Source organism: Tamandua tetradactyla, chromosome 15 (assembly GCF_023851605.1).
Source record: "Tamandua tetradactyla isolate mTamTet1 chromosome 15, mTamTet1.pri, whole genome shotgun sequence".
Classification (NCBI taxonomy): Eukaryota; Metazoa; Chordata; class Mammalia; order Pilosa; family Myrmecophagidae; genus Tamandua; species Tamandua tetradactyla.
This window is the reverse complement of record NC_135341.1, coordinates 44737039-44799879: the sequence shown is the minus strand read 5'-3', so window position 1 is coordinate 44799879 and position 62841 is coordinate 44737039. Positions and strand designations below refer to the sequence as shown.

Here is a 62841-nt window from a genome sequence, read left to right as displayed (position 1 = left end):
GTGATCCCAGAGATGGTTATGTTATAAACCTTTCGAAGGCCTCAGGTCATTCCTGCGAAGAAGGAACAAATGGGGTGTAAGATGACCATGTCACCATTGCCCAGAGTTCAGCCAAGAGGAGGTAGATAGAGGACAGCACAGATGTTACCCAAACAACTGAGTGAGCAGGGACAAAACAACTATCAGAAAAGTTTAGGAACAGAGACAATAGAGCAAAGTAGATGATATCAGTCAGCAAAGCTGTTGATGGAACTGACCCGTTTGGGTTTCACTTCCTATAAACTTGCAAGGAGAGTGTTTTGTGTGCAATTGCAGGAGAGGGATGCCAAGCTAGCAAAAAAGGACCAGAATGGTCTCCTAAAGGCTCAGATGTACCTGCAAAGCTCTTTCAAAGTCTTATCTTGTTAAGTACCTTCCCAGGACCCATTACTAAATGAGAGCGCCAACCCTGCACCTTGCAAAGGCTCAAGTCAGGGATGGTCAGGCCAAGGGAGGGATAAGAGAGACTGAGAATGTCAGATCAGTTGTCAGCATATCCAGAAGTGGTGAGCAAGCTCCATCTAGATTTAGAAACACTCCATGCCCCTCCCTGTGTATGGACAGCTGTAGGATAGGGAAGGAGGCAATACCCCCAGCCGTGACCTCAGCCACTTCCGGCCTGCTGGAGAGAGCCTTCTCAGCTCCCAACCCCCATCCTAGGCCAACAGCATCTTGTAACCACCAGTAAGAAACCTCCAGTTTCAGGAAGGTACTGATGGTGGAGAGCTGGGCAGAGGGGTTTGGAGAACCAGGGACTTCTCCCCATTGTGCCCTAAGGATCTTGCATCCCTGGCACTCCAAGGTATGGAGGGGTGAGAGACAGGGGACAGGAAGTATGTCCATGTACCTCACACCCAGCTGGGGTACGTCACTCACCCTATCTGAATTCCCTCTTCATTACCTCCCTCCTCAGTTCTTCCCTGAACTGCTGTCAAGAGACCTTGTTCCCCCTCATACTCCTCTGTAAGTTCCAGAAGACCTAGCCCCAATTCTGCTTCAGACTTTCTCTGAGGTCATGCGCAGGTAGTTGCCCCTCTCTGGGCCTCAGCTTCTTCACCTGCCCAGTAGGGAAAGGAGCTGCTGGGGAGTTTTTCTCAGCCCTCTTGGCTAGGGCTAGGGTAGCTAATGAAGTTGGAGCTGCCCAGAGAGCTCTGCTACCTGCTCTGACCTCTGATCTCAGAGGAAGAAGGACAGTGGCTGGAGGGGGAAGCCCCAGGCCATCTGGGAAGGGGGCATGGGAGACACAGAAGATCAAGCCTTTGCAGAGAACTAGGTCAGAGAACTAGAGGGGCTCCTTTCCAGAGAGGAGCCCAGGCTGGTGGACAGTGAGAGGGGTAGGAGAGAAACACAAACAGGAGGAGCCAACAGATCCTAGAAGGGGTGTTTGCAGAGGAAAGGGTAGCACCTTGACTTTCAGATCAGGAGCCCCTCGAGCTGTCTAAGCTATGTGAAGGCCCAGTGGGGCCCCCAGATCAAGATGAACCCAACGCATCCACTATGGTGCCTGAAATCCCACCATTGGTGTGTCATGATTTCTGGGTAAAGCAGAGATCCCTGGGGAAGGATATACAATCCAAGAGGATATAGAACGAATGAGATGCAGAGAGATCCAACACATGGGCAATGAAAGGGAGGACATAGGTAGGACCCTGACCAGGGAAGTGGCTGAAGATGAAAAGCCCAGTGATGAGTATTCAGGGGTGGGGAGACCCTGAAGCACAGGCTGGACTGGCAGAGGCTGTGGGTGCAAATTTGAAGCTGGGAAAAGAGGTGGAGTGAGGGGGACTCCTCCCGTCCGCTACATCTACCCCCCCAGCACCTAGGGGTACCTTGCTGAGCATTTGTCAGGTGAGGCCAATTCATCTCTACCGCCACCTGGTGGGTGCTTCAAAGACTTCTCTGAGGTTAACTTTAGAGACCCAAACACCAGGCGGCAGTCCCCTCCCCAGGAGGCCAAGTGACACCCACGTAGGTATTTCTCCTCACCTCTGTTTCAGAGTGAGATACAAGAGGGAAATGGTGAGGCCACGGGATCGTTGGTCTCAGGGTTGGGGACCCTGACCCCTGTTGCACACCGTGACCCCTGGACAAACCCTACCTCTGATTGTCCAGACTAGGATTTAGCCCTTGTCCAGATTAAAACCCAACCCCTGACTGAGTCCTGACCCCAGTCCCCGAGGACAAAGCCCAGTTAACTCGGGTGGGCTTCTCCTGGGAAGGCAAGGACAAGCGAGTCCCCGGCCTTGGTGCAGAGAGACACCACCGAATCGATGGCAACGACAACCACACTCCAGGACAAAGTTTGCTTACGAAGACCAGCCAGTCTGTCAGCAGGCAGGACGTGGAGCAGCTTACCAGGAGAGGAGACATCTCTGAGGACCTGGTCTCTGAGGACCAGGTAGGGTCTCTGGGTCCCAAGGGAACATCGTGAGTGCCAGGGGCGCCTTATTCGGGGTGATCAGGTACCGGGGGTGGGGGGTTCCTTTCCAGCAGGAACTCAGTGAAAGCATCATAAATGAGACTGAGGGGGTAAGTGTGGGCATGGAGTAGGCCTAGGAAAAGCAACCAGTCCTTCATCCGAGTGAGAATGAAGAGCAGGTGTGAGGAGATGGTGGCTTGTTTTGGAGCATGCTGAATGCAGTGTTTGAGGGACAGCTGAGGAGAAGTCCCAAGGCCTTTGGAATCAGGACTCAAGGGAATAGGATCCGGGAAGGGGATGGAAAGACCAGGGTGGCCCCTTTGTGGGTAGGAAAGGAACAGAGGGGGCTCAGGGAGTCTCTATCTCCAGGCATCTTCATCTGGTGGGCAGGGGTGGGGAGAGAATTTCTGCTTCAGCCCCTGCATTCCCACTGCTCACCCAGGGCCTGTTTTAATTAGCCATGACCCAGCCTCTCCGCGGCTCCCCCCATGTGGGAACAGGAACTGGTCTTATCTCTCCCGGGGGAGGGGGCTGGAGCCACAGCTGGCAGTCATTAAACACCCTGATCAGGCCAGGGATGGCTGAGATATTAATAGCCAGGAGTCAATGGCCCTGGAAACACAGCTCCCAGGAAGAGGGACAGTAACCTCGGCAGGCCATGGGGATGAGGAGGACGAGTCAGGGGCTATCCTAGCCATGACTGAGAAACCAAGGTCCAGGCAAGGAAAGGGACTTGCTCAGAGCTGCCAGCAAATCAGTGTTAGGGCCCATCCTTGGCCCAGTTCTTCAAATCCCAGAGCCCTGCCTCTTCCATTATCTGGGTTGTTATAGATGAGATTAATCGGGCATGCCCAGTGTGAGGTGTCAAAGGAGCTGTCCTGATTAGTGACACTGATTCTCTTTATTTTAAAAATTGTTGTCGAGGTGAAGTTCATATGCTGTAAAACTAACCATTTGAAAGTGACCATTTCATGGCATTTAGTGTGTTCACATTGTTGTCTCATTCCAAAACATTTTCACCACCCCAAAAGGAAACTCCAAATCTGTTATGTAGTTGCTCCCCATTCCCCCATCCTGCTGCCCCTATTAACCACCAGGCCACATTCTATCTCTATGGATCTACCTATCTGGATAGTTCATATAAATGGAATCATATAATATGTGACCATTTGTTTCTGGCTTCTTTCACCTATGCTTTCAAGGTTCATCCACATTGTAGCATATATTGGGACAATTTAAAGTTTTGATATTTTGTTCATCGTGTTTTTGCATTAATTTTGATTTTTTTTTTTTTGTATGTTGTATGGTGGGTCATTCTTTTTCCATGTGACTATCCTGTTATGGCAGCACTATTTGTTGAACTATTCTGGGAGGTGGGGAGGGGAATATTGCATGGGCCAGGAATCAAACCCGGGTATCCCTCTTGGCAGGCGAGAATTCTACTTATACTACCTTTGCACCAATTTTGATTTTTCAAATGTTGCATTAAAGTATCATTTATCCTAGGCAAATTCCTAGAGCTAGAACATAGATTATGGGTTACCAGGAGCTGGGGTGGGGTTGGGAGAAATGGGGAGTTTTTGCTCAATGGGTTCAGTGCTTCTGTTTGGGGTGATGCAAGAGTTTTGGTAATGGATGGTAATGATGATAGTACAATGTTGTGACTGTAATTCATATCACTTAATTGTAAAATGGAAACTTTCATGTTGTATATAATGCTACCACAATAAAATGTTTAAAATATATATTCTTGATTCTGATTAGTGAGTATTTTGCACTTTTAAATTTTGCATCCAGAGCGAGTGCCTTGCTTACCTCAGTCTAGTCCCAGCCCTACTCCCAAAGGCCCCAGCACCCCCCAAATCCCAGGATGGCAGGGTTAGAAGAGACTCTGGAGAGTTCTGGACCAGCCTCCACGTAGCTCAGAGGGCAGGGACCCTGCCAGGGTGATGCCTGTAAGAGGTAGCTCCAGGGTTAATTTAGCAGCTCAACAATGACCTCACGGACCAAAGTGTTTTCTAGCTGTTTGCTTTGCTATCTTTAGTATTTTGAATTTCTTCCTCAAACTTACTCCTCATGATTGCAAGATGTCTGCTGCTACCCTGAATATCATGTTCTCACAGAACCCCATCAGCTGGCAAGGACGTAAGGAATATCTCCTCACGTGTCTCCTTTTATTGGGGAAGACGCCCTATCCCAGAACCCACTCATTGCACACTCCCCTCAGGCTCCTTGGCCAGGATTAGGTCCATACCCACTCTCTAGCTTCAAGAGAGACTAGGCTTTATGGGAAGTTGATTGGCCAAGGAGAAAGCCTAGGCAACCATCAGTCTGTCTCTTTGTGGGACATCTGTTTGGGTAAATATGTGGTCTTTCAGGTTCCCTCCACTTGAGCCTGGTAGTAGGGGTGCAAATTTGTCATGGTTCAGTACAAAAAACACACTAGGTATTTTGTGCAGAAAGGGATTTAATGTAGGAAATTAAATATAAGAAGGCTTGGAGCCTTGGAGGAATGGAAGTTAGGGCCAGTCTCTACCCTTCGTGGTCACCTTACAGGAAATTACTGCCAGCATCCGAGTTGCCCCACATCCATTAAGCTGGTAACAAGAAAGTGGAAAGAACAAAGTGTCTTGCCCATCAGTCACCATGCTGCAGGGAGAATGGCCTCCACTTCCGTTCTACCATCTAACATTCTTGGGAGTGTTTCTCATTGGCAGAGCCTAGGTTGCATCCAGATCCCTAGTAGCAAGGGAATGTAGGAAAGCGCACAGGGGAATATGGAAGGAGTTAGATAGGGACGCTGGGTGCCCATCAGGTCATGCTAGCACAGGGGATCAGGTGGCATTGTAGCTGCAACCCCCAGAAACCAGATCCTCAGATAAGGCCTGTAACTAGGAAGCAGAAATGGCAGGCTGAGAAGAGTAAAACAGGGAAGTAGGAAAAGCTACTATATAGATGAGTTATTGAGCTGGTCACTGCTGTGGTAATGGAACTGTGCTGAGAACTACAGAACACACCACAGAACTGCACTCCTGAAGGACAGAACAGTAGGGCGTTAACCACTGGCTCCTGTTATCCAATGCCCAAGATATGCCCAAGTCAACTCCCTCCTACTTTCAGGCTTGGGCATGTATGAATGTCAAGCAGGCTCCTGCAGGCATCCCACACCATGGCTTCAGGGTATCTCAGAGACAGAAAGCAATAAAGACATGGTAGAGTTGAGGTGAGGAACTGTTGAGTTACTCCTGTAGAAAGCTGGCAAAGGTAGGTAAATAAGGTATGAGGGCAATACCGATGGCCTCCTGGTGTCAGAGAAGAGAAGCTTCACCTAAAGGGCCTTGTACTCCTCTGCACTAGAGTTTTCATGGACACTCACCAGCCCCTCCTGCTGAAGCCTATGGTTGGGGTACTTGTAGGTAGCCTGCTCTCTTGGCTGGGACCCCAAGGTTGGTCCTAACCCACCGTGGTTCACTCAGGCCCCTCAGAACCCTCTAGGCTCAGCCTTGGCCTCTGTGGCAGGCATAATTCACGTTGACACAACCGTGAAAGGCCTACAAGTTCCAACTCAGCCACCTTCCTCCGGCCCTATGGAGCACACAGGCCTCTGAGAGCTAAGGGAGGGTGCTCACTCAGGCCTTCTCACCATCAAATCTATAGCTCCTTTGTTTTTACCTGGCAGGACGACATGCTGCCAGGGGTGCTGTCTTCCAAATGCACACGCCCCCTCTGCTTTGTGCTTTCAAGTTTTTTTCACCCTTCAAGGTTTTCATCCCAGAGGATGGGACTAAAACACAAATATTTGATGGATTCTTCTTCTCCTTTCTATCATTTGCTAGCCAGGAGGTTGACTTCTTTCTCACCCCCTATATCTTATGCTCTTCCTTCCTGAGACGCCATCCATCCTCCCCAGCCCTTTCCCAGGTCATAAGGGTGGAATGGCTTCAGGGGATCATAATTTCAGGATTAAGGGGATGAGGAAAAATTTGTTTAACATTTTCAAAGTATTACCATCATTATATTAGTTTAGCAGATATTTACTGAGCATTTACTGTGTCCCCAGCTCTAGGCACTAAGGATACAGCAGTGAACAAGGCAAAGTCTTGACCTCGTGGAACTGACCCTCTAAAAGTGGAAACAGATAATAAATGAGGGAAAAAATACACATAAGGAATAAAGCAGAATGAGGGAGAAGGGTACCGGGTGCTCCATGAGTTGGGGTGGTCAGAAGAGGCTCTCCCAAGGGGATGACAGTTGAGCAGGAACAGGTCATTCTCCTTTGCTGATAATCCAAGGATTTTAGACCACAGATGTCAGATCTGGGACCAAGAGACCTTGAGGTCTAGGTCAAAACCTCCAGACCCCTACCTCTGCAGAATTAGCCTTGCACAGTATTTGAGAACTGGAGGACCTTGGGCCTCAGCAAACCCTAAACCCCCCTCGGCAGGGGCTCAGGCACTCACTGCTTGCGAGTGGTGGGGAGAGGAGGGCTTGGACCTGGTGAAGGCCCTAGTTCTTGGCTCTTCCACTGCAAGAGTGAATTGGGCCTGTGACTCCATTTGGGCATAGGGGACAAAGAGGTCTCCCCCACCCCAAGCTCAGTGTCCTCGGTGCTGAATGACAGGGAACAGGCAGCTCTTGAAAAGACTAATATTTACTCTTCAAATGGGAGCTGGCACAGTCTGCTTCCTGCGACTGGCGTCTGGTCTGTCCCGGGAGATGGGCAGATGTCCCCGTGGACACCTGCTTCCAGGCCCAGACAATGAGTGCAAGATGGGGACAGCATGTTCCAAGTTCCCATCCAACACAGCTCATAGCTTGCATACCTCTATGGTAGACAGCTTGCTACCATCCTGTTGGACAGCTCTGTGAGAAAGTTCATTCTAATCTTGGCCCTGTGTCCCTTGCCCTGATCCCTTAGGCCTAAGAAAATGTGTGTGGAACAAGCCTTCTGGGTGGTGGTGGTCCTGGTCACCTTCTCCCCTTCCAACCACCCCTCCCTCAGGCTTTGCTTCCCCAGGCTCACACTTTTTGACTCTGTAGCCAGAACAGCCTATTTCTGGGGTTGGAGGAAAGATTTGCCTTGGAGCAGCTCTGTCCCCCTGCAGCTGTTTTTCTTGTCCTCTGGAGAGCACTTCAGCTGAGTGCCTCATGTGGGAAACAGTCTCCGCCAGGAAACTACTGGTCAGACAGCATGAGTCTGGGAAGGAGTCCCAGGTGGCTAGAGCAGGCTCTACCCGCACGCCTCCCCCTCTGGACCTCCCACCCCCTACTGGCTTCCACAAGTCCTCATCTGGTTTATGGTATAGTCCCCGCCCCCCACAGCTCCCTCCCGGGTGTGGAGGCACAAACACTCTGGCAGTTTGCAGGCCTTGGAGCTTCCCTCAGTCAGGTCTTCCCAGCATCACTGAGCCCAGGGCTGGGCACACCCCAGCAGGATCTTCCAGAGGCAGTGCAGGCTTACCGGGCTCTCCTGGCACCCTCAGACCTGACTGCTAAAGCTTTAGCATCCCACCCCACCCTCTTTTTGTTTGTTTCTTATTATCCCTATACCTAACTCCCATGCCTGGGCCCCAACTAGGCGTCCATTCAAATGTGTTTTACAAGTGTTCTTTTGTATACATTTTCACAAAATTTTCTATCATTTTGTGTGCATATGTTTAATGATAAATGTTATTTTTCACTCAGCTCTATGGTCTGAAGATCCATCCATGTTGCTTCATTACGTCTGAACAGTGTTCCTTGGTGAACCTGCACACTCCATCTGTTTTTAATGCACACACAGATTACCTTCAGTTCTCCACTCAAGCAAATAATGCTTCATTGAATGTCTGTCTTCATAGATGCTCTTTAAAAATCCATTTAGGAATTCCCCTGGCACATACACCAGGAGTGAAATTTCCATGCCATGAGGTATGCACACACCTAATTTGGGTAGGCAGCCGCTGCTCTCCAGGTAGGTTGTACCTTTGTACCCTTTGCCAGCAGTGTATCTGGCCCTGTATCCCAACATTCTCTCCTATGCTTGGAGTCATCTGGCTTTCTATGTTTTGCCAAATAAGCATAAGATGATATATTACTGTTATTTTAATACGCATTTCTCTGCATTTCCAATGACTTTAAGTCTCTTCAAATGCTTTCTGGGTTTTCTCTTCTCTGAACTACCTGCTCAATTTTCTATTGAGATTGCTATCTTTCTTGCTGATTTGCAAGAATGGCTTGTATATTAATCCTTCCTTGGGTTCAGACATTGCAAATACCTTCTCCCACTTTTTTTTAACTTTGCCCATGAAATCCTTGTTTCTATGTAATCAAATTCATCAACCATTTTGCCTTAAGGGTTGTGCTTGTGCTCTATTTAAGAAGTACTTTTCCTCCCCGAGATCACTAAAGTATTATCCTTCAATGAAAGAGATGAACTTTATGCTTTTTTTTTGTTTTCCACATTTGAAGTTTTTGTTTTCCACATCTGATCCAACAATGTCTTACAGTCAACTCAGTAGGGTCACACAGTACCTCCCTGGCAGCTGCACTCAGGTGGCGCCTTTCTCTCTAAGCTTTTCTCCTTTACTGGCACTGCCCAAGGATGTCTTGGTAGTTTTTAGGTAGCACTTCACAGGTCCCCTTCATGGGTGGGAAAAGAGAACGCAACTCATTGGCATGAACATCTCACCTAATCCTCCTGGCACAGGAACTGCACCTTCATGGGCTAACGTCCTCCCTCTGTTCATTGAGGGTGCTGCCAAGTGGTAGGTAGCACCCTCCTATCTGTTCCCAGCCCAGAGGACAGAGCTCTAGGACACCTGTCACTGACTCCCTGGGGCAGATTTCCCCACCTGAACAACAAAATGGCTGAACCAGATGGTATCCAAAGGCCTGCCATCTCCAAATCCTAGAATCCGGTAACTCAGACATTTATTCTGGAAGTTTGTACCTTTCTCTGTAAGATTTCTGACGCAGGAGAAATGATGTAGAGTTCAGAGTACATTCTCCAACGTTTTTAAAGAATGGTTAGGAGAGGCTGGTGCATCTCTCTCTCTGCTCTGGGAACTTTATCAGCTGCTACAGGAAAGGCCTCTGCAAAAGGGCTCAGTCCCTTTGGCGGGGAACCTGATGATGTGGCCAGCAGCTGCGCCTCCTGGTGGCCATTATGTGATCGAGCTAGTCCTGGCCTGGGAGGAAAACTCCATCATCCAGGCAATATAGACACAATCCCAGAACCCACAGCAAGTAAAGTGCCTGCCCAGGGGGTCAAAACAGGTCAGGAGCAGAGCCTGGCTAGTACCAACCCCAGGGCAGTACTGAGGCTGCTATTACAGTTTTTCCAAAGTCTTTCCAGGTTTCACGATTGCATTCCAGAGTCTGGGAGTATTGATAGGGAGTATTTGAGCCCCTGCACCTGTCTAGACTTCACCAGACAAGGATCTGAAATTCTCTTCTCCAGGTAACCCCTCCTCCCTCACACCCGGTTCACATCATATCTAAGAAAATGGATCCATAACTTAGAATTTTTCATACAAGTACAAACACACGTTAGTAAACATCTCGGATTTATTTTCCTCCTACTCCTGAAGCCACCTCATTTAATTTATATATACACAGTATATAAATGCTATACAACATTCTGTACATACATGAACACAAGTTTAGGTTTCAGTACTGTGTGAAAGTTTGTTAAAACATATTCATCGTTTCCTCAAATTCGATCCTCATTATTACATGAAAACAGTAAGATGCATATATAACAGAATAGATAGCAAGAATTCAAAGTGAATATTTTTACCCTGGCTAAATCTGCTTCGTACACTCTTAGTAGGAATCCTGGTAAACAAAATAGAATCTTCAGGGGTCAAGTTATACGAATATTTCATTAAATATTTCGGAAGCAACCCCAGAATCATGTAAATATAAGGGTTAAAGAAGATCCTACATACTCAGCACAGATGGAGGAACAGGGAGGATTTGATAATTTCATGCTAAATAAAAGGCGTTGGTGGGCAACAGTTCTGTCATCAGGATACATGGGCAGATGTCTCTCTATCCAGTCATTCCCAGATTTTACTGTAGAGTCTTTCTGTGAAGGTTCCCCTGCCAATGAGGTTTCTCCAGCAACAGAAGTTTGACATCACCATGCCCAGACAGAATCAGAACCCTCCTCATTTTGGTCAGGGAGGGCCCTAAGGTTTAGCCCTACTAGTGGAACTGGACTCCCCGGAGCCTGAAGTAGGCCAAATGCCAAAGGTACCAAGGGCTCTGTGTCTAGGAGGCAGGAGGCAGGTCCAGGGGAGAAAAGGGGGCCTCTATCTTCCTGGAGTAAAAGGATGAGGTCATTATATCATGTACCATAAAATGCACCCCCCCCTTTTTTTTAAGTGCAGATGACATGGTTTTGCTGCCTAAAGCATGCAGAACTTTCCAACATCAGGTGAACTCAAAGCCTCCTCCACACATAAACCATGGATTACCAGTATTCTCCTCTACCATCTCTTCTGACTCTAATAATAGCCTGCATGGGAGCTGGTAGAATTTATCACTATTTTCCAGATGATGAAACTGAGGCTGGAGGGACAGTAAGTGGCTTTTCCTGTCAAATGGGGACAAGTGGATGAGCCATGCCAATCTCCAGGCCTTCTGACCAGCTGATCAGTGCACTCCTTCTCCTGCCTCATCTCTCAAGGGCACAGCTACTCTCTCCCTCTGCCATTAACACTCACCGTGCACAGGTATAATTTCCTTGAACCTATGCAGGATTCTGCACTTGGAATGTAAGCAATGTCAGAGCAGGGATTTGCTGGGCATGTCTGATCTCCATAAACACTTCCAACCCTGTCTGTCCTCACTCGTGCTGGCTGTGCAAGCAGTAGGTTCTCTTATGCTGCACGTTTCAATGAGCGGTCAACTCCCTCAAAGAAATGTGGCCCTGACTGAAGGCACAGTGCGAAGCCCCCACAGGCAAAGGGCAGCTGCTGTCTACCAGGAGACAGAGAGCCCCAGTTCTGATCTCCACCTGTTCCTACTTCCCGGGCACCAAAAGCCAGTCTTGCTGCTGGCTGTTGTTTTTTATTCTGGGCAGTGCTGATCACCAAAGTGCTACTCTGCTCTAGAGACCAGACTCACAGCTGTGTGCTGGAGAGCCTAGGAGCGTCCAGGTGAGTGGCTGGGCTCAATGCAATCTGCGCCCACTCTGAAGCTCTTTCATCTACCTTATTGACTCCAATGAAAAGTGGCTTTCTGGTCCCTCCAGAGACTCCAATTTCAGCCTCTGTGTCCAGGTTTGGATTATATGGAGCAGAGGTAGAAAGAGAAGGAGGAGGCCTGGAGAGTGGGAGCACCTAGGAAAGAATAGAGGAGCTCAAGTTGAGGCTGACAGAAATGAATAAATATTTCCTTTCAGCAGTGCAAATGCCCTTTTTCTCACCCCTTAAAGAACTTTAAAATGTTGGGCCTTGGTTCACAAAGGCATTATCAACAGAGTTCACAGATACCTTGTGTGCAAGCTGGAGAAGCAAAACTGGCAGGCTGTGTTCACAATTACTCACTCTGCACACAGTTGAGCCTCTAATACTGAGAGGAAATACCTTCCCAAATGTGCCCCCCGCTGTCTTCATCCAGGAAAAAGAAACCCAGGCATGTTCCTCACCACAATAAGGCTAGCCTAGTGAAAAGAAAAGCAGATTCTACTTGTTCCCTTTACTAGGACACTTGAGGAAGGGGAAATCCTTTGGGCATTGGACCTTTGGTTGGGAAATCCTAGTCAAGGACACTAAGTCACACTCCTGCCCTGATACAGCATATGGAGCATAACACACTCTGATGCTCAATGATCCTGTAGCATCTGATACCAGAAGGCACTTTAAAGGTTTTGTTTTCAACATTATTCATCTATTTCCAGATCTAAGCTGTGGAGTCATTAGACAGGTAGCATTTAACCACTGGGAAAACCCAGGTACTAGAACAGCAGTGAGTCCACAGGAGAGTGAGAATAACTCCTAGGGTTCAGACCCAGCTTCCTGGCATCTAGGATCACAGAGGGGGCTACAAACCTCCAAGCCTGGGCCAAGCCAACCCTGACTCTGGGATTTCTCTTGGATGAAATCTCTAAAACATCTTTGCTATCACTGTCTCTTCCTTCAGTCAGTCAAGGCTTCTTTCAGCTGGATTTTGGTTAAACAAAGTTTGTCTGGTGATCATTTTGCATTTCCCCTTTTGCTTTGCAAAAGCTAACCTCGAGCCTTACATAGATGTTAACCAATCAAGACCAGATTCAGTGAGTATGGATGACATCTCCACCCATGACTCTGGAGAGGAAGCATACACCAAGAGGCCCTCATCTTCAAGGATCTCTCTTTACTTCTTACTGAATGTGGATCACAGGCTCAGACCCTCCAGATTATTTGGGGGCTACACGGCTACACAGCAGCACCAATACCATACAGGGTTGAAAAGAAAACAATATATTTTTAAGCTGTTTCCATTAGCTTTTAAAGCTCTTTTTGTGCTTCTGACTTAAAAGGATTTTTCTCTCTTCGTGGCTTCTTATTCCATATTATACCTCTTCAAAATCACCTCCCAGAAAGATGAAAAATCCACCTGCTAGAAAATTACATAGATCACTGGAGAAAAGTCAGTGGAGAGACAACTTTGAAGTTTATATCTGAGGATGTTGCTCATAATTTTCATATTCAGATATTTCATGTTTGATTAAAAATAGAAAATTCTATTATAAGAAAATAAAATTACTATGGCAACATTTCCCAGTGCAGTTCCCAATCACATAAACTAGTTTTTCTTCAAGTGCTATCAAAGTAGCTCAATAACAATACACCATCACTCATAACAAAGTACAACTAAATTTCCTAAAATTACATTCCTGCTTTCCTTACCTATTCAATAACACTAACAATGACTTTTAACTTTTAAAATTAACTACCAAAATAGGATTTTTTTTATTTGTCAAGACCACAAAATTCAACCCAAAGTATTCCAGGCAATTGTGGTTGAGTTATTCAGATTCCAGACTTTCACCAAGAAAAAGACAAAGGGCAAACTCCACAAAGGGCCTCCTCAGTGATGCTCGATAACCAAGGCTGAAATTTCTGGAGACCTAAGGGATCTTATTCAGACCTATATTTTGGAAAACTATAATCAACCAATGTTTTGATAATGAGAGAAAGAAAAGTAATTTTCCAGGGCTCAGGGTTAATTATAACTTCATAAAGTTAAAAAAAAAAAGGGGGGGTAACACTGATTTAACACTGGTTCATAAAAGATGAGGCCCTTGATCTAATTAAGACTAGTGGACGTACAGCAGTGAGTAATCTGGAATGCCCTCTGGGATCAGGTACTCAGGATCAAGTGTTCATCATCATTAAAATGACAGGCTCTCAGCCACGAAAAGGCTGATGACAGTAGCAACCCCCAAATGAGTCTGTAAAATCCACTAATCTAAGTCATTCACCTTTTCCAGTTTGTGGCCGATTATAAGAAATCCTGCAACTCTCACTTCTGCTCATGCTTCTAAGTTATGACCCAGTAGTACTGACTACTCAGTTAATTTAAAGATATTCAGAGATACCCTGCAAAAAATACAAAACATTTCTGTATCCACTCTTTAATGCACATTCCCACCACCACAAAAGGTTATATATAAATGATAAACTGAACTTTCTTAAATTTTCTTAGTTTAAGTTTTTTCATTCTAAATGAAGAAAAGTTCAATTTATATCCAAAATATATTTAAATATTTCAAAGGTATCATATCAGACCTAAGTTATCAAAAGATGTAAACAAAATTTATCTAGCTTATGTTTATGAACCATATTTTTAAGTTTTTAATTTACCCTGTACTAACCTTCTTAAAAAACAACCAAGCCACATTTAGACTTAAAAGCTGATTTGGATTTTGAAATGGTTCCTGGGAGACAACTGCCAATTACTAAAACTAGTATTATTGAATCTAGTCGTTTCTTCACCATTCAATTTAAAAGATCAAAATAATTCTGTTCTGATCTTCCTGTAGTGCTCTCTCTGAATGAATCTCTAGATTTTGCTGTCCTAAGTAAATGTGATGAATGGGACATTCTGCAGTAACACTCAACACAAAACCAGGACTGAGGATCAAGAGGTCGTCTTGTGCCTTCAAATGCACTTGTTAAAAATCCCAAATCCTTGGTTTACCAGTCCAGATAAGTTGAAAGGAACTTCAAGAATGGAAACTTGAGGTGAAGTCAAGAAGCAAGAAAGGAAACACTGATTGACCCTCAAAAGAAAATCAAAGGATCCATTCGTCGTCCAGTGTCTCCTTCACACTCCATAGTCAGACTGCTTCTCCTGAAGCTGTCGTGACAGTATCTGATGGGAAGAAAGAAAAGCCACTCCTATGTGGAAAAGGATTTGCCAGAGATTCCTCAGCCCGTGAAGGTACACGTTGCCCAGGCAAATAAAGAGCAGCATAAGCACCACCTTCATCGTCCTGGCTGGACTGTAGAACAGGTACAAATAACACTGAAATGACACCACAAGAGGAGGTCTGGTCAGCAACAAAGAAATGGTCACAGGATCAGAAGCAAGACTCACTTCTCACACACAGCGTAGTTTTTCTGCATGTGCTAGCTTACTAAATTGAATTCATTACACATTAGCTTGGACCTACTGGGTGGGTGTAAGATTGCTGTTACCCACTGAACAAGAGACAACTGGGGATTTAGAAAAGGAAAGTAAAATAGGTATCACAGGAGGAATTAGTGCACAACACTTTAAAAAGGAATTTAAGAAATACAGGCAGAAATGCCAGGCTGTAGGCCACGTGGAATGAAGAGATACAGGTAAGGGGCAGACAGAACAAGTAAGGTTACCCTGACAAGACTGACTAGCCTCCAAATGGAGTTTTCCTTTGGGAAGCAGAAGAGCTGGAGAAACTCTAGCCATGACAGGTGAAAAAGCTTATGAGGGGAAGCCATGCTTTTACTATTCTGGTTTCTCCTGAGCCATAAATACATAGAATACAACTGATCCCAAGCCATTCTCCTTATCACCTCTTCAAAAGCATCTCTAAGTCAGGGAAAGTTCTCAGGGTAGAGGGAAGTATCTGATATTTTGTGTAGGGCTCACAGACAGAAAAAGGGCCACTCTTATTTTGTAAAAGGTGGAAATAGTTTTTTGGTTCAATGTAAAATAAAAGAAAAAAAGCATATTCTCAAACATGAACAACTGACAAAGGCTCAAGTCATAGTGGAGGGAGGGAACTCCTTATCGAAGGAGCTATTCAAGTAGGAATGTAGTTGAAAGAACAAAGTGGAATTGTAAACAATTAGCTGCCCTGAAATGGCTGAAATATAGGTTTTTGGAAATGTCCACTGACAGCATCAAAAGTTTTGGAGACTTGTTTTCTTAAAAATGAGTGTATTTTCAATCTTGGGTTGAAATGTTCTCTTTTTGTGTAATCATGTAATTCTTAAAAAATGAGCCATTCTAGGACATTTGTGAAGGAGACGGTAGGTGCCCTGAGAAAAGGAATTAGAAAAAAACCAAAACCACCTGAAGCATGCAGAGCAAGTACTAAAGTCTTAGGCCATGTGGAGGATGAGGAAAGAGAATTAGAATCAGGTTTCTGCTAGAATTAACTCTGCCTATAGGGGTTTCAAAAGATTCTTTCTATCCCACCCCTTAAATACATAACTTATTTGAAAATAATTATACAATAATCAAAGCCCTCTAATTAATATTCTAATTTTTGTTTCATTTCCGAAGGGCAGATTTGAGTCAGATGTTATTACTATTAGGAACAGCAATTTTTCCACATAAGCTAGTTTTATGTTTAAAAAGACACCTATCCCTAGATGATACTTCTGCTCAATAAGCTCAAGGTAAGACCCTGCCTCACACTAGTCAGAACCAGCCCGACCTCCCTTGCAATCTCATTCCTCCCTTCTTATGGAAGGCCCCAAATTCCTCCACCTCTTGAAATCCTACTCATCTAATTCCTCCCACCCCAGGTGCTGCCACCTCCTCAGTGCTGCTGCCGTGCTCAGCTTTGGGCCATGAGAGCCCTGAGACAGAGGCTATGTCTTAACCAAAATCCAAATTCCTGGTTTCTGTTCTGCTGTTGTCAATTGCCCTGTGTCCTTGGACAAGTGGCTTTCCCCATCTGAGGGCAAAGTTGCTTCTCTGTAAAATGAGAGGATTGGGCAGGATGAGTCTAAGGTCCTTCCACCACAGGCCTGGGATTGTCCATGATTTGAACCAAGACTTTGGTGGAACAAAAACAGGATCCGGAAACTTGCTGATGCTTCCAACAGAAGAATGAAATAAGGTTAAAGGCCCTCGCCAAAGGGTCAACATTTCACCTACCTGGAAAATACAGGCTATGAAAGGAATAAGAAAAGCCAGAATGTTTCCAATTTCCTCATGGGCAACCTAAAGCAGATATGAGGAACACAAGGAAAGGAATAATTAGATGAAAAGAAGCATGAAAGGACATGGAGTACTTTACTCTTCATTAGGTCTGGTATGGTTGATAGTGCTGAATCCCTGACCAGGGGAGACACAAGTTCCTGCCTGTGCCAGCTCGGGGGTTGGCAAGCAACCATTTTCAATGGCCTGGACACACCACGCACTCTCCTGTCTCCTTGTGTCTGTGGTAAGTCCTCAACCTGGAATGCCTGCCAACTCCTCCACCTCTCGAAATCCTACTCATCTAATTGTTTCCACCTCCAGGGGCTGTCACTGCCTCGGTGCTCCTGCTATGCTCTGCTTTGTGCCATGAGAGTCCTGAGGCAGAGACTCTCTCAACCACCATGTTCACCAGAGGCCTGTTTTAGTACAGACACTTAGTAAGTATCATAAACAATGAACTAATGATAAATCATAATAATGAGTAGAAACCATCCCACATACTAGCCAAAGACAGGATGTGGAAACAGGCAGTTACCATGCTTATGACACAGGGCCTGCTGCCATTCTCCAAAAAGGTCAGTCTACACTGGACTCCTGAGGTTCAACATCAGCCATGCTTTGGGCTTTACCTACCACATAATGAGTGTGAGCAATATGGCTCTATCTTTAAAAGGAGTATCTATCTGTTTATGCTGAAAGTGAGTCTATACTTTTTTAAAGCATTTGAAATACTTCAAAATTAATTTTTTTTTTAAAAAGCATTGAAATGGGTGGTATGATGGTGGCTCAGTGGCAGAGTTCTTGCCTGCCATGCTGGAGACCCAGGTTTGATTCCCAGTGCCTGCCCATGCAAAAAAAAAAAACAACAACATGCATTGAAATGAAAATTTGTTTTGAGATGAGCAGGCCAGGAAATGAACTTCCCAGAGATACAGTTATTTAACAAAGACACAGAGAAGGTAGTATCTACATGATATAAACTGACTATGAGGCAACTTTTCCCTCAGAAAAAAAGGAGCCTGCACTGCAAAGTCTGAGAATCAAACTTTTGCCCTGGGTGAACAATCCAGCTCCTAGAGTAAGTCCTGGGGCCCTGTGGTGGTCTGACATCCTTGTAGCAAGTGGTCCTTTTTTCACCAATACCTTTTGGCTTCTTAGAATAACAGAGCTGTTTTCCTATTTGTTCTACTTACTACAAGGATTAAAATCTAAAAAAAAAAAAAAAAAATTAAACCTTGATGCATAATAATCTTATGAATAAAATGTATCCAGATCAGTTTCTTCTGTCATGCACCCTTCAATTTAAACTTTACAGAAATGGTTACCTGTAAAGAATGTTCTGCAAGATGAATTCCACGAATGAGATTCAGAGCTGCACACATGATGTTGAGAATAAGGGAGAGGACACCCAGGGCTGTCACGGGTTCCATTCGGAAATGAGGAGCTTCATAATTAGAAAAAATAAGTGTCTAGTGAAAATAATCTTTATACAAAAGGAAAAATAAACAAAAATATTAACTAGACCTCCACCAGTGTTAGGGTCATTATGCTAAACACAGGATTACAAACATATTAATTTAAATAGGAGCAGAAGTTAGAAGGGGGAGAAAGGCAAGAAATGAAGGACAGAGTGGATCTGAGAATTCGAGGTGCATTTCTTCCAAACAGAGGGGGACCCTCTTTGGGCAAGCACAGGTTTTTCAAGTGCTTACTGTCCTTTCTATTTAAAGCAGTTCTTTTATCCTGGTTCTTAACCAGGATGATTTGGCCTCTCAGGGGACATTTGGCAATGTTGGGAGACAATTTTGGTTGTCACAAATAGGGCAGGTTGCTACTAGCCATCTAGTAGGTAGAGACTAGGGATACTTCCAAATATGCATAGGACATGACAAAGAATTATCTGGTTCAAAATATCAACAGGGCTGAGGATGAGAAGTCTTGATTTAAAACAACTTTTTATGCTACCAGAGAGGACTATGGCTTTACCTATAAACTGGCTGTCAAATTCGGAAAGCATTTTCTAGAGGCTTATAAAAATGCCCCACTTTTTCTGACAAGGACAGCATTTAGTGTCAAGTATGCCTCTACAGTAATTCCCAGAAAATGCAAGTTTTTTTTAAAATTCTAAAATAATTGGGAAGAGGGATAACCTGATTATTTAAGCTACAAGTTGTTTCAGTAACTATAATTAGAACAAATGATCATTTTTCATTAAAGATAATTGATGAAATTGATTCTGATTCACTCTCTCGCTATGCTCTTTTAAAGGTGTCCTTTCTTGCCCTTACATTCCTCCTTTCACACACAGACACACACACACACACAAATATTCAGCTGCAATTCAACTCGTGTCTACTGTTAACGTGTTAATTTCCACAGAGCAATTCAAAATTCCCATTAGAATAGAACACGCTACCTGTAAAGGTTCTAGCCTTGGGATAACAGGGTAAGGCAAATCACAGTAAAATATCTTAGAAAGGTGGGCAAGTTGACACTGTCTGGATTTTTTCCTCTTGTCTAAGTATTTAAAAAACAAAATACATATTACACAAAGATATCCCTATCTTCATATATGGCATAAGGGAGAAGCTTGGGTTCAATTATCCAGCCTTCCTTCTACAAAAATTAAGTTCACCCCCCGCATAAATTAGAACAACTTATCAATTGGCATGAGTGGTAAGAAAGTCAATTCAGGAATTTATTGGTTGAAACAGGTTAAACCAAAACACAACATTAAGCCAAAAACATTCACATTTTTAATATAATACTTGTAAAAATTCAAGCAATGAGCTTAGTATAAAACAGTTAAAATAATGAGACTATGTTATAGTGTAGACAGGTCTGTCTTTCAGAGAAGTATTCAGCTCTTACACCATTCAAGAATTCTTTGCATGTACATATTCATTGTTATTGCTTTAACTGTGTAAACACAGAATGCAAAAAAATTATGCTCAGCTACACGTTAGGCATTGAGTGGCTAAAGGTGTTAATAAGACTCAGTCGCAGGTGCCACAGCACTTGGCAGGTTGCCTGAAATATAAGGAAAATAAAATTCCTACTCTCCCCTGGAGAGAAACTATCTTTCTTTCTTCATTATGTATTGTTCTCTAGTCTTCCTTCTGCTTATTTCAGCTGACAAATACTCTCACTTCTCCCTTCCTCTTACTTGTGTGGAGCAACAGGAAAGTCTCCAGAGGTCAGGTGAATGTCTGACACTGGTTTAAGGCATCCAAATGTCAGACCCCTCCATCACCATCCACATGATGTTTAAGCTGTTTCAGAGAAAGTCTAGATTTGCACTTAACTTCCCAAATCAAAGTGAAAGTTGAGTGTCTATCCATATAGGATCACCAGTGAGGCGCAGTCACACAAAATTTCCAAAGTAGCATCTTTGTGGGCCATCTTCTCTACCTCCTCAGGTTGACAAGGCAACATGATTCTTTAAGTATCTAGTCTCTTCTAGACTAGCTCATGTTGATAAATTGTGTAAGGGACAAGAATAAAATCTGGAAATGGAATTTGGTGACCACATACATACATATTCACATACAATCACTCATTGTTACATCAAACATTTCTTTCTAAATAAACATATGAATAAAAAGCTAAATTATCTTTATCACATAGATGTGATCACATCTATGCACACCTCATTCTTCAGGTAAGGACTCTGAGATCCACAGGGGGAGAAGGATGAGCCCCAGGTCTTGTGAGGGCCAGACAGTAGGAGCACTAGAAGCCCTGGCTCTGGCCACGGCGCCAAGACTGTGAACACCACAGCCCTCCCTTCAACAAGGAGAGGAGTGGTTTCTTGGCGGCATTTGGGGCCAAGAAACTGCAATACTTCACTAAGTGATGAGATAAGGATTCACTGTCAAAGAAAACATATGTACATAAATAGAGAGAGAGAATCCACAAATTTGTACAATTCAATAAGTAACTTCCACCAGAAGAGAACAACCCCTTTGCAACATTTAAACCTGTAGACTTCACCTTGGTTAAGAGAACAACCTGCCAAGTCACTCCTTAACTCCTGATGAAGATTTTCATCATAAGAGTAGCCTCCCTTCAGACCAACCCACTGCGATACTAGTATTTTTATAACAGCCACCTCAAAATAGTTTCAGTCCATATTTTCCCCACATATTTTAGACATATTATGTATCCCACCCCCAAAATTCCCTAGTTAGAAAAAAAATCAACATTCATTTGAAATGCATAAAACCACCTCATCTTCATCAACATCAGAGAATAACAGGCAATTTACCAGGCTCTAAATGCATCTGCATGTGGCCGTTCATTATTCCATTTGCCACATCTGTGTCCTCCAGAGTAAGAATCACTGGAGGCTTGAATGCGAGCTCCTCCTGGATTTTTTCCAGGCTGCTCTCCATCTGAGAGGAACTTACATAGTTAAAATGCCATTTCACTTTCTGAATGATGCTGTCTGAAAAAAGAGAGCAACATAAGTTGCGCATTTTCATCAGAATGAATGTTATAAACAATACACGCAGAATGAAGTTCACATTTCTAAGAAAGCTAATACATCAGCCAGATTCTAAAGGGGCTAAAAGTCAAATCGTTGTTATATATCAACACATTAGTCTGATCAATCTCTCCAGAGCAGGATAATTTAAATTGGATAGACCAAGTAAAATACGCAATTTAGGCATTAAGGAAACCTCAGTAAAGAGGAAATCAGGGTGACAGGAGTTTCCATCTTAGCTCAGCCACTACTGATAGCATGATCCCAGGCAAATCACAGAATACTTCTAAGCTTGAAAATTGGTGATTCCTGACCTGATTATCTTGAAAAAAAAAAGACTTGTGAGAAAAAAACTGCAAATGAAAGTGAATATTTTGTGTAATATACTATTATATTATATATTTGAAATGTTTGGCTTTAATTCTTTTTTTAGTATTAATCCATTAACAAGTCTTAAACATTTAAAGTTTCATATATATTAGCAAAGCAAAATCATGTATAATCCTAATATCAATGTACTTTTACTTATTTTCTATTCCCACTCATTAATGATGCTGGGAAAGGATAGGCTATGCCTACTTAAAATTAGGCCTAAGAGTCACCCCCAGAGAACCTCTTTTGTTGCTCAGATGTGGCCTATCTCTCAGCCAACACAGCAAGCAAACTCACTGCCCTCCCCCTCTCTACATGGAACATGATTCCCAGGGGTGTAAACCTCCCTGGCAGAAATCCTAAAATGAGCTGGGACTCAGCATCAAAAGATTGAGAAAACCTTCTCGACTGAAAGAGAGAAGAGAGAAATGAGACAAAATAAAGTTATCAGTGGCTGAGATTTCAAACAGAGTCAAGAGGTTATCCTGGAGGTTATTCTTACGCATTATATAGATATCCCCTTTTTAGTCTAAGGTGTATTAGAGAGACTAGAGAAAAGTGCCTGAGACTGTAGAGCTGTGTTCCGGTGGCCATGTTTCTCAAAGATGATTGTATAATGATACACCTTTCGCAATGTGACTGCGTGACTGTGAAAACCTTGCGTCTGATGCTCCTTTTATCTACCTTATCGACAGATGAGTAAAACATATAGATTAAAAACAAATAAATAATAGGGGAAAAATGTTAAAAAAAAAAAAAGAATAGATGGATACATGGGGAAAATGTACCTATTGTAAACTATGAACTATGGTTAACAGTAATATTTTAATATTCTTTCATTAACAGTTAACAAATGTATCATACCAATATCATCGGTCAATGGGTAGGGGTGGAGATAAGGGGTATGGGAGGATTTGGGTTTTATCTTTAATTTTTATTCCTTTCTAGAGTAATGAAAATGTTCCAAAATTGATCATGTGGATGTATGCACAACTATGTGATGATACCGTGAGCCAGTGATTGTATACTTCAGCTGGTCTGTATGGTGTGTGAGTGTATCTCAATAAAACTGTATTTAAAAAAAAGGATTCTACAGTTGCCATATGCAATAAAATAAAGTTTGTTACTTATGTTGTTCAAATAAATAAATAAATAATGATTCTGGGGAGGGGTCTTTTGTAAGATCAAGCACACAGTTTTGGGAGGAAGGTACTTGCAGAGACGAGGGGAGAGAAGAGTGTAAGACCAGCCAGCTCCAAATCAAACATCATCCCAGAGATGCTGTAGTTCTGGCTGACTGAGGCAGCATGCCCCCTTCATAGGCAGAAGTGGGGCTGAGAACAGCAGTCTGATTAGGGCCTCACAGGGAAATTTGGGTGGAATTCTCAGTCTGTATCATTGGTCTTCCAGGCTGAAGCCTGCACACCAGGTGATACCAAGAGGGTGCTGGCCTCATCCCTGATGAATCAGCCTGTGGATCTCATAAGAGAATGTGATATTATAGCAGTGTTTTCCAGAAAGCCTAAGCAGCAACCCTTCCTGGCACTGGCTCTGCACCTGAACATGTATACTAACTGCTGCTATTCCCTTGTTCAAGCATCACAGACAGAGCAGCTGTTTACACAGAGACCACATAATGTTTCCCAACTTCCACCTCTACCTCTGTTCTTCCAGGAGCTCAAAATGATTTAAGTCACATCTGAGAGAAACAGAGCACAGGTATGATTATCAAGCTATATTCCATAGCCCCTAAGCCTCTCTCTACAAAGTTTCTCTGGCAACACCTGAAAAAGAGTTACCCTTTTCTACAGCAGCGCTTCTCAAACCTCTGTGTGAAGGACCATGTTTTTCTTATTTCCAAACTGTTGCACACTGATACTTTTACAAAATACAATAAAAAAAAATCACAGCAATGTCAAATTGCTATAAGAATTTCGAAATATTTATTCTCACTTTATATACTTATCTAATTATGGAAGGACAAGTTTTGCATATCTCCCTTTGAGGAGTTCTTCTCTAGAGTAGGGATTGGCAAACTTCATCTTAAATGAAGATATAAATATTTTAGGCTTGTTGGCCAAATGGTCTCTGTTGCAACTATGCCAATCTACCATTAAAGGGCAAAAGCAGTCACGGACCACACTTAAAATAATGAGAATGACTGTGGTTCCACCTTATTTAAAAAAATATGTGAATATCTCTCTCTAACCCAACTCGGCAGGTGAAGCTACCGCCCTCCTCCCTCATGGGGATATGACTCCCAGGGGTGCAAATCTCCCTGGCAATGTGGGACATGACTCCTTGGATGAGCTGGGACCTGGCATCATGGGATTGAGAAAGCCTTCTTGACCAAAAGGGGGAAGAGAAAAATGAGACAAAATAACACTTCAGTGGCTGAGAGATTTCAAACAGTCAAGAGGTTCTCCTGGAGGTTATTCTCACACATTATATAGGTATCCCTTTTTAGTTTATGGTATATTGGAATGGCTGGAGGGAAGTACCTGAAACTGTTGAGCTGTGTTCCAACAGCCTTGACTCTTGAAGATGACTGTATAATGATAACAGTTTTTACAGTGACAGTGTAATTGTAAAAACCTTGCATCTGATGCTTCTTTTATCCAGGGAATGGACATAAGAGTAAAAAAATATGGATAAAAAATAAATAAATAACAGGAGTGATAAGGGATAAAATAAATTGGTCAATGAGACGGAGGGTTAAGGTGTATGGTATGTAAGAGTTTTTTCTTTTTATTTCTTTTTCTGGAGTGATGCAAATGTTCTAAAAACGATTGTGGTGATTTACATAAAACTATGTGATGATATTGTGAGTCACTGATGGTACACCATGTATGGACTGTATATGTGTGAAGATTTGTCAATAAAAATATTTAAAACAAACAAACAAAAACAGATAGCTAGCCTGTGGGCCATAGTTTGTTGAACCCTGTTATAGAGGGCTGTGGGGGGAACCTACCTAACTTGCCCCCATGCTCTGGAGATAAGAAAAACTGCAGTATTAAATTTCAATTGCTATGAAATTTTAGGGTACTAGGCTGTTCTTCAGTGAAGTGTTATTACAACTCTGATGATTTTCCTTAATAGTCAAAGCCTTTAAGTCTTACACATATAACACTGGAGGAGAAAACAAATATGAAAAGGGTTACACACCAAATTCAAGAAAGGCGTATGGCCTGGAGGCTAAACCAATGCAGGTAATGTCATAGGAAGCTGTGAATTCCCACCAAAGTGTCTCCAAGAAGCAGAAAGCCATGGCTGCTGGACACCGGCAGGAGCAGATAGCCATGCAGGCCACATCCCCCATAGAAGAAAAACTGAAACAAAAGAGTAACATGGACATTACCAGGCAATAGACCCATGTGTACTTCCATCCTACATGCAGACAAAACCTGGGATCTAAGCTGCACTCGCTTGGCCTTGAACAATCCTATAGCTGTTTTCTGCATATATATTGTCTAGACCTATTCTCAGTTCTGTGTCTTTCTTATACTTCCTCTTTTTTTTTTTTTTTTTTTTTTTTTTTTTTTTTTTAAGGAAAGACAGAGAGAAGGAAGGAAGGATAGAAGGAAGGAAGGAAGGAAGAAAGGGAAACATTTTTAAACATTTTCTTGTTTTATTGTATTCTGTTTCTCCGTTTTTGTTACATGGGCTGGGGCCGGGAATCGAACCGAGGTCCTCCGGCATAGCAGGCAAGCACTTTGCCCGCTGAGCCACCGCGGCCCGCCCTCTTATACTTCCTCTTACATGTCTAGCAGCATTAGATACTGATCATGCAAGATGCTTCTTATTTATTCATGAATGAGAGATGTGTGTTCCTTTGGGGAAACTGGCCTCAGACTTTTGTGCATCTATTGAGAAAAACGTTTTTGCTTCTTGAATCTACATCAAATAGATTTTCTAATGTTAATTCATCCTGGCACCCTGAAATAAACCCTTCTTAGTTGTGAATTTATACATATTCATACACATATGACTGCAAAATTTACTTTGCCAATTTTTTTTTCTTTTTTTTTGCATAGGCAGGCACCGGGAATCGAACCTGGGTTCCAGGTCTCTGGCATGGCAGGCGAGAACTCTGCCTGCTGAGCCACTGTGGTTAGCCCCCTGTCAATGTTTTAATTAGGACTTTTGTGTCTATGCTAAGTAAGAATGGCCTATAATTTTTCTTTCTTGTACTACCTTCATCTAGTTGTGATATTAGTTTATTCTGGTCTCATAATATGAATGTGAGGATTTTCTTCTTTTCCTACTGCTTTTCAGATTGTTACAATATTCTCTCAAATTCTGGGGGCTTTGCATCTCCTACTTTTGGTGTCTACGGACTCCCACTCATTGTGGAACATTTCCTTTTGTGTTTTGTCATTTTTTACTAAGAGTTCATCATTGTGAAACTTCTTTTTTTCTGTAAAAATTCCTCAAGGCTTGAGTTGTGGCCCACTTCTTTCAGAGTAATTCTGCATTTGCTTTGCCCAGCTACTCCAGGAGTGTCATCATTCTGGGAACCATACTGATGTTTGAACCCCGGCTTGGGAGTTCCCAGACCTTGGGGAAATTAAATTCAATTTCTAACCCTATAGGAGGCACGGGAACAGGATTTAGTTTCTTAGATGAGATTTTATTTTTCCTTTCTATTCAAAGCCAGGGCTACCCCTTTTATCAGTGGGAAGACTATTTTTCACTTCTCATCACTTTACTAGGGCTGCAGCCTGAAAAGAATTCTTCCCTTTATGCATGCATGGATCTCAGTTTCAACACTCTACCTTCCCTAGATCCAAAGGTCTCTCCACTCATGGATGCTAAAATTCAAACCCCAAGTTTACTTAATGATTACCCTAGAGCCTCACATCAGCTCACACCTGCCCCCTTTCACTCTGGTACTTGGGGATTTCTTTCTCGTAAGCTTAGCTATTACACTTAAAAGAATTTTTTATATTTATTTACCCACATTGCTGGGTATTTCTGGGAGAGGGATTTTTAGGTTATACTGATTATCATCTTATTGTAACCAGAAGTCTCTATATAAAAACTTTTCAATAAAAAAAAAAGGATGGCCTTTCTTCTTATAAAAAGAATGCTCTAAAAGGGCCTAAGTTTATCTAGGATGGAGACATTTCCATAAGAAAGACAACCCTTAAATATATTTAAAACAAAACAAAACAAAACAATTATGGCATGGCTAACCTGTAAGAAAAGAAAGCCTCAGTCATCCTCTGTGAAAATAATGATAAGTAGTTAACTCAAAATAAATATGAGACCATTTTATCCCTCCCTTCAAAAACTACTAAAGTGCCCAGCATTTCACTATGAAGTCAGAGACTTCTTTCTTCTGTGAAAAATAGCTCTTAACAGAGAAAAGGTTTCCTATGTGAGATGTGGCACAAAACTCCTATAGAATGTTAGTTGATCACAGCACAATGAGGAAGGGATCATCAAGGAAGTAGCTTTAGGCACCCAGAGAAAGGCGCCTCAGATGTGGGAAGAGGCACCCCTGCCTTTGCTTCTGAGCCCCAGGGCACACCAGAGTGGTAGCTACACGTGCCAGCTGGCTGCCAGGGCCCCCTTTCAAGCCATAGCCCTTCTGGCAGAGGTTTGGACATTTCCTTTTATTTTTGAGATTCTGAGGTTTAATCTCCCTAAAAGGACCCAACTTAACAGACTGCCTAGAAATTTACCATTCAGGGAGAGCAAGAGACTTGATAAGGAAGGGCCTAAACTGGAAAACATAGATATAAAATCTGTAACAAGCCACATTTCAAAGCCTGTCTCACTCCTGGGCCCTCCATCAAATGACCTGCTTCTTGTGCTGAGTTATCCTAGAGCAGGAAACAATATAATACAACAATGAGGAACAGGCCTTGGGGCTTGATTGTCTGGATTCAAACCCTAGTTTCACTGCTTACTAACAGTATAAACTTAGGTAAGATGCTTAAACTCAGTTTCCTCTCCTTTAAAACAGGTGTAATACTATTAACTACCTCAAAAACCACTTAAAGCACTGAGAATAGTACCTGGTATATAGAAAGCACTCAAAAATACGAGCTATTATTATAATAATTATTGTAATCACTGACTTTGACTCCCATTGGAACAGTTTTCTCATGTATTATATTCAGTTATACATGTCTTTTGTTCCCTCTCTTCTCAAAGGACCCAATCTTACTCATTTTTCACTCCTTTGCTCCTGTAACATATCAAATGTAAAAAAAAAAAAAGAACCACTATAAGTGAAGTGTTTTAATTTTCTTTGCCTCTCATTTTTGTTCTTTTCCCTCCCCTACACTATAAGCTAATATTACCTCCCTCCTCACCTTTTTCTCCTCCCTTGCAACTAAGTGGGGATAAAATCTCCTAAACTAAAGGCATAAAAGCTGCTTGAACACGGGTCTCCCAATGTTAAAGCACTTAGCTAAGAGAAAGGCAGGATGTGGAACAGCAATACTTAAAGCTCTAAGAAATCCACTTTTTCCTTGATTCTGTCTGATGCCACGGCTACTTTTAGAACACAATGCCATCAGCATAATGTTACCTCAACAGGTAGTTAAAAGTGACCCAAATTTTGCTGATATTCTGGAAAAGTGAATATGCTCGCTTACTGTATGCTGAGATCATGTCCTTCTGCAGAACCTCGACCTGGGTACTGGGGCAGACGCAAGGCTAATGTTTTAAGCCGTCTCCTGCATTCCAGGAAGTCTTGGGTGTGATGAAAGTCAGTGGAGGCTGAGAGGGGCAGTCCATCCCTCACCCGTACTACACAGGCAAAAAGGATCATGGACATGGTCCACAAGAGAAGTCATGAGGACACCTGAGGAAAGCAAAGATACCTTGTTACTGAGAGCCAGGTGATGGTGGCAGAGAAACCTTCCCCTTGAAAAGCTCACCCTGGCTTGTTTCATCTCACCCGCATTATAATTACAAATGCTGCTTTTATTTCTCTTCCCTCTACTGCTATGTCACTCCCAATTTCCTTCCCTTAATTATCTTCTCTGATGGTTTCCAATTGACTTGTCATCCACCTCTTTCTCTTCACTAATGAATGTCTCCCTTCTCCAGAACTGAACCAACCAGGATGAGGGAGAAAAGAAAAGAGAAATAAAGGAAGTAGGACCAGAAGTGCTCAGGAGCCATAGCAGTCACAATAAAGAGACACAGGTAGCAAGACGGCCCTAAAGGACAGGAAGCATCTAACACTGAAGCAGCAGGGATTGGGGTGTGCAGACTTTTATAGGTCACCCAGGCAGGTCAGGTGCTGAGCAGTTTAAATGACATGTCTTCCCTTGCAGGAAGATGGAAAGGTTGGAGGGATTCTGAGCATCTAACCTAATTGTGGTAGCAAGGAGAGCAGAAGATAAAAATGGAACTGAAAGAGTTATATCTTTCTGAATTTCTGCCAATGTATGATACAGAGCCAGTCTTAAAAATGATGACTAGGCTCCTACAGATTGCTGAAGGAGGCCATTTAGAAATGATATTACGGTAAGAACTAAGTATTTATTCATGATATATGAGCACCATTAAGAATGAAAAGGAAACAGATCTGAGACTTCATGGTATCGATAATAAGTTAGAAAAAGGTACTTATTGAGTTACGTACAGATTTGCAGCAGCTCAGCCATCAGAGCATGAGCTGGGTTTCAGCCTCCATCAGTTAATTCCATGTAGGGACTGTACATCTGAATGTGGCAGCCCTGTGACTGGGGATTAGTGAGGGAGCCAATGCAGCTTTAACGTGTCTCTCCACGTGTCCACACATTCTGTTTCACAGATCCTGTCAGGTCCCTTTAGCAGGATGACCATCAATGGACCTTTCTTCCAAAGAACTCTAGGGGTGTAACCTTATCTGGAATACCAATTCTTTCGAGCGGCAGAAAAGGTACCCCTGGGGCACACACTACTCTCTTCACCTCTGTGCTTACGTAATACATAGTTTTTGCTTTCGTCTGTGGTGCCACTCTCCCAACCTCCCCCACTCAAATCCTTCCTCTACTCTCAAGGTCTGTCTCAAATCCATCCTCTCCATGAAAGGTTACCAGACTTGCCAAGCTGGAGGTACTTTCTTCCGCCTCTAAACTCCCAGAGAAACTACCTCTTTGTTCTTTATTTTACTGATTTATTATTTCTACTACCTAAGTGTATATTCCTAGAATAAAGACTAAATCTGAAATAAATGAATGATTATTTCTATTTTAAACACGTAGAAACTGCAGTGGCATAAGAACACAAAGAAGCAAAAAGAAAAATTAATCTACCAACCAACACATCCCCCATAGTCCATTTGTCCCACTTTCCCACAACTTCCTTTGGGGAGTAAAAATGTGAAAAGCCCCAGGAAAAATATAGAAATATTCTGAATGTCCCTAACATTCATGAGTACCTTCTCATTTCAACCACTCCTGGTAAAATGAAAATATTTTCCCAAAATTTGGTTTCTATTTCTAAAAGCCATTATAACTTTATGAGTCACCCAAATTATACGTAACATATTTAAATTTCAAACTAACAAGTGAGTTAAGAAGTTCTAAAGTCAATTTTAAAGGAATCTTGCGTTCTAATTTTTCTCCTAAATTTTACCATCCCTGGAGAATGGAAAATCTGCTGAGACTCATGTTCCAGAGTGGACCTCTCCTGCCCCCTTTGGAACTCAGCTCAACTGTCATCTCCTCAGGGCAGTCTCCTGACTTTTTCACAGATATCATTCCTCTGTTGTGTGCTCTGGTAGAGCCATGTCCCTCTCCCTTGCATGACTGTATTATCACATATGATTTTTACTCAACATTTTATCTTTTATTGCCTTCATTTGTCTGAAATCCTGTGAGAACAGGAACCACGCTTACCAGTATATGCTCCTACCACTGAGCATGACGTCTGGCATTTAGTAGACTCAAACAATGAATAAATGAAAGAATAAGTACATGTTTTAGAAAAACTGAGATGATGTGGTAGAGTCAACATAAATTAACTTTTATAGGAAGTTATTAGGAAAAAAATAGGAAAAAAATTAATAGGAAAAAAATTCTAATCCTATAGTATTTTGAGAATGAGTTAGAAGGATGCTTGAATTATTTTTCTGGAGGTAGCATCAAGCCACACCAGTACAACTGGCCCCTGACCTCTGTGCAACTATTCCTTACCTCCACCACCATCAACACTGCCCCCAAGAATGCCTTCTTCACTGAGCTCATACCTCTCTGTCCCTTATACTCAGGTACATGCAGGTACACATCACACCTATAAATTACTAAGTTCTTAGCACGACTGGAAGGGACAAACCAATTGTCAGAAGGCACTGGGGATTGAGACCAGCCAGTGCTGAGACCTTTAGCACCAAAAAAAAAAAAAAGAAAGCAGGGGATAGGGATATGAAGGTTAACTCCACTATCTTCCATACTTTTGTGAATGAAATATTTAATTTAAAAAATATTTTTAATAGAATTACAAAGCCCTGACGAAGACAGGGGTAGGGGAGCAACAAGATCAATTTCAGACCATGGCTTAAAGTCTAAACCATACTCCCAAAAACTGTCTTAAATTGAGATAAATGGACACTAAAGCCAGAAGAAAATACAATGAGTCCATGAGATTCTGAGAGTCAGAGACAGGAGAGAACCATCCCAGGCAAAATAAGAAAGATAATTTTGAGGGTACAGAGTAAATCAGATGCTCTTTGTGGTAGTTAGGTTCAGGTGTCAACTTGGCCAGGTGAAGGTGCCTAGTTCTAGTGCTATGGACATGAGCCAATGGCATGTGAACCTCATCTGTTGCTGATTACATCTGCAGTTGACTAGGAGGTGTGTCTGCTGCAATGAATGATGTTTGAGTTAATTGGCTGGTGCTTAAATGAGAAAGCGCAACATAGCACAGCCCAAGCAGCTCAGAATATCTCATCTCAGCACTCACAGCTCAACCCAGGCCTTTGGAGATTGTGCTGGTTTGAAAGGATGTATGTGCCCTAGAAAAGCCATGTTTTAATCAAAATCCCATTTCATAAAGGTAGAATAATCCCTATTCAATACTGTATGTTTGAAACTGTAATCATATCATCTCCCTGGAAATGTGATTTAATCAAGAGGTTGTTAAACTGGATTAGGTGACGACATGTCTCCACCCATTTGGGTGAGTCTTGATAAGTTTCCGGAGTCCTACAAAAGAGGAAACATTTTGGAGAATGGGAGATTCAGAGAGAACAGAGATTGCTGCAGCACCACGAAGCAGAGAGTCCATGAGCCAGCGACCTTTGGAGATAAAGAAGGAAAATACCTACCAGGGAGCATCATGAAACCGCAAGCCAGGAAAGAGAGCTAGCAGATGACACTGTGTTCACCATGTGCCCTTCCAGTTGAGACAGAAGCCCTGACTGTGTTAGCCATGTGCCTTCTTACTTGAGAGAGAAACCCTGAACTTCATCAGCCTTCTTGAATCAAGGTATCTTTCCCTGGATGGATGCTTGTGATTGGACATTTCTATAGACTTGTTTTAATTGGGACATTTCCTCACCCTTAGAACTGTAAACTAGCAACTTATTAAATTCCCTTTTTAAAAGCCATTCCGTTTCTGATATATTGCATTTTGGCAGCTAGCAAACTAGAACAGAGATGCAGAAAGGAATCACCCCGGGGAAAGCCGTTGGAACCCAGAGGCCTGCAAAGAAGGCCAGCAGAGATTACCTTGTGCCTTCCCAGGTAAGAAAGAACCTCAGTTGAAAGTTAGTTGCCTTTCCTCTGAAAAACTATATATTTTTAACTAAATAAATCCCTTTTATTTAAAGTCAATCCAGATAGGTCAAGTCTACTTAAAATTTAGGCCTAAGAGTCACCCCCAAGAGAGCCTCTTTTGTTGCTCAGATGTGGCCTCTCTCTCCAGCCAATATGATGAGCAGTCTCACCACCCTCCCCCTCTCTGTGTGGGACATGATTCCCAGGGGTGTGGACCTTCCTGGCAACATGGGACAAAGATCCTGGAATGAGCTGAGACTCAGCATCAAAGGACTGAGAAAAACCCTAGAATGAGCTGAGAATTAACATCAAGAGACTGAGAGAACCTTCTCGACCAAAAGGGGGAAGAGTAAAATGAGACAAAGTGTCAATGGCTGAGAGATTCCAAACAGAGTCGAGAGGTTATCCTGGAGGTTATTCTTACGCATTAAGTAGATAACACCTTGTTGTTCAAGATGTAGTGGAGAGGCTGGAGGGAATTGCCTGAAAATGCAGTGCTGTGTTCCAGTAGCCATGTTTCTTGATGATGATTGAACAATGATATAGCTTTCACAATGAGATTCTGTGAATGTGAAAACCTTATGTCTGATGCTCCTTTTAGCTACTATATCAACAGAAGAGTAGAACATATGGAATAAAAATAAATAATAGGGGGAACAAATGTTAAAATAAATTCAGTTTGAAATAGTGGTAAATGAAATCGAAGGGTAAGGAGTATGGTACGTATAGTTTTTTTTCCCTCTATTATCATTTTATTTCTTTTTCCATTGTCTTTTTATTTCTTTTTCTAAATTGATGCAAATGTACTAAGAAATGATGAATATGCAACTCTATGATGATATTAAGAATTACTGATTATATATGTAGAATGGAATGATTTCTAAATGTTTTGTTTGTTAATTTTTTTTAATTAAAAAAAAAAAGCCAATCCACCTCTGGTGTGTTGCATTCTAGCAGCTAGCAAACGAAAACACTCTCCTAAGGGACAACAGTATGCATTTATTCCAACTGTCAAACCCAAAATATCCTCGACTGGCTGACAATCCATTTCCTGAACGAATATATGAATCTAGCAGTATCTTTATGGAATGTCTACTATGGGACAGATATTGTGCTAAACCAATAAAAAGGTAACTGTGATAGTAAACATAAGAACCAGTTGTACTATTATGAACATCCACACAGCAAATTTTGCCCACTTTCGTGAAAATTTCCTTCAGATAAATTCCGTTGGGGATTGAATCATATCTCCGACAAAGGCATGTTCTGGTCTCAAGCCCTGGTCCCGTGGTTGTGAACCATTTGTAAATAGGACCTTTGAAGATGGTAATAGTTAGGGTGTGCCCAAATGGAAAAAGAGTGGCCTTAGCCCAATATCGCTGAAGTCCTTATAAGCAAAGGAAATTGGACACACAAAGAGAAGCCCACAGGGAGCAACCAGAAGTTAGAATTCAACAGAACCTGGAAAAGAAAGACGATGCCACCATGAGCGCTGAAATGTGACAGAAAAACCAAGGACTAAGGATCACTGGATGCCAACCCAGGAATGTCACAATCTTTGGGGAAAAAGCATCACCATGGTAAAATTCTGATTTTGAACTTCTCCTATCCTCAAACCTATGAGTCAATAAATTACTGCTGTTTAAGACAAAACAAGAACAACAATTATAAAACAGTTATACCACTCTCTCTAAAGAGCCCCAAAGTTTTCTTTAGACTCTACTTCATCTCTCCAGCTAACTGGTGATCAAAACTGCTTTTCCTTAACTATTAGCATTCAAGACTGTATTAGTTTGTTAACTGCCAAAATGCAATATACCAGAAATGGAACGGCTTTTGGAAAAGGAATTTAGAAATGATTTGGGGCAGGGTATCTTTTTTTTTTTTAAATGCTTTCTCTTTTATTTATTTTTTTACATGGGCAGGCACCAGAAATCGAACCCGGGTCCTCGGGCATGGCAGGCAAGTATTCTTAGCTGCTGAGCCACCGTGGCCTACCCCAGGGTATCTTAATTAACAATATTCTGTGTTGTTTCTTTTTTGAAGTTGAACGTATTTATGTATCACTTGTGTAATTAAAAATTAACAAAAATTAGCTCCATCAGAAAATTTAAAAAAAGAAAAGGAAATTTAGTAAGTTACAAGTTTACAGTTCTAATGCCATGAAAGTGTCCCAATTAAGGCACCGACAAGCAGTTACCTTCACTCAAGAAAGGCTAATGCCATCTGGGACACCTCTGGGAGAGCACGTAGTTGGCATCTGCTTGTCCCTTGCTCCTGAGCTCTGCTGCTTTCAGCCTCTGTTTACTTTGAGGATTCTTCAATTGGCATCCGTGGGCCCTCATTTAGCTGCTCTAGGACAAAACTCTGGGTTTCAGCTCTCAGCTTAGCATCTGCCAGGGCTGGAAGTTTCTTCTCTTCAGATTCTGGTTATTTCTATGAGTCCTTGCATAGCACCCAGGCTACTTCTGTCTTGATTTCCAAACGTCTACATCGGCTCTCTCTGTCAGTTCTCTCCAAAATGTTCCTTCTTTTAAAGGACTTCAATAAATTAATCAAGACCCAAGTGGAATGGTTGGAGTCACAGCTCCATCTAATCAAAAGGTCACATCCACAACTGGGTGCATCACATTGCCATGGAAATAATATAATCAGAAGTTTCCATCCTACAATATCAAATTTGTTTAAAAGAAACGGCTGATAGTTTTCACTATCAGCTAAAACTGATAGTGAAACCTTGTGTCTGATACTCCTTTCATCTACCTTGTCAACAGAAGAGTAGAACATATGGAATAAAAATAAATAATAGGGGGAACAAATGTTAAAATGAATTTAGTTTGAAATGCTAGTGATCAATGAAAGGGAGGGGTAAGGGGTATGGTGGGTATAATTTTTTTTTCTGTTTCGTTTTCTTTTTCTTGTTGTCTTTTTCTTTCTTTTTCTGAATTGATGCAAATGTTCTCAGAAATGATCATGATGATGAATATGCAACTATGTGATGATATTGTGAATTACTGATTATATATGTAGAAAGGAATGATCAAAATAGATATGTTTGCGTTTATTTGGTGTTTTTTGTATTTAAAAAAATAAATAAAAAAATTAAAAGAAAAAAAGAAATGGCTGTACCCACAAGATAGGATCAGGATTAAAACATGGTTTTTCTGGGGTACATAATAGATTCAAACCAGCACAAAAATAAATAAGAACTCTTACTGCTTTTTAGTTCTATGAAGTTGTTAGTACTGTAAACCTTTAAAAATAGTTATGATGCTCAAATCAAAGTGACCGTGTGGTCTTAACTGTCACTTGTGCCTGTGTGTGTGGAATGTACAAGATAGCAGCTGCTTGATCAGATTTTACTCCTGCTGTGGGAGAATCTAGGAATGGTGACAATATCCTTAACATTTTTTTTTTCCTTTCACAAAATGTGAAAATGCATTTTGTTTTTCCAAAAGATGTAGAAAAAAATTAATACAAAAGGAGGGGTTCATCTTCATTCCACATGCATGGTAAAGGCCTTTGCATATGTAGGAATTTGATGTTCGCAAACTGAGGTTGTGAGCTATTATGAGACAGCCTATATGCTCAAATAAGAGATCTGCCAACTTCAAAAAAGAATGAACTGGGAACTTAGGCTTCTAGAAAGCTGAAACAGAAGTACTTTCTCTACCTCCTTTTCTCACTAAGTACAACCCAACACCCTGGATATCACAGGTAAATTAAACAAAAGGAAACCCTGTAAAAGGTGAAAAAAAGAAAGGCAGAGTGGTGGGAGATTTTAGGACCTGAGGAATGACAACAGTGGCAAGTTTACCAGGTTTTCTTTCTGCCTCATCTCCCAAATTTGCTATTGGAGATGCTGGCAACTCAGAAACACCAATGGACACAGGCAAAAACCCCGTGAAAAAAAAATACCTGCTCTCTCTAGCCAGAAAACCAGTAAAGAGGCAGCCTTGCAAGACAGAAAACTTTTAGATAAAAATCACTCTATTCCAGCCACAGAATGTGGTGGTTTTTCTACAAACACCACAGAAAAAACTGTCGCCTGACCCCCACCCCCACCAGCCAAGGTGGAGAGAAGAGCCTAGATGTCCAACCGTGCCCAGAAGGAACAAAATGACCAAACTCCCCCATCCTCACCCCACTGGGGTAGTGTCAATGGAAGCCAAGTAGGAAGCTACAGGGCAGTAGCAAGGCTGTCCCAACCCTCACCCTGTCAATTAATTAAGATCACCATGGGAAGACTAGACTAGCACCCTCACCAGAAGCAATGAGGCACCACTTCCCTTCAAGGTTGAGGTGGCACCAGCAGAGGTCTAATGGTGAGTCAGCACTTTTGTCACTTACCCAAGCCAGGGTGGTATCAGCAGAGGCCTAGTGGGGAGCCAGAATTTCTACCTCCACTCAACAATGAGCACACCCTCCCCCGCCAACCTCTCAGGTTATCAACAGAAGCAAGAGAGAAACCTGGGCTTTTACCCCCATCTGGCAGTGAGGAGGTGGTAATCCCTGCCTGAGCAGTCAATAAAGATCAGCTACAATAGCAGATTTAATTAAGATCCAGTCTCCTAACACCCAAAAGTTTGAGTTTCGATTGAAAATCATTTATCATACCAAGAGTTAGGAAAATCTTAACTTGAATGAGTTAAGACAATAAATAGCAGCTGTTTTGGTTTGCTAAAGCTGCCAGAATGCAATATGCCACAAATGTGTTGGCTTTTACAATGGAAATTAATTAACTTAAAATTACAGTTCTTAGGCTGTGAAAATGTCCAACTCAGGGCATCAACAGAATACTTCGATTCTGAAGACAGGCTGCTAGCATCCAAGACCCTTCTGTCATATGGAAAGGCAGATGGCTGGCATCTGCTGGTCCCCTGCTCCTAGATTTCACTGCTTTCAGCTTCTGGTTCCAGTGGCTTCTCTCTCAGCTTCTGGGTCCTCTCTCAGCTTTTCTGGGGCTTTTCTCTATGAGCTTCTGTTAATTTCATCTTCTGTATGTGTTTTAGCCTCCTGAAAAGGATTCAAGTAAAGAGATTAAGACCTAACTTGAATGGGGTAGGGCGCATCTCAATTGAAATACACGAATCAAAAGGTCCCACCAACAACAGGTCTGTACCCAAAGGAATGGATTACAAGAATGTGGCCTTTTCTGGAGTACATAACAGCTTCAAACTACCACAGCCACCAAAACCAGATGACAGAGAGATTAGATTTATTTGACAAGGAATTTAAAGCAACCATCATAAAAATGCTTCAACGAACAATTATAAATGCACTTGAAACAAACGAAAAAGAAACAGTCTCAGTAAGGAAAAAAAAGACATAAAGAAGGACAGAACGGAAATTTTAGAACTGAAAAAATACAGGAACTGTTCTAGTTTGCTAGCTGCCAGAATGCCATATACCAGAAATGGAATGGCTTTTTAAAAATGGAATTTAATAAGTTGCTAGTTTACAGTTCTAAGGCCAAGAAAATGTCCCAATTAAAACAAGTCTATAGAAATGTCCAATCAAAGGCATCCAGGAAAAGATACCTTGGTTCAAGAAGGCCAATGAAGTTCAGGGTTTCTCTCTCAAGTTAGAAGGTACATAGTGAACACAGTCAGGGTTTTTCTCTTGGCTGGAAGGGCACATGGCAAACACAGCATCATCTGCTAGCTTTCTCTCCTGGCTTCCTTTCATGAAGCTCCCCAGGAAGCGTTTTCCTTCTTCATTTCCAAAGGTCGCTGGCTGGTGGACTCTCTGCTTCTTGTAGCTATGTCATTCTGCTCTCTCAGAATCTTCTGGCTTTCTCTCTTGTCATTCTTGTATAGGATTCCAATAAACTAATCAAGACCCACCCAAATTGGTGGAGACATGCCTCCAACTAATCCAGCTTAACAACCACTCTTGATTAAATCATGTCTCCAGGGGGTGATCTAATTATAGTTTCAAGCACCTAGTACTGAATAGGGATTAGAAGAAATGGCTGCCTTTACAAAATGGGATTAGGATTAAAACATGGCTTTTCTAGGGTACATACATCCTTTCAAATCAGCACAGGAACTGAAATAAAAAGCATAATGGTTGAGTTCAAGAGCAGACTAGATGGGACAGGGGGATGGAATACAGAAATTAACCAATTTGGACAACAGAAAGAAAGTAGCTTGAAAAACACTGAACACATCCTCAGGGACCTGTGAGAGCACAACAAAAGAATTGGGTCTTTGAAGCCCCAGAAGAAAAGAGAAAGAGGGCAGGGTTAAAAATGTATTCAGGGCGGGCCACGGTGGCTCAGCAGGCAAGAATGCTTGCCTGCCATGCCAGAGGACCCGGGTTCGATTCCTGGTGCCTGCCCACATAAAAAAAAAAAAATGTATTCAAAGAAATCATGGCTAAAATCTTCCCAAATCTGACACAAAAACATAAATCTACAGATTCAAGAAGCTGAGCATAATTCAAAAAGGATAAACCCACAAAAATTTACACACAGACATATAATCAAATGTGAAAGGTAAACATAAAGAAAAAATCTTGAAAGCAGCTAAAGTAAAATTACATATTACATACAGGAAACAATTATTTGAATGACAGTGAGTTTCTCATAGAAACCATGGAGGCCAGATGGAAGTGGCACAAGATTTTTCAGGAGCCGATTGTAAAAAAAAGCACAGTCAACCCAGAATTCTATAGTTGACAAAAATATCCTTGTAGAATGAAGGGAAAATGAAAATATGCTCTAATGAAGGAAAGCTAAGATAATATGTTGCCTTCACACCTACCCTAAATGAATGGCTGGAAGTTTTATAAATGGAAAAGAAATTATAAAATAAGAAATCCTGGAATATCAAGAAGAAAAAAAGAATAACAGAAATGCAAAAATACAGGCAAATAAAATAGACTATCCCTCTCATGAGTTTTCTAAATTATATTTTATGATTGAAGCAATAATTATAACACTGTCTGGTGTGGTTTTCAATATATGTAAAGAAACTAAGGCAATGATAAATGGGGTAGGGAAAAGAGACATAAAAGGAAGTAAGTGTTCTATACTTAAGATGGTAAAATTTTGATATGAGGAGACTGACGAGTCACACAAAGAGAGAGCAATATCTAGAGCAATCACTAAAATAGCTATACAAAGTACCCTAAAAAAAAAAAAAGGAACACTAAAAAAGAAGTACACTAAAAAAAACTACAGATAAATTCTAGTGGCATTCTAAAAAAATATTCAAATAACCCAAAGGAAAGCAGAAAAAAAGAAAACAGAAATAAATACAAAAACATGAAACAGAAAAATAAAAGGGCATACTGAAGTCCTAACCTATCAGTGATTACATTAAATGCAAATGGAGAATTAAACAAAATACAGTTCAGAGGCTGTGAAAATGGCCAAACCAAGGATGATAACTTCTGAAGAAAGGCTGCTAGTGATCCAGGACTCCTCTGTCACATGGGAAGGTACATGGAAGGGTCTGTTAGTCCTTCTCTCCATCACTTTCAGCTTTTAGCTGCTCCATCTATGGCTCTCTTTCTGAGCTTCTGTGCATTTGTCTCTCTCAGTTTTGTCTCTGCCTTTTCTCCTCTTATAAAGGACTCCAGTAAGAGGATAAAGAACCACCCTGAATGAGGTGGGTTAAGATCCTACTCACCAGAAGTTCCTATTTACAATGGGTCCGCACTCACGGGATTGGATTAGCTTTAAGAACATGCTTTTGGTGGGAGCGGGTACACACAGCTTCAAACCATCACACCTCTATTCCTGTTTTGCTTAGCATTTTTATCATGAATGGCAGTCGAATTTTGTTCAATGCCTTTTCTGTTTCATTCAATGACCATGTGATTTTTCTTCTTTAGCCTTTAACGTGGTAGATTACATTGACTGACTTCTAACAATGGCGATTTACTAGGTTACAAGTCAGGCCATTTCTGGCATATTGCATTTTGTCAGCTTTAGCAAATCAAAAACAAGAGGAGAATTCCCTTCTCTTAATAAAGAGCATTTTTTTAAAACTTTTTTATTAATTAAAAAAAATTAACAAACAAAACATTTAGAAATCATTCCATTTTACATATATAATCAGTTATTCTTAATATCATCACATAGTTGCATATTCATCATTTCTTAGTACATTTGCATCGATTTAGAAAAAGAAATAAAAGGACAACAGAAAAAGAAATAAAATGATAATAGAGGAAAAAAAGACTAGACGTACCATACCCCTTACCCCTCGCTTTCATTTACCACTATTTCAAACTGAATTTATTTTAACATTTGTTCCCCCTATTATTTATTTTTATTCCATATGTTCTACTCTTCTTTTGATATAGTAGCTAAAAGGAGCATCAGACATAAGGTTTTCACATTCAGAGTCTCATTGTGAAAGCTATATCATTGTTCAATCATCATCAAGAAACATGACTACTGGAACACAGCTCTACATTTTCAGGCATTTCCCTCCAGCCTCTCCACTACATCCTGAACAACAAGGTGATATCTACTTAATGCATAAGAATAACCTCCAGGATAACCTCTCGACTCTGTTTGGAATCTCTCAGCCATTGACACTTTGTCTCATTTTACTCTTTTCCCTTTTGGTCGAGAAGGTTCTCTCAATCCCTTGATGTTAATTTTCAGCTCATTCTAGGGTTTTTCTCAGTCCTTTGATGCTGAGTCTCAGCTCATTCCAGGATCTTTGTCCCATGTTGCCAGGAAGGTCCACACCCCTGGGAGCCATGTCCCACGCACAGAGGGGGAGGGTGGTGAGACTGCTCATCATGTTGGCTAGAGAGAAAGGCCACATCTGAGCAACAAAAGAGGCTCTCTTGGGGGTGACTCTTAGGCCTAAATTTTAAGTAGACTTGACATATCCTTTGTGGGGTTAAGTTTCACGTGAACAAACCCCAAGACTGGGGGCTCAGCCTATAGCTTTGGTTGTCCACACTGCTTGTGAGAATATCAAGAATTCAACTTGGGGAAGTTGAATTTCTCCACACTCTCACCATTCTCCGAAGGGGGCTTGCAAATACTTTTCTAGTCACTGATTAAATCATTCTGGGATTCATCGGGGGATCACTCTGGACAAACCAACAAAATCTCATGTGCTACCTGAGATTCCAAGTACTTATGACATTCTATCAAACTATCTACATGAGTTATATTAGGAAATGCTCTAGTCAAAAATAAAGAGCATTTTTTAAAAGTCTAGGGTTAACATCATAATTAATGGTGATAGACTGAAAGCTGTCTCTAAAATGAGGACCTAGGCGAAAATGTGTGTTCTCATCACTGCTAATTAACACAATACTGTAAGTTCTAGATAAGGCAATAAGGCAAAAAGAAAAGAAAAGAAAAAAGGAAAAAAAGGCAGACAGAAAAGGAAGAAATAAAATGGTCCCTATTTTCAGGTGACATGACTGTCCACAAATAAAATCTCAAGGAGCCTTCAAAAAAACCTCCTAGAACTAATAAATGCATTCAACAAAGTCACAGGATACAAGAGCAACATACAAAAAACAAATGTATTTTTCTCTGACTAGGAATGAACATATAGAAACTGAAATGAAAAAAAACACCATTTACAATCTGTCAAAATGGAAAAAAAAGAAAATGGTAGCACAACATTGTGACTGTAATTACCTCACTGAATTATATATTTGAATGTGATTAAGAGAGAAAATTTTAGGTTGACTATATGTTACTGGAATACATTTTTCTTTAAAAAAAAAAACCATAGGACCAAACAACCTTAATGTAAACCATGGACTATAGTTAATAGTACAATGATAAAAATGTTCTTCCATCAATTGTAACAAATGTACCACACTAATGTAGGGTGTTAATAAAGATGGCATACAGGAACTCTGTATTTTATGCATGATTTTTTAGTAAACCTACAACTTCTCTAATAAAAATAAAAGAAATTGTCTCAAAAAAGCTGTCATCTAAAAAAAGGAAGTACTTACGTGTAAATCTAATAAAACATGTACAGGATTGGTATGCTGAAAACTACAAAACGTTGATGAAAGAAATCAGAAAAAAATAACTACACTCCACACAGTAAAGATGTGGAAAATTCTCCCCAAATAGAGACAATTGAATCCAATTCTTAGAAAAATATCAGCAAGATTTTTTGAGGACATAGGTATGATGATTCTAAGATTTCTATGGAAAGACAAGGAATTAAAATAGCTAAAAAAAAAATTTGAAAAAATTAAGTAGGAATCACTATCCAATTTCAAGACTTACTACATAACTTACAGAAATTAAGATTGTGTGATATTGGAACAGAGATAGACATACAGATCAACCGAATAGAGAACCCAGAAATAGACCAACACAAGAACTGTCAACTGAATTTTTAATTTTTTTTTTTTAAATGGGCAGGCACTGGGTCTCCAGCATGGCAGGTGAGAACTCTGCCACTGAGCCACCACTGGCCCCCATCAACTGAATTTTGACAGTGGTGCAAAAGCAAGTCAATGGAGGAAGCATAGTTTTTAGTCTATTCAACAAATGTTGCTGGACAACTAGATATCCATAAACAAACAAACAAAAAAGAACCTTGACTTAAATCTCATAACTTGCACAAAAATTAACTCAAAATGGATTATAGATTTAAATGTAAAAAGTAAAGCTATATTAAAGCTCAGTTGGTAAAGAGTTTCTGTTTGGGGTGATAAAGTTTTGATAATGGATGGTGGTAATGGTAGCACAGCACAACACTATGAATGTATTAAACACCAGTGAATTGTATACTTGAAAATGTCTAAAATGATTAATTTCAGATTGTATATATTTTACCAGAATAGGACTGTACAACACAAAGAATGAACCCTAATGTAAACTATGGAGTTTGGTTAATAATACAATTATAGTAATATCAATTCATCGGTGTAACAAAGGTATCACACTAATGAAAAATGTTAATATTAGGGAAAATTGTTTGAGGGTGGGGTGAGTATATGGGAACTCTACTTTTTGCATGATTTTTCTGCAAATCTATAACTAATAAAATTTTTTTTAAGTAATAAAAAACTTCTAGAAGAAAACATAAAGAAAGTGTTCAAGACCTATGGTTTGGTGAAGAGTTATTACACATGATACCAAAAGCATGATCCATAAAAGAAACAAATAATAAACTGGATGTCATCAAAATAAAAAACTTTCCCTCTACAAAAGCCCATGTGAAGAGGATGAAATGCAAAATACAGACTGGGAGAAAATACGTGCAAATCACCTATCAGATAAAGGATTCACATCTAGAATTTATAAAGACCTCAAGCTCAACAGTTAAAAAAATACAGTTACAAAATGGGCAAAATACATAAACAGACATTTCAATAAAGAAGTTACACAGATAGCAAATAAGCACATGAAAATATGCTCAACATTACTAGCTATTAAAGAAATTCAAATTAAGACCACAGTGATAGTACTACACAGCTATCAGTATAGTTTAAATTAAAAATAGTGACAATATCAAATACTAGCAAGTATGTGGTAAAACTAGATACCTCATGGGTTACTGAAAGGAATGGAAAATGGAACAGCCATTATGGAAAATACCTGGCAGTTTCCTAAAAAACTAAATATGAAATTACCATACGATCTATCAATCATACTACTGGGCATTTAACCCAAAGAAATGGAAACTTACCTCCACACACAAAATCTGTATACAATTTTTCATAATAGCATTATTTGTAATAGCTAAAAACTGGAAAAACTGAAAACACCCCAAAATGGTGAATGATTAAACAAATGTTGGCACATCTATACCACGGAACATTCAGTAATAAAAAGGAATGAACCACTGACACCTGGATGGATCTTAAGGGCACCAGAATGAAAGAAAGTCAATCTCAAAAGGTCACACACCATATGAATATCATTTATACAACATTCTTGAAATGACAAAAGTATAGAGATGGAGAACAGATTAGTGGCTGCCAGGGGGATAAATGGTGAGGATGGAGTTAACTATGAGTAAACAGAGATGGAGTTTACTATGAAGGCGTAGCCTGAGAAAGGTATCACTGTGATGGTGGAATAGCTCTAAATCTTGATTGCGGTGGTGGTCACACATATCTATACCTGGGATGCAGTGACAGAGAACAATACATATACATACTATATACCAAAGCCAACTTTCTGCTTTTAATATTGTACTATAGTTATATAAATTATGTAAGATATAAAATGGGGAGAACTGAGTGAAGGGCCATTTCAGGATCTCTCTGCACTGTCTTCGCCACTTCCCCTGAATCTATAATTATTACAAAATAAAAAGGTGGGGAAAAAAGAATTAACTTAAAGTCCCTATGTACGGCTTACCTAAACTATGCTTAGACTTGCTCTTTATGTTTAAATGCCTTTTTTTTTAAAAAAAGATCTCCACTAGTAGAATAATAATAATCTTATCTGGTAATTAACAATAATTCTACTGATTTATGCATAAATGTTGAAGGGCATTTTCTATAGTGAGCAGCCCTGCATGACATGTCCACGGTGAGAGGGACTATAACCTCAGGGTTTATTAAAATAACTATTGGCATATAACTAGGGCTCAGTTTAAAAAAGGAAAGCAGTGGTATGAATCTAAAAAATCATGTCACATTTACAGAAATAATATTATCAATTCTGCAAGGACAAAGTCCACCTCAATGTGCTCACACAGAGGTACTGGTCTGTCCTCCAGGTCTTAGTAGCTCCTTCCACAGACCAGTGGACTTTGTAACCTAGCACCATGCACTGAGCATATTAGAAAGTTATCCATAAAAACTGCTAAATGAATGAATGAAAGAGCCTCCAAGCCTTATTTTTCACCCACTGAAACAGGTAATGAAGGTTTCCAGATCTCTTGCCATAATTCTGGCCTATATTTTGAACATTTTTCCATAACAAATCTCTATGTGAAGAGAAAAAGAGAAAATTTGTACAGATGGAATTTTTAAAGTAGAGGTGAAGTAGTAATGAAATACATAGCACTTATGTTAATAGGTTTTAAAATATGTATTTTAATCTGCCTTCCAGTTCCTAAATTCTCTTCCTAGCTTCTGTTTTTAAACTGCTCATGCCATAGATTATCCCTGTTCTACCGGCAAACTTTGTGCCCATGCTGGAGGCTGTCCAAATTCCCACACACCTTTCATACCCTATCTGACCCCCCGACACACATACACACACAGAAAAATGGTATTAAATGACCAGGCCTCACAAAACAGGAATTTAAAGAAGTAAAATGAATTTCATTTGGCATACAAATTTCAAACAAAGTGTTCATCAGAAAGCCTATTCCCCATTCCTCAAATACTAACAACAGAAGACAAAATTGAAGTGTGTCACCCTTACAGAATTCACCTTCAGCCATAAAACTTGAGAACTCGTTGCCTAATTTGTAGATCAATAGGCTCCTTTGTTCAGTTTTGCTTGGGGCTGAGATGGGAGAAAGGTGGAGGCAAACTCCGGCATTTGTCAGAAGCTGAGAAGAGTAGAGGACTCAACTTCATGGGAACTAGTATTATATGCTAGGGTGCTGTACTAGGAATTTTTACGTTCATAACGTTATTTAATGTTCATAACCACCTATGAGATGACAGCTGGGAGAAATGCAGCTATGAGCTCTGCTTCTCTAAATCCAACTTCTGTGATTTTAGCTACTCTACTTCATTTCTCTAAGATAATTCCTTTTCCTATAGCACTAATACTCAAAACTAATCAGAGACCTGCTAGTAAAGGGACAAGGCTTAGGGTTATACTCATTTGCCCCTACACACGGTATTACCTTGAATACCGTTTTCCTCTCTGACCCTGTGGGTCACCTTCTGGATGCAGTAACCTCTGAGGTTTCTTCCAAGAATAAAAACCAGGGGCCACAAGATGTCCTCTTTTTGTTGTAAATGCAAACGTAAATCAAAACTATACCAACACTGTCTAAAATGTATTTTCCGGAGCAAACGTTATCAAGCCATTTTAATTCTATATAGTAATGTCCGCCCATTTCCAACAGTTTCCATTTTCATTTTTCTAAGATTACCTTCATCGGGTCAATTTCTTTCTGTGTAAAATAAGATTTACCCTATCCATTGTTTCTGAGCATATTTTTTTTCCTACCCAATTACTTCCCACCAACAAAAATACTCTTTGTGGCCTGACTTCTACAAACCCATTTTTTCCAGGAACGCTTTATCCTTTTGGCTCTGGCGGTCTGCGAAAACCCTAATGAACACAAAAAGTACATCAGCTCCTACAGCTGATGTTCAGAGAAGCTGGCCCAGCACGTCCAGTATTGGGTAAACCCAATCATAATATCTGCAAGCTAATGGCTCTCTACTATTAAAATTAAACAAACTTCTGACATCAGCTCCGTGGATATTTAGAGAAACGATCACCCTTTCTCTCTCCTTGGACACACCCCGTCTCCTCCCACTGGGGGAAGTACTGGGTGTGCATGTGTCATTCGAGGGTCCCTGCAGGCGCACGCCTCGAGTCGTCCCGAGGTCCCGGGAGCAGCCAGCTGGAGGACAAGGGGCTGAGGACTCCAGGAAGCCCCCCAAGAACCCGCGGAGCTGGCCGGGCCTGAGGGCGGGATGGGCTCGAAGCCACCGCCACCTCCAGGCCCGCCCCGCCTGCTCCTGGCTAACGGGTTGCGGCGCCCGCCTCCACGCACCAGCCCTCACCTTACCCGGACTGAGGCCTCCGGGAATCAGCACCCGCAGCCGAGCCACCAAGCAAACCGCAGCCTCCTCGGCAACTTCAACCCACCCGGCGAACCCGGCCCAGGTCCCGGGAGGCCCGGGCGCAGGTAGTAAGAGATACGCATGCGCGCGCGTTGCGCGCGCCCCCCCACCCCCCCCATTCGCTGCTGCTAAGCGACACCCGCAACCCCAACCGACCAATCTTGGCGCTCCTCTACCACTGTGTTCTGGCGGGTTAGCAAATGGAGCGGCTCTTAAAGGGCTACCATTGAAATTTATAGTGGGCGTGTCTGGGGCGCGCACTGCCCAACTTTCTTCCCACCTCCTACCTCCCCCGTCTCACCCGTGTAAACTCTAGGTTCAGACAGGCAAGCCCCATGCTCACCGTCCGAAAGTGCGAGAAGGCTTCGCGGTCTAAGCTGGATTCCTATGGGTGCAGAGGACAGGGTTGACGTCCGGGAGTGAGGAGGTTCCCCGACACGGCGTGACACGCCCCGAGCGTGAGTTCCGCGGTCTGCGCGGCTGGGCGGGAGGCTCGAGACAGACTTTCTAAAGTGCACGGCCTCCTGCCAACCTGGACCGGGAGCCAAAGTCCGACCCCGGAGGAAGACGCCCCATCGTGGGGGCGGCGGCAACCACCGAGACAGGAGATTGGGAGGGACAGTTCGTCTGTTAATATTCATTCAACAAATGTTGAGCACTTACTGTGTGCCTGGCACGGTGCCTGGCACTGAGGCCACCTCAGGGAACTCCTGACATTAAACGTCCTGCGTAAGGCAGGACCCATCAAGCAATCACATAAATACGTGTATAAATTCAGATACCTGCTTTTCAGAGAGGAATAGGATTTTTCAGGGCATTTGCAGGAGCTTCTGGCCTAGTTATAGAAAGCTTCCCTGAGATGGTGACACTAGCTGAGTGGCAGCTAACCTGGCAAGGGGGAGAGGAAGAGTGTTTCAGACAGAGGGAACAGCATAAATAAAACCCTGTGTGCATTCAATACCGCAATCAATTTGAGAACATTCTCATTGCTCTGAGAAAAGGAAATATTCAACTTTTATTTAAAATAATAGTCCTATTAGTGTTTTAATTTTGAAACAATTTAGGTATATTGTAGGATAAAGCAATTAAGTATTTGAAACTACTTTCAAATATTAAATGAATATTTAATAAAGCAATAATAATAATTTTTAAACCCTGTGTGGAAGGAACAAGGACTTCTTTGAGAAATTATAAGAAAGCCAAAGTTTACAGAGCAAAAGAGTAGGTAGGGTGAGAACTACTGGACAAGAAGGAGCAGACCATGTAGGAGCTTGAAGACATGGTGAGAAGTTTAGGGCAATGGAAAACTGATCAGATTGGCCTTTTGTAAAAATCTCTTTGGCTGCTGACATGAACGTTGAATTGGAGAGGTTTCAGGGAGGCTGTGGTAGGACCAGCCTAAAAGCCAATGCAGTAGACTGAGCAAAAGAGAATGGAGAATGGACTGGGATGATGGTAAAGAGGAAGCAAACAGAACAGGCTGGAGAGAGATGCAGGAGCACAATCAGCAGGACCTGGTGATGAACTGAATGTGAAAGGGTGAGGAAGGAACTATCAAGGATGAGCACTAGGTTCCATAGAAAACAAATTCAGTTATGAACATTGTATAGTTTGAAGTGATATCAAGCAGAGATGTTGAAGTTGGTGGTTGGATGTTTGGACCTGGAACTCAGAGCCAAGGGCTGGGACTGGATATATAACTTTAAGAGATATCATTTATGGAAGCTGATTGGAACCATGCAGTGGTATGTAAGACCAGCCAAGGAGAGTGTGGTGGCAGAGAAAAAAAGAGGATGCAAAGGAAACGGGGTGGAGGTGGGGGGTGGAGGGAGACTAGAGATATAGGAGGAAAAGCAGGAGAGTGTGGAGTCATAGGATTTAAAAATAAAACTGTGACTGAGGAGAGATAGGACAAAATGACAAATGCTGTTGAAAGGTCAAGCAAGATAAAGGTTAGATCATTGATGCATGAGAGCAGTTTTAGTGATATGATGAGAGTAGAAGTCAGATCCCTTTTCAAACTGTGACATCCCTCTCCTGGAGGGCTTTCCCTATATGCTGGACCAGATTGGTCTCATGCACTTGCCCCATATTAACACCACTTCATGTTATTGTCATTCTCCATTTGTCTGAACAGGAATAGGCCCAAGGTGGAACTGGGTAGCACTGAGCATCCTGCTCCTGATGGTTCCTCCTCTGCCCACTCTGTTCTCTGGAACCCTTAAGACTTTTCCTAGGGAGAGAGCCTAATTTGGGATTAACAACACAGGTTTGGGAGCCTTAAGCCCTGAGTACTGCCTCTGCTCAGGTGTGTTGCCCCTGTTCTCTCACCAGGTTTACCCTTCCATGAAATGGGACAGAAACTGCCTTCTCATAGGGTTGAATAAGGGATTGTGGAGGGAGAACCCAGGAAAGTGGATGAGTCTTCTCTGGATAAGGGTTACCACTCAGGAAGGCAGAAGGGCCCTCAGGCCCCTTAGGAGGATAGCAGCCTCCCAAGATCCCTCTCCTACATGAAGTGACTGCTACTCACTCTGTGCTGCAGGGAAAACTGACCCTGTTCCCATGTCTTCCACAAAAGAAGGCAACCACTTCAGATATTGCCCCTGGGCCAACTGAAGGACCATGGCCAGCAGACCCAGTAAGTCTAATTTTGGGGTAGACAGCCCACAGAATAGGGATACCAGGTTACGTCCAGAAAAGGTAGTTCTGCTCCTCTAGTCCTGGGTCTTGGTGGCCACCAGGAATATGTGGTGTGGTACCAGCTTCCTCCTTCCATCTTGCAGCAAATCACCTTTGTAGTATGGCATATAGAGTTTGTAGTAGTACTTAAGTGAACATTCTAGACCCAGACTGGTGGTGTTCAGACACTGGCTTTGCTCTTAACAGCTGCGGGTTCTTGGGCAAGTTACTTAACCCTTTCAATTTCCTCAACTGTAAAATGGGGGAAATATCTTTTATTGTTGTTGTAAATGTAGTAAGCATTATTATTGTCCAAAGGAAATCTGGACATATATGCAAATTCCTTCCCAGCAAAGAACAAACGCTAACACCAGTGTTTTCCTGGCCTTGCAGGGCTGGCTTGCCAAGAGGCAATGCCCATAGTTGGGGCTCCAGAGGGAGGGCGTGGAAGCACCAGAGTGATGTCGAGACTTCTTGACAGAAATCTGGGTTTCAGCCACGATTGCTGTGTGACCCTGGGCAAGCCGCTCCTGCAGATGGAGTAAAAGGCGAGGAGCTGACGCGTGGTCCCGATCCTCAGTCCGAAATGGTGGACCTAAGACCCCAACCAGAAATAACCGGTACCTAGCTTCTGAGACTGCGCGAGCAAAAGAAAGGCTCCGTGACCCGCCCCGCAGCCGTAGGGGCGGGGCCGAAGAGAACACCGCGCGACGCTCCGGTGCGTCCAGTCGCAAATGACGTCGTTCCGCTCCCCGCCCTCTAGGCGGGAGCACCCAATCCACGCCGAGAGCGTGAGCCACACCTACCGTGCGTCCCCGCGACAGTGGTTATACTGATGGGGCTTCTCCGGGCTAGAGGCGTGATCGTCTGCGGTACGTGAGGTCGAGTTCCAACCAAGCTCTCCGGATGTCAGTGGCCTTCGTACCGGACTGGCTGCGGGGCAAGGCGGAAGTCAATCAAGAGACTATCCAGCGGGTAAGCGTAGACGCAGGCAAAGAAAAGGGGTTTTTTAGTCGATATCCTAAGGGGCTACGGACCGCGAGAAGCTTCTTCAGAGTGAGTGGCATGCGAGCTGAGATTTATGGTTCTTCGTAGGCTGTTGACCTACGCGTCAGGAGTCAACAGGAGTAAGGATTGAGATGGATACGAAGTCAGCAAAGGACCCCGGACAGAACGTACGGTACTTCCTGAAAAACCCTTCTACTTATCTTTCAGCTCTTGGAAGAGAATGACCAGCTGATTCGCTGTATCGTGGAATATCAGAACAAGGGCCGGGCGAACGAGTGCGTTCAGTAAGTATCCCCTCTAGCCCCTTGGATGAAGCTTGTGTGTGACTACGCAGACCCTGTCCCGAACTGGGACTCTTGAGTAGTTAGTCGCTGTTGAGTCACATTCTACAGACGACAAAAGAGAGACTCAGATTTTCTTATCTACCCAACACGGCCAGTGCATTGTGGAGCTTAAAGTCAGAACCGGTTCCCTCTTCAATACTTGAATTATTCTCAAGCTTTTCTTACTTGAAGCCATATCAGCTGATGACTTAATGGGGAAAGGAGCAGGAACTGCACACTGGAAACTGGACAACAGGAGATACGAGCCTTGGCCCTTTCTCATCATAGGTCCCTGGCTCATCTTTTTTTCTGTTAAGTGAAGAAGTCAGACAATTTGACTGCTAAGCACCCTCTCATTTCTAACTTTTGTGAGTGACACACACAAATATTAAAAACAGGATATCTAATTAAGCCAAAGGTAAATTCTGTACAGTAATTTAATGTGGCCTCAAGCCCAGATTCCAAAATTAGAGAAAATAGGATTGACTTTCCTTTCCAAAAAATATATCAGGAATTATGCTGAATTTTTAATAGAAAAATATATTATTTCGTGTTATTGAAGAACTGTTTAAGAAAGTCATACTTCTTCCATCCCCCCGCCAAAAGAAAAATTACCTACAGTCTCTTACTGGAATATAGTTGTAATATCCAACTCTGGGTATTTTGCTTTTTTCATTTAGAGTTTATAATAAACACTTTCTCATTTTTCTATAAGGAAAAATGATTGTAATACATTCCATTTGGTGCAGTGATTCTCATACCAGGGGTAAGAATATTATCAGAAATTTCTAGTGAGACTCAGGTCCTGATCAAAATGCCAGATTAAGGGCTCTGTCCTCCCACAGAAGCTTTGAACAATCAGCAAGAAGTGGCAGAATCTTCTTTCTCAAAGCTTCAGAAAAAAAGGACCACAGTAACAAGGGCGATTGCCAAATAAAAAGGCGACTTAAAAGTGGTAGGATTTCATGGTGCTCCGATTGGCCCCTCCTTCATCCCCTCATCTGTTTGGCATGGAGTGAGCCTGTGCTTCCAGTGTGGATCCCCGGTCCCCATTCCAGAAGGAGCAGAGTAACCCTCATACATAAACTGGAAGTATATAAAAGGCTGGCCCAGTCTGTCTGGTGATGGCCTAAGGGACTGGCAAAACTTGCCCTGCATGTAAATGCAGCTTTGAGAGCTCTCTGACAGAAAGCTGTGGGAGAGCAGTCAAGTCATGCTACCTGGGCAAAGGGTTGCTAGCTGTAAGACATACAGTGCAGTGTCCAGGACAATGAGGAAACTGTTTCTAGGGAAGAAGGACTCAGGGAGAGGGGATATTTGTATCTGTGTAAACAGGGGAATTCCTAAGGCCACACACATAGCCAACACAGGACACGTGCAGATAGGATTAGCAAAGCCCTGTGCTTTATCCTGGAGCTATTTTCTGAACTCAGTGTATGGACAGGCCCTGAAGGAGAGCAGTTGCACAGGTAAATCTGTAAAGACTAGGAAATGTATTTTTTCGTTTTTTTTGTTGTTGTTGTTAGTGCCTTGCATTCAAGAAAAACTCTATTATAACACTAGCTGGATACAAGTTTAAGGAACAGACACCTCAGAGTTTAAAATCAGTGGGTAACATGTTAAAATGTCAGATGTTCAGGTTTCAACAAGAAGTTGCAAGACATACAAAGTGTTCCTTCATTTTTGGAAGTGATGGCCTAGGTTAAGGGATTAAAACATAAAATCCCTCAATGAGGAGGCCCAGACCTGGGAATTCCAGACAAAGGCTTTTAAAAAATGGTCTTAAATGTGTTCAAAGGTTAAAGGAAAACACGGATAACGAACTAAAGGAAATCAGGAAAACAATACATAGACATAAAGAGAAAATCAATAGAGAGGGGAAAATTAGGAAAAAGAACCAAACAGAACTGAAGATCATGGTAGAAGAAATTTAAAAACTAGAGAGCTTCAGTAGCAGATTGGAACTGATAGAAGAAAGAATCAGTGAACTTGAAGATGAGGCCATTGAAATCATTCAGTCTGAGGAGCAGAAAGAAGAATGAAGAAAAGTGAACAGAGCCTGAGGAACCCTTGAGACACCATCAGGCACACCAGTATATATATATATGCCTTGTGGGAGTCCTAGAAGAAGAATAAAGAAAGGGACAGAGAGAATATTCAAAGAAATAATGGTTGAAAACTTCCCAAATTTAAGGAAAGCCATGGATAAACGCACCCAAGGTGCTCAGTGAATTTCAGTCAGAATAAACCCAAATAAATCCATGTACAAATTGTTTTAATCAAACTGTCAAATGCTAAAGATAAATAGAGAATTCTGAAAGATGCAAAAGAGGAACAATGTGAGTGCAGGCCACAGGAGGAGGCAGAAAGAGACTAATTGCCAAGTGATGGAGGCAGAGATTGAGTGCCAGCCGCCAGCAGTATGCTACAGACTTCAGAGAAGTCATGCCCTGCCAATACCTTTATTTTGGCCTTCTAGCCTCCAAACTGAGCCAATAAATTACTTTTGTTTAAGAGAGAGAAAGAGAGAAGCAATGTGTCATGTGCAAGGGAGCCTCAATAAGATTAAATGCAGATTTCTAATTGGAAACCATGGAGGCAAGAAGGCAGTGGGTAGACGTTTAAAGTGCTGGAAGCAAAATTTGCCAAAAGAGAATTATAATCTGGCAAAATTATCTTTCAAAAATGAGGGTAAAGAGGGTAGACCACCGTGGCTCAGCAGGCAGAATTCTCGCCTGCCATGCCGGAGACCCAGGTTTGTTTCCCAGTGCCTGCCCATGCAAAAAAAATGAGGGTAAAACATGCATGGATACTTCAGTGGTAGAATCTTGCTTGCCATGCAGGAGACCCAGGTTCTCAGCCCATGCACTCAAAAAAAAAAAAGAAGAAATCAACAAATGGTGCACTAATGGAATATTCACATGGAAAAGAATGAAATATGACCCCCACCACACAGCATACAAAAAAAAAAAAGAAAAAATGAGGGTAGTACTGATATCCCAGATAAACAAAAGCTGAGGGAATTTATCACCCCTAAATTGCCCCTACAAGAAATGCTAAAGGGAATTTTGTAAGTTGAAAGGAAAGGACTCTAGACAATAGACTGAAGCCACATGGAGAAATAAAGATGTCCAGTAAAGACAACGACATGGATAAGCAAATACTGGTACTATTGTATTTTTTTATTTTTAACTCCACTTTTTATTTCCTACAAGATCTAAAAGACAAATGCATAAAATGTAATGATAAATCAATGACTTTGGACTCAATTATGTATAAGTATGTAACTTGTGACAAGAACTACATAAAGGTAGGGGGATAGAGGGGTATAGGAACATAGTTTATATATATTGTTGAAGTTAAGTTGATATCAACGCAAACGAGATGGTTATGGATTTAGGGTGTTGAATTTAAGCCTGGGTAACCACGAAGAAATTATCAGAGACTATGCAAACTCATGGAGACAGAAAGTAGAGCACAGCTTACCAGGGGTGGGGAGCAGGAGCAGTGGGGAGTTAATGCAAAATGAGTGTATTTCTGTTTAGGATGAAGGGAAAGTTCTACAAATGGTTGCAACATTGTGAATGTGATTAATCTCACTGAATAACATGCTTGGAGGGGTTGGGGTGGGAAGATTTATGTTGTATATATGTTCCCAAAATTTAAAAAAAAAGAGAAACTAAAGAGATAATGACATTTAAGTGCAATACATGATACTGGATGGAATTTAAGAATTAAAGAGAAAAGGCTCAAAAGGACATTATTGAGACACGAGAAAACAATGAAAAGTAGAATATAAGCTTTATATCAATGTTATGCACTTAAGGTGATTAATGAATTATCCTTGATGCAAGAAAATGTACATGGAAGTGTTATGTATTCCAGTAGTATGATGTGTGTAACCTGCTTTCAGATGTTCAGAAAATAGATAATGGATGACTGATTGATAGAAAGAATGATACAGCAAGGGTGGCAAAAGGTTGAAATTGCTGAATCTAAGCATCTGGGGGCTGAGGGTATGTCAGAGTTCTCTCTGTGGAGTTTGTTTTATTTTTGCAACTCTCTCATAAGTTTGAAATTCCAAAATAAAAAGTAAATTTTTTTTTTTCTAATGAGCTTTTTCATACTTCCTGACCCCTAATCTGATTTGTCTTTCCTGGTGGGAGTTCTGCCTCTGGTTGAAAATCACTGTTGTAGTAAGCTCACAGTGATCATGGAAGTATCTTGTCCCTTCTTTAAGTTTTTCCAATAGATATCTTATAAGTACTACTGAGTATCAGGCTCTGTTTCAGGTGTTAGGGAATCATTAGCAAAGCAAATACCAACTCTGCTCCCCTTGAACTTACAGTCTATATTCTAGAATCTAGAGGGAGGAAATTATAAACTAAGTACATAATATAAAACAGGAATAATAAAGCAGGGTTGGGGAGGGGATGATGTAGGATATCTCTGATAGGTGACATTTGGCCAGAGATCTGACGTTAGACAACCAACTGTGCATATATAAAAGAGCATTAGGCAGAAAGGCCCCAAGGCAGGAGATGCTGGATCTCTTCAAGCCACAGCAACAAGGCCACTGTGGCCAGGGCCCAGCAAACGGGAAGCAGTAGGAAATGAGAACAGAGGATAGGCCGTGAGAACGACTCAGCTTTGTTCTGAATTAGACGGGAGCTTTTCAGTGTTTTTGAGCAGAGAAATGACATGATCTTAAATTGTATAATGATCACTCAGGCTTCCATGTGTAGAATAGACTAGGGACGCAAAGGTAGAGCAGAGAGATCAGTTGGGAGGCTTTTATAATAGTGCAAGCAAGAAAAGAGAGTAGCCTGGACTAGAGAGATAGCTGTCAAAGTAATAAGTGAGAATGAGTGAAATTCTGGATGTATTTTCTTTGAATGCGTTGAACAAGAAAGTTGATAATAATGACCTCATAAAATGAACTGTTCCACTAGAGTGGGTATGTTCCTTTCCAGGTTTTGTTTATGTTAGGAGTTGGTGAAAACAAACTGCTAAATTCTACTTGTTTTTCACCCATAGGTACCAGCATGTGTTACACAGAAATCTCATTTATTTGGCTACCATTGCAGATGCCAGCCCAACCAACACTTCAAAAACAATGGAATAATCTGCCAGTTGGCTGTTTTGAAATGTGATTGAATATACTCTATCTCCTATGAAATGGAGACAGGATCTTTATCCAACTCAACTGCTTAAAGCAAGAATGACTCACCTGTGACTCTTTTAAAATGTGAAGCTACTAAGTTAACTGTATTCTCAAAGCAAATATTTATTTTAATTTAGCAGATCTGTCACTAGTGTTCTCTTTCCTGAAATCAGAACATATTTAAGTAACAAAGACAATACAGACACCTACAAGCCTACCTTTTTTAGTTTTCACCTGAAAAGGAAACAGAGCAGGTATTGGGCAGTCACTTCCTACTGATTGGTGAGACTCCCAGTAGAGACCTTGACATTTAAATAATGTTTTTGTGTGTTCCCTTCTATCAGTTTGTAGTTGTGGTTCCTCTGACTGCTCTTTTCAACTTTCAAATAAAGCTTGCCTTTCCATGAAAGATTGATATGGTAGTATAGAATTTTCTATGAAATGAGTGTTCCATTTAGATTTTCAGGAAAGCTGCGGGGACTTAGTTTCTTCTATTCACTCAACAAAATTAAGTAATTCTTATTTACTATCTAATAGTAAGAGATGATATTCTATTTTCCTCAGTTACCTCAAAATGTCTTTTTGTTGATTTGTCTGAATTAGGATCCAAGCAAGATTCACACATTGCTTTTGTCTCTTAAATTTCTTTAAAAACATTGAAAAGTTGTATACACACACACACACTTTTCCTTTTCTTTCTTTTTCTTTATCTTTTTTGTTTCCATATCATTTGTTGAAAAACTTAGGTTCTTTACCCCAGAAACTCGACGTAATTTGTCCAGTCATATCCCTTTAGTGTTGTTAATACGTGTCTCACTGTCACCCACTTTTCCAGTAAATTGATAGATTTAGAAGCTCATGCCAACTCAGGCTCTACTATTTTGGGTACAAATACATCGTAGAAGGTGCTGAATACTTTCACATCACATCAGTATGTACCGAGTTTTTAGTGGCGTTAAGACTAGTATGTGGATTCTTGAAATTTATTATCAAGTTCTGAACCTTTCACTTAAATTATGATCTAATTAGCCTTGATCTATTTTATTAGGTATTGCATAAGGTGATTTTTTAATTCTGTCATTCCTTCCTCCTCATTAGCTGTGTTTCTAATATAAAGAACTTCCCCTCTTTAAGAGTTACCTGTAAAATGAGACAAAGATATTCTTATAAGTGAACCAAAAATTAGAACCCAGGCTCCTGGCTGCTTTTGTTAAGGAGTCAAGCAAGCATCCAACCCCAGGGAGGCTGCTGTGTGTAAACAGTGAAAAGAGCTCTCAGTTTGAATCCCAGCTCTGTCACAACCTCTAAGAGCTGTTTCCTCACCTCCAAAATGGGGATGATGAAAATAGTATCTGCTACCTGAGCTTGTCAGATTGGTAAGCACTTAATGTGTGTTAGCTCTGGTGTGTAATCTGAGGGCCGTTTCTAGGACTTCTCAAGGCTGAGGGAGAGCCTATTCCATTGCTTCCTCAACCATTCTGCCCCCCTTAGGGTTTTAATCCATTAGTGGTCTCTTCATCACTGCTCACAGGGCTAGGAGCCCGTACTCTATACCGGTAGGTGCAAGTGGGCTGCTCATGGGCCTGACCTGGTGAACAGATGTGTTTGGGACTGTACAATGCTTCTGCAGTTTTGAATTAGTTGCTAGCATTTAAAAACAGGATATCTCATTGTAGTTTGGATTTCTCTGAATGTTGTTCTTGCAGATTCACATGACAACCATCACCTGGAATGGGATGGCAGCTGCCCCCTGCCCCTTTTACCTGGACAGCATAACTTGCTTACATAGGGCCTAGCAACCATAGACACTTAGGTGGGGCAGAATGTGACCATGGGTGGATGTTTCAGTTTGGGCCTCCCTGAAAGCAAAGCTAAGGCAAGGCCTTGCATGTTGGAAGTTTATTTGGGAGGTGATCTCAGGAAGCAGGAATAAGTGGGGAGAACAAGACATGAAAGGAGAAAAACCAGTAAGTGTGTTGAGGTCGCTACTGTAGGTGATAGGGATTCAATTCTGCACGGACCTCTGAGAAACATGCAGAATGTCCCAGAATTGTCCACCTGACATGCTGATTGGGGGTTACCTTCAGGGGAGTTAGCTGCAATAACTAGCCACCTTTGCAGCCAAGTGGGTCTCCAGATATTAGAGGAGGCAGAAGTGGGAAGTTGTTGGAGTCCCCTAAGGTGGACTTCTGCTAGCACAAGATGGGTCTGACGGGGCAGGAACTATCTGCAGCCCACATTAGAGGTAGATGGAGGTTGTGATCGAGCACCAGAGACTCCTCTGCTGGGGAGTATGGGCTCAGTAGGCAAAGCAGTGTGGTCTACAGCAATCAAGTGCAGCTTCCTGTGTGGGAGAGGGAGTAGCCTTGAAGATATAGCCCAGCTTTCCCCAGGAGGAAAGGGGGTTTGCAGCTTGCTGTGTTCTTCCTTTATCTCTTGAAAGTATGTTTCAGTCCCCATTTAGAGAACTGAATCAGGATAAATCAAGAGCTTCTGCATACCCTACACTTTAGAGGGGCCCTTCACTGGGAAATGACCTGGAGAGGCTGGTACGAGCCAGCTTGCTGTCATGGGCTGTACTCAGCTCGTCTCTGCTTGTTTCCTTCAGAGAGATTCTGAAGCATAAGCATCTGCCATTACTCTTGAAGGACCCAGGGCCCAATATGGTTGTGAAAGATGATTAAAAAAATAAATAAAACTAAAAAAAAAAGGCCAAACAGACTTTATTAACCACCACCCCACTCTCAGAGAAGCCCCCACTTGAAGAGTTGAGCCTCCCACTGAACCTTAGCCCTCACAGGCAAGCAATCTCCCAATAACCCACACAGGGTCTAAGCCTATTCTCTTGAATTTCCAAATCTGCCTTGGAGATTCTTATTTTTTTATTTTTTGGGGATTTTGCAACAGTGGTGGACTTCTGTCATTACCATACTCTCCTGGGACAAAGATGTGGCAGCAAAAGTGGAGAGAGTAGCAAGTTTGAGGTCAGGGTGTAACCCACAAAATATTTTTTCCCTTCCTCATGAGGCCTCTTGATATCCCAGTCTGACCTTTGGGGGTTCCTAGAAACAGTATGGCTAGGGAGGAGAAAATATTTAGTGGTACCTCATTTTTGAAGAAGTTCTATTCACACACCATACAATCATCTGACGTGTATAATCAGTGGCTCTCAGTATAGTCAGAGTTGTGCTTTGATCACCACAATCAATTTTAGAACATTTTTGTTGCTACAAAAAGAAAAACCCTATTACCTGCCCCCCACCCCATTATTGACACTTAGCATTGGTGTGGTACCTTTGTTTCAATTGATGGAAGAATATTAAAATATTACTGTTAATGATAGTCTATAGTTTGCATTAGGTATTTTCCCCACCCCCCACCCCGTGTACTTCGTGTGCTGGTTAGAAGCCATTATATACCCCATAAAAGGTCATGTTCTTTTAATCCATTTCTGTAGATGCAGATCTATTGTAGGTGGGACCTTTTTTTTTTTTTTTTTAACATTTTTTACTGTGAAATATATACACAAAAAGTGATAAATTTCCAAGTACTTTTTAACGAGTAGTTTAAGTTTCAAAGTTTGGTATGAGTTACATTCCACCATTTCAGGTATTTCCTTTTAACTGCTCTAAAACACTAGAGACTAAAAAGAAATATCAATGTAATTATTCAGTAGTCATACTCATTTGTTAAATCCTATCTCCTCTGTAACAACTCCTTCTCCCAATATTGGGCAATGACAATTCTAACTTCTTCATGTTGAAAAGGGGTGTCAGCATTATGGGGTAGGAGGATACAATTGGTTAATGCTTTCAGAGAGACTGATAACTCTGGGTTTCAGGGCTTATCTGGCCTAGGAACCGTTTGGAGCTTATAGGTTTCTGAAAAAAATAAACTTAATAAGTGAGACTTTTATAGAGTCTCAGATAGAGCCCTGAATATCCTTTAGGGTTTACAGGAATGCTTTTGGTTGGGGCTTGGCATACCATGCAATTAGCAATATCTAGCTGAAGCTTGCATAAGAGTAGCCTCCAGAATAGCCTCTCAACTCTATTTGAAATCTCTTAGCCACAGATACCTTATTTTGTTACATTTATTTTCCTCCTTTTGGTCAGGCAGGCATTGTTAATCCCACAGTGCCAGGGCCAGGTTCATTCTCACGTGTTATGTCATGACATGAGTAACATCACACACTGCCAGGGAGACTTACACCCCTGGCTGTCATAACCCCATAGAGGAGGAGGGTAATGATTTTATTTGCAGCGTTGGGTTTACAGAGGCTATATCTGAGCAACAGAAGACATTCTCTAGTAGTAACTCTTAGGCATAATTATAGGTAGGCTTAGCTTCTCCACTGCAGATATGTTTCATAAGAGCAAGACTCAAGATCAAAGGCTTGGCCTATTAACTTGGGGGTTCCTAATGTTTGAGAGAGTATCAGGAGTTTCTCAGGTGGGAAAATTTAATAGTTTCATATTTTTTCTCCAGTCCCTCAAGGGACTTTGCCAATACCTTTAATTATCTGCTCAACATACCCTAGAACAGATCCAGGTGTTACTTTAAGCTATACAGCACTGCAAAACCTTGTTCCCAATTCTAGGCTCCATGTGGTTAGGTTGTTTAACTGAACTGGCCAGATGTTTAGATTGTGTGCTACAGAAACTTTAGGTTTTGGACAAGATAAACCTATTTTCCTTTGGTCTCATACAGTAGGTAAAGTTCTAAAATACAGACAATATCTTCCTTTACCCTGTAGTCTGACTTACCTTAGCTTCAACCAGATTGGCTTTGTTCTTATGTCTAATTGAAGTCTGATCTCTCTTTCAGCTTCTTTAACAGTTGCTGTATGAGGGAATGCTGACATTCAGAGCTGCAGAGTTCCAGCTCTGAGTCTTAGGTGTCACACAGGTACCCAAAGTTCCAGGAAAGTACCAGGTTATACACATATAGCACGGCATCTCAGAATCTAGAAATGGCAGTTAAAGCTCAGGAATAAATGTGACTGCTGTAAGAGCTTACAATCTAAGTATTTTTCTAAAAGAGACCATACAATATTTTCTTTTTTGTTTCTAGCTTATTTTGCTCAATATAATGTCCTTGTGGTTCATTTACCTCATTGCATGCCTCATGAATTTCTTCCTTTCTGTAGCCACACAATATTCCATCATATATTGTGCCAGTTTGAAAGGATGTATGTATCCATACATCCACATTTTAATCCTAATCCCATTTTTGAAAAGGCAGCTGTTTCTTCTAATTCCTATTCAGTACTGTGTGTTGGAAACTTTAATTAGATTATTTCCCTGGAGATATGACTCAATCAAGAGTGGTTGCAAAGCTGGATTAGGTGGGTCTTGATTAGTTTACTGGACTCCAGGAAACATTTTGGAGAAAGTGGGAGATTCAGAGAGAGCAGAGAAGAATAACAAAGCCACAAGAAAGCCACAGAAGAGAACACCGCAGAACTAAGAAGCAGAGAGTCCACCCCCAAGCGACTTCTAGAGATGAAGAAGGAAAACGCCTCCCAGGGAGCTGGAGAGGAAGCCTGCAGATGACGCCATGCTCGCCGTGTGGCTTTCTGCTTGAGAGAGAAACCCTGAACTTTATTGGCCTTCTTGAATCAAGGTGTCTTTCCCTGGATGCCTTAGATTGGACATTTCTATAGACTTGCTTTAATTGGGACATTTCCATGGCCTAAAAACTGTTAACTTGCAACTTATTAAATTCCCCTTTTAAAAGCCATTGAGTTTCTGATATATTGCATTCCAGCAGCCAGCAAACTAGAACATATGTCTACATCGCAGTTCACCCTTCTGCTTCTCAGTCAATAAACCCTTCACCCACTTCCATCCATTGGGTATCATGAATAATGTCGCCATTAACATTAGCATGCAAATATCTACTCAAGTCTGTGCTTTCAGTTCTTTCAAATATATTCCCAGTAAAGGGATTGCCTAATCATATGGCAACCCTATATTTAGCCTCTTTTATACCACTGTTATCCTCGGGAGGGGATGCCCCATTCTGCTATCCTACCAATATTGAATAAGTATACGTCTCTATCCACATTTTGTCTAGCATGTGAATCTTTCTGTTTATTTATTTATTTTAAATCACTGTTTCAGACTACCTTCCCTTGGTTGTACAATCATCACTCTAAATTTTTGACAATTTTCATTGCCTCAAAGAGAAAAACAAAAACAAAATCTCATGTCCTACTCAAGGTTCCATGTACTTATGGTGTTCAATTAAGCTGTCTACATAAGTTATACTAGGAAATGCACAAGTCAAAATATAAATTTTGCATATGGTACTGGTTCTTACATTTAAGTTTTTGATCCACTTTGAGTTAATTTTTTATAGGGTGTATGTTAGGAGTCCTCTTTGATTCCTTTGGCTATGATTATCCAGCTCTTCCAACCCAATTTATTGAAAAGACTTTTCTGTCCCAGATCAGTGAATATAGAGGCCTTGTCAAAGACAATTGACCATAGATCTGGGAG

General features: G+C 41.6%; 2 protein-coding genes across 12 annotated transcripts; one reads left to right on the top strand and one right to left on the bottom strand.

The window, feature by feature from the left end:
• Nucleotides 1-9988: 9988 nt before the first annotated feature.
• SEC22C (SEC22 homolog C, vesicle trafficking protein) lies at nt 9989-50500 on the bottom strand. 11 transcript variants are annotated; one of them, XM_077129683.1, is made up of 8 exons: nt 47505-47612; nt 37188-37450; nt 28319-28527; nt 24876-25039; nt 21117-21296; nt 18175-18293; nt 16805-16870; nt 9989-14959 (listed from the first exon to the last, which is right to left on the bottom strand). In XM_077129683.1, the coding sequence occupies exons 3-8, from the start codon at nt 28498-28500 to the stop codon at nt 14759-14761; spliced, it is 912 nt and encodes a 303-aa protein (XP_076985798.1). In that variant the 5' UTR covers nt 28501-28527; nt 37188-37450; nt 47505-47612; the 3' UTR covers nt 9989-14758. The 11 variants fall into 11 exon arrangements, with proteins under 11 accessions (XP_076985798.1, XP_076985796.1, XP_076985804.1 ...); XM_077129681.1 differs by lacking the exon at nt 47505-47612 and adding an exon at nt 47107-47261; XM_077129689.1 differs by lacking the exons at nt 37188-37450; nt 47505-47612 and adding an exon at nt 50468-50500.
• A 125-nt stretch (nt 50501-50625) lies between these two features.
• Nucleotides 50626-56747, top strand: SS18L2 (SS18 like 2). Its single transcript, XM_077129679.1, has 3 exons — nt 50626-50818; nt 51059-51135; nt 56212-56747. The coding sequence occupies exons 1-3, from the start codon at nt 50750-50752 to the stop codon at nt 56297-56299; spliced, it is 234 nt and encodes a 77-aa protein (XP_076985794.1). The 5' UTR covers nt 50626-50749; the 3' UTR covers nt 56300-56747.
• Nucleotides 56748-62841: the final 6094 nt, after the last annotated feature.

Excerpts from the sequence above, each read along its gene's own strand:
- SEC22C (XM_077129689.1), bottom strand. The coding sequence starts at position 28,500 with ATGTCCATGATCCTTTTTGCCTGTGTAGTACGGGTGAGGGATGGACTG. Across the intron at positions 25,040-28,318 it reads GGACATGATCTCAGCATACA|TTTTTCTTCTATGGGGGATG; the intron begins GTAAGCGAGCAT and ends CTTTTGTTTCAG. Across the intron at positions 18,294-21,116 it reads GCAGATGCATTTAGAGCCTG|CTCCTCATTTCCGAATGGAA; the intron begins GTAAATTGCCTG and ends CTAATTATGAAG.
- SS18L2 (XM_077129679.1), top strand. The coding sequence starts at position 50,750 with ATGTCAGTGGCCTTCGTACCGGACTGGCTGCGGGGCAAGGCGGAAGTC. Across the intron at positions 50,819-51,058 it reads ATCAAGAGACTATCCAGCGG|CTCTTGGAAGAGAATGACCA; the intron begins GTAAGCGTAGAC and ends CTTATCTTTCAG. Across the intron at positions 51,136-56,211 it reads CGGGCGAACGAGTGCGTTCA|GTACCAGCATGTGTTACACA; the intron begins GTAAGTATCCCC and ends TTTCACCCATAG.